This window comes from Arachis hypogaea, chromosome 18 (assembly GCF_003086295.3).
Source record: "Arachis hypogaea cultivar Tifrunner chromosome 18, arahy.Tifrunner.gnm2.J5K5, whole genome shotgun sequence".
Lineage (NCBI taxonomy): Eukaryota > Viridiplantae > Streptophyta > Magnoliopsida > Fabales > Fabaceae > Arachis > Arachis hypogaea.
This window is the reverse complement of record NC_092053.1, coordinates 85,261,977-85,334,065: the sequence shown is the minus strand read 5'-3', so window position 1 is coordinate 85,334,065 and position 72,089 is coordinate 85,261,977. Positions and strand designations below refer to the sequence as shown.

General features: G+C 37.6%; 1 protein-coding gene and 1 pseudogene across 2 annotated transcripts; one reads left to right on the top strand and one right to left on the bottom strand.

Annotated features, from left to right (window-relative positions):
- The first annotated feature begins 2,727 nt into the window (after positions 1 to 2,727).
- Positions 2,728 to 2,829, top strand: LOC112774532 (small nucleolar RNA R71; annotated as a pseudogene).
- Positions 2,830 to 51,166: 48,337 nt separating this feature from the next.
- On the bottom strand, positions 51,167 to 54,137 carry LOC140181586 (ATPase family AAA domain-containing protein At1g05910-like). Of its 2 annotated transcripts, none has more exons than XM_072225620.1 (4): positions 54,074 to 54,137; positions 53,846 to 53,958; positions 51,553 to 51,662; positions 51,167 to 51,405 (listed from the first exon to the last, which is right to left on the bottom strand). In XM_072225620.1, the coding sequence occupies exons 1-4, from the start codon at positions 54,103 to 54,105 to the stop codon at positions 51,253 to 51,255; spliced, it is 408 nt and encodes a 135-aa protein (XP_072081721.1). In that variant the 5' UTR covers positions 54,106 to 54,137; the 3' UTR covers positions 51,167 to 51,252. The 2 variants fall into 2 exon arrangements, with proteins under 2 accessions (XP_072081721.1, XP_072081720.1); XM_072225619.1 differs by lacking the exons at positions 53,846 to 53,958; positions 54,074 to 54,137 and adding exons at positions 52,021 to 52,091; positions 52,232 to 52,483.
- Positions 54,138 to 72,089: the final 17,952 nt, after the last annotated feature.

Sequence of the window (72,089 nt, the reverse complement as noted above, 5' to 3'; positions counted from 1 at the left end):
ATTTGGTTCGATTTCCAAGTGTGTCATTCTTCCAGTGTTGCATGGCAACATTTCCCAATGTATTCCCTTTGAAGATATGTGTATAGTCCCCATTTTTGAAGTGGCCGAACCCTCCTTCTTCACTTGTCCCATCAATTTCTCTTTAATCCTTCCTTTAATTCCTATACAAAACAAAGGAATAAAATTAATAACGTCGAAAGTTGGCGGCAAAATTAGAAAATGGGATAACTACTTTTTAAAATTTTTGTTTTTAACTAACTAAGTGCTATCCATGAATGCAAACCAACTGACTATTTAACTGTCCATGTATGCAACATTGGTGACACCAAACTTAGTTTGTGGCCATGTAGTGTAAAAAGATTTGTTCAAGGTTCTAAGAGTGACATGATATGAATTGCATTTATGTTCTCTTAGTGTGCCTTGAACACCAAACTTGTTCTTCACTATATGTTGCATACAAGGATTCATTTAAGTGTATGTCAAAGTTGTTTTGGAATTCCTGAACCTTGCTTTATTAACTACTTTAAAAGCATATAAAACATGGGTTGCCTCCCATGAAGCGCTTCTTTAACGTCACTAGCTTGACATTCTGCCTTTGTCAGGGTGGTTGGTAATGCTTCAAATCTTCTCCCCTCACAGTGAATCTATCTCCATTGGCTTTATTAAGGATCTCCACATGTTCTAAGGAGAGAATTCTACTGATGGTGAAAACTTTAGGCAGCTGAGATGGGATGGTGGGGAGATGAGGTGGAATAGCTGGGAGATGAGCTGAGATCACTTTATCCCCTGGAGAGAAATCTTCTGTAGGGATTTTTATTCCTTCATCCCCTTGGTGCATTCTTCCTTGTTTCGTTTAATGTTACCCTGCTCTTTGTGGCCTCCTTTCCCAGGGAAATTTTTGCTGGTCTCATATCACTCTGGTGGGCTTGGCTTCTCTTGGGTTTCCTTTAGCTGTTGCACCTTCTGACTATTTTATTTGCCAACCAAAGGGATTCCAGGGTGTACTGTTTGTGCTTCGGTGCTTGTTTCTTTCACCAGTGCATCATTGTGATCTTCCTTTGGTTCTTTGTTTTCTTGATCTGCTTCTTGTGAGGGTTTGAAGACATTGAATGCGAGTTGTTCATCATGTATCCTCAGTTTTAGCTCTCCTCGCTCCACATCTATAAGTGCTTTGGATGTGGCTAGGAATGGTCTTCCCAATATGATTGGGTGGAGGTGACTCTCTTCCATTTCCAATATGACAGTCTGTGGGAAGGAAGTAGTTCCCAACCTTTACCAACACGTTTTCAACCACTCCTACTGCTTGTTTTTTAGTTTTGACAACCAGCTTGATGACTACGTCTGTGGGCGTTAGCTCATTGATCTGCAGCTTCTTCATGAGGGATAAAGGCATTAAGTTGATGCTTGCTCCCAGGTCACAGAGTCCTTTATCAAACCTTGTTTCTCCTATGGCACAGGGGATGTGAAAACTCCCTAGATCCTTCCTTTTTGTAGGCAACTCTGGTTGAATGAGAGCACTGCACTCCTTATTCATCACTATTGTTTGTCCTCCTTTGAGTGAGCTTTTCCTGGTCAGCAGCTCCTTCATACACTTAATGTATGAGGGCATTTGTTGGAGAGCCTTGATAAATGGTATGTTTACTTGAAGGGATGCAAACATGTCGAGGAACTTTGATTATATTCTCTTTTCTACACCATCTTTGAGTCTTTGTGGAAAAGGTGCATAGAGTTTCAGAATCTCCTTCTGTGTAGTTTTGGTTTCTTGGTTACCCTCTTCCTGCTTCTCTGCTGAAGTATCTCCAGAGTGTTCTAAGGGATTGTTCAGCTCTTCCTCAGTCCCCTTATCACTTATAGTAACCATCTTGCATTCTTCCCATCTCATTTTCTTTGCTTCACCTTTCGGGTTTTTCTCTGTGTTACTTGGGAAACTGTCAGTAGGTTTGGGAATCTTCTCAGAGAGGTATTCCAGTTGAAATTCCAGCCTCTTGATGGTGTCTCCCTGGTTTTTGATATTGGCTCGCACCTCCTCCTTGAACACCTTGTTATCTTGGATTTCCTTACACATGCCTTCAAGTAGAGTCTCGATTCTAGAGAGTCTATCTTAGGATGATAGTGAGTTGAGATTGAAGGGATGAGAAGGGCCATTTTGGTTTTGATATAGATGTTGAGAGGTATTGTTAGGTGAGTGCTGATATGATCTCTGTGTGGAATGTTGGTGAGTTGCATTGTTGTTGGGGTTGTGATGTCTCTGATCTTGGCCTTGATCTTGTTAATTTCCCCACCCAAAGTCCGGGTAGTTCCTCCAACCAGGATTATAAGTTTTGGAGTATGGATCATGGGTCTACCTAGGTAAGTTCCCAATGTAGTTGGCTTGTTCCTGATCACTCTCATCCTCTGTATTCACTCCTTCTTGAGCTGTTGATGAGGTGGTGACTGCTGCCACCTGGTTTCTTTCCACCTTCTTGGTAAGGTCAGCCAGCTACTTGGTGATCATCTTGTTTTGAGCCAGCAGTGCATCCATGTTGTTCAGCTCCATCACTCCTCTAGTATTTTCCCTTTCAGAAGCATAGAAGTAATCATTCTCAGCTACAATCTCAATGGCATCTATGGCTTCTTCAATGGTCTTCTTCTTGTTCAGAGATCCCCGAATGAGTGATCTACTGCCATCTTTGATTCATAAGAAAGACCCTCATAGAAAATATGTAACTGCACCCATTCATTGAACATGTCTGGTGGGCACCTTCTTGTCAAGTCCTTAAACCTCTCCCATGCTTCATAGAGAGTTTCACCATCTTGTTGCTTGAAGGTTTGTACATCAGCTCTCAACCCGTTAATTCTCTGAGGAGGGTAGAATCTTGCCAAGAATTTGTTCACCACATCTTCCCAGGTTGTTAAACTCTCCTTCGGGAAAGATTCCAGCCATTTAGATGCTTTGTCCTTGAGTGAAAAAGAAAACAAAAGCAATCTATAGGTTCAGGATGAACACCATTCGACTTCACAGTATCACATATCCTTAGGAAGGTGGTGAGATGTTGATTGGGGTCTTCTTGGACACTTCCTCCGAATGAACAGTTGTTCTGAACAAGGGTGATGAGCTATGGCTTTAGTTCAAAGTTATTGGCATGTATGGTTGGCTTTTGGATGCTACTTCCGCAATTTCCTGGGTTTGGATTGATATAAGAGCCTATAACTCCTCTCTCTTGCCTAGCATGATTTGCTGGTCCTTCTCTGGCATGGTTGTGAGCCTCTTCTTCATGGTGGTTCTCCATATTCTCCTCTATGTTTGGTTCAAAATACTCCTCCTCTTCCTCAGCACCAACGACTCTCTTTCCTCTTGCTTCCCTCCTTAATCTAAGGAAGATCCTCTCAGGTTCAGAATCAAAGGAAGTTGAAGCCCCGCTTCTTCTACCTGTCATACAACCAACAGAGCAAAAAGCAGGAAAGGGAATCGATGGAGCAGTTACTCCTATTAGGGGTGATGTTAGTGTGAGTGATGCAATATATCAAACAGTTAGTGGTTAGTGAACTGAATTGTAAAAAAAATAAAGATAACACCACAAATGGGTTAGGGGAAAAAGGGAAGAAAATAACTAAAACTGAAAGTAAATCACTCAAATGAAATTAAATCAAACAAAGAAAAATGCTCAATCTAGTTATCCACCAATTTAGTCATTGTTGATACAAAGTCAATCCCTGGCAATGGCACCATAAACTTGATGCACGAAAACTTGTCTCTCAACAAATTTCCCTTCGACAAGTATACCGAATTGTCGTCAAGTAAAAACTCACAATAGAGTGAGGTCGAATCCCATAGGGATTGATTGGTCAAGCAACTTTAATCAGAGGAATGTTCTAGTTGAGCTAAGTAGAAATGGAGTTGAGATTTGCAGAAAAGTTAATGGCGGGAAAGTAAATACAGAAAATGTAATTGCTAGAAGTAAATGGCAGAATGTAAATGACGGAAAGTAAATTGCAGAATCTTAAACGGGGGTTTGGGGAAATGAACATAAAAGTAGATGGCAGAAAGTAAAGAGAATGGGTAAGATCAGAAATGGGGGATTCATTGGGCTCAGGAGATGTTGTATTCTCCAGATCAAGTTCATTCTCATCTCTTCCTCAATCAATGCATTCATTGATCTCCTTGGCAATCTTAAGTGATTGGATTCCAATTCCTTGTAATTCAATCTCTCAAATCTTGATCAATAGCCAATTCCTTGGTCTAATTGCTCATGAGAAGAGATGAAGTATGGTCACTGATTATACCACATGTATTCCCAAATCAAAGTGTTGGTAGGATTATATGTCACTATATCCATCCAAACCCTAATTTGGTCCAACATGAGAAAGCATTTCTAGCATGATCTCATCATTCCTCTTCCAAGGTTCTGAAGAGATCCAAGTATGAATAGCTTTTTTTCCAAGACAACTACCCAATTGGATGAAGATTGAAAGCCTTCTAGTAAAATCAAGAGAAAAGAAAGAAGAAGAATAATGAAAACTATTATTGATCCATCAAATTACAACAGAGCTCCCTAACCCAATAGAAAGGGGTCTAGTTGTTCATAGCTCTGGAAATGGAAGAAGATAAAGAAGAATGCATTGTCCAATTAACTAGAAATTACAGAGAAAGTAAAATATACAGAGTGTAGTTCTCCCAAAATGCCCCCAGAAGCTCCCTACTAGCTCAAAACTACTCCTATATATACTACTCTTCTGATCTTCTAGTTGGCTCTTCAAGTCTTGGATATGGGCCTTCGATCTTGAGTTGAAGCAGTTACAATCTTCAGTGGGCTCAGCTTTGCTTGCAGAAAAAGTGTGAGTTAGGCATCGACGTTAGTTAGGACGTTAGTGGTGTTAACGTTAAGTGAAAATGTGGGTTCGAGAACGTTAGTGACGATCACCTTTTACACTAACTTTCCAAACCAAAAATGATCCACGTTAACTTCAACGTTAGTGGCACTAACGTGACCACTAACGTTGCCTCTTGGTCCTTCGCAATTGTTATTGGCATTCACCTTTTCCAATAACGTTGCTAATTGCCTCTTTTACCCGCGTTAAAGTTCACATTAGTTTAACTAACGTGACCCTTAACGTGGGCATGCCTAAGTTTCGAGAGCGTTAGTGACACTTACCTTTGTCACTAACGCTCCAAATGCCCTCCTTCCCACGTTAGAGTTCACGTTATTTAGATTAACGTGGCCACTAACGTGGTGGTAATTGCCATCTCCAACATTAGTGACAAAGGTGAGTGTCACTAACGTTGGCCTATCACTCCTTGCTCCACGTTACCCTTCACGTTAGTGGTCTTAACGTGACCACTAATGTGGGCAATGTTGGCCTAGTCCAATGTTAGTGACAAAGGTGAGTGTCACTAACATTGGCAATTTCTTCCTCCTCCCACGTTAGAGTTCACGTTAATTAGATTAACGTGGCTTACGTATGGCCTTTTGGAACGTTAGTGGTGTTCAATTTTACCACTAACGTTGGAGCTCCTCTTTTCTTCCCACGTTGGCTCCCATGTTAATGTAACTAACGTGGAAGCTAACGTGGGCTATGATGGCTTTCGAAGGCGTTATTGGCGATCACTTTTCTCATTAACGCCACAAGCTTATGCCCATTCCACGTTAGTGGTCACGTTAATTAGACTAACGTGGCTACTAACATGGCTCTTCCTTGCTTCCTTTGTCCTGAAATCAAGCAAATAAAGTGCATCAAAGCTCTATTCCAAGTCATGGGATCATGCATTATCCAATTTGTCATTCGATTCATGCATAATTCTCATGAAATCATGTAAAGTTTACAATGTTTGCTTGAATCAAGATGTAAGTATATTTCTACCCAAAACTTGCTTATTTATTAAGAAAATGCATGAAACTACCCTAAAACAGTAAAGAAAAGGTCAGTGAAACTGGCCAAAATGCCCTGGCATCAAAGCTGCATCAGGTAGTACTAAGGAAGCCTCCTCTGAAGAAGAAGCTTATGATCCTGAGAACCCTGCAATGGAAGAGGTGAATTACATGGGAGAATCCTACGGAAACACCTACAATCTTTCATGGGGGAATCATCCTAATCTCTCATGGAAAGATCAACAGAAGCCTAATCAAGGCTTTAATAATAATAATAATGGTGGAAGAAATAAGTTTGGCAATAGCAAACCTTTTCCATCATCTTCTCAGCAACAGACAGAGAATTCTAAGCAGAGCCACTCTGACTTAGCAACTGTAGTCTCTGATCTATCTAAGACCACTCTCAGTTTCTTGACTGAAGCAAGGTCCTCCATTAGAAATTTGGAGGCACAAGTGGGTCAGCTGAGTAAGAAAGTTACTGAACTCCCTCCTAGTACTCTCCCAAGCAATACAGAAGAGAATCCAAAAAGAGAGTGCAAGGCCATAACTATAACCTACATGGTCGAACCCGGAGAGGAAGACAAGGCAATGATTTCCAGTGAGGAAAACCTCAATGGACGTCCACTGGCCTCCAAGGAGTTTTCTAATGAGGAACCAAAGGAATCTGAGGCTCATATAGAGACCATAGAGATTCCACTTGACTTACTATTGCCATTCATGAGCTCTGATGAGTATTCTTCCTCTGAAGAGGATGAAGATATTGCTGAAGAGGAGGTTGCTTAATATCTATGAGCAATCATGAAGCTGAATGCCAAGTTATTTGGTAATGAGACTTAGGAGGATGAACTCTCATTGCTCATCAATGAACTAAATGATTTGGTTCAACTGAAATTACCTCAGAAGAAACAGGATCCTGGAAAGTTCTCAATACCTTGTACCATAGGCACCATGACCTTTAAAAAGGCTCTGTGTGACCTGGGGTCAAGTATAAACCTCATGCCATTCTCTGTAATGGAGAAACTAGGGATCTTTGAGGTGCAAGCTGCAAGAATCTCACTGGAGATGGCAGACAATTCGAGGAAACAGGCTTATGGACTTGTAGAGGATGTCTTGGTGAAGGTTGAAGGCCTTTACATCTCTGCTGACTTTATAATCCTAGACACTTGGAAGAATAAGGATGAATCCATCATCCTTGGCAGACCCTTCCTAGCCACAGCAAAAGCTGTGATTGATGTTGATAGAGGATAGTTGGTCCTTCAAGTGAATGAGGACTACCTTGTGTTTAAGGCTCAAGGATCTCCTTCTATACACATTGAGAAGAAGTATGAAAAGCTTTTCTCAATACAGAGTCAAACAGAGCCCCCACATTCAAACTCTAAGTTTGTTGTTGGAAGGCCATCATCATGCTCTGAGTATCCGTGAGGCTCCATGAGAGCCCACTGTCAAGCTATTAACATTAAAAAAGCACTTGTTGGGAGGCAACCCAATTTTTACCTATCTATGTTAAATTTCTATTGTTATTTTATGTTTTCCTTAGGTTGATGATCATGTGAAGTCACAAAAATAATTGCAAAAATCAAAGCAAAATCAAAAACAGCATTAAAAACAGCACACCCTGGGGGAGGAACTTACTGGCATTTAAACGGCAGTAAGGGTAACAGAATGGGCGTTAAACGCCCAGTCTGGCACCATTCTGGGCGTTTAACGCCAGAAAAGGGCACCAGACTGGCGTTTAATGCCAGAAAAGGGCAACAAGTTGGCGTTTAACGCCAGAAAGCGAAGAAAAGTTGGCGTTTAACGCCAGAAAGGGAAGAAAAGTTGGTGTTAAACGTCAGAAATAGGCAGCAACCTGGCGTTTAACGCCAGGATTGGCACTCCAAGGGGCATTTGCATGCCAAAATGGTGCAGAGATAAGAAAGCCTTGACACCTCAGGATCTGTGGATCCCACAGGATCCCCACCTACCTCAACTCTCTCTCTATTCTTCACACCTTCCCATAACACCCTTCCTCAAATACCCCTCTCCAATCACCTCTAATTCTCTCCCCCATAACACCCACCTCATAATTCAGATTCAAATCCTTTCCCTCCTACACCCAACCCCTAATACACGAACCCTACCCCTCTCTCAACTCCTATATAAATCCCTCATCCCTCCTTCCTTTTCACACATCATAAACACTTCTTCCCCCCTTGGCCGAACAACTTTCCTCACTCCATCTCCTCTATTTTCTTCTTCTTCTACTTCTCTCTTTCTTTTTTTTCTCGAGGACGAGCAAACCTTCTAAGTTTGGTGTGGTAAAAGCATTGCTTTTTGTTTTTCCATAACCATTTATGGCACCTAAGGCCAGAGAAACCTCTAGAAAGAGGAAAGGGAAGGCAAAAGCTTCCACCTCTGAGTCATGGAAGATGGAGAGATTCATCTCAAAGGTCTATCAAGACCACTTCTATGAAGTTGTGGCCAAGAAGAAGGTGATCTCTGAGGTCCCTTTCATGCTCAAAAGGAATGAGTATCCAGAGATCCGACATGAGATTCGAAAAAGAGGTTGGAAAGTTCTCACCAACCCCAGTCAACAAGTCAGAATCTTAATGGTTCAAGAGTTCTATGTTAATGCATGGGTCACCAAAAACCATGATCAAAGTGTGAACCCGAACCTGAAGAATTGGCTTACAATGGTTCGGGGGAAATACTTAGATTTCAGTCCGGAAAATGTAAGGTTGGTATTTAACTTGCCAATGATGCAAGGAGATGCACGCCCCTACACTAGAAGGGTCAACTTTGATCAAAGGTTGGACCAAGTCCTCATGGACATATATATGGAAGGAGCTCAGTGGAAAAGAGACTCCAAAGACAAGCCAGTTCAACTAAGAAGGCTTGATCTCAAACCCGTAGCTAGGGGATGGTTGGAGTTCATCCAACGCTCAGTCATTCCTACTAGCAACCGGTCTGAAATTACCATAGACCGGGCTATCATGATCCATAGCATCATGATTGGAGAGGAAGTAGAAGTTCATGAGGTCATATCCCTAGAACTCTACAAAGTGGCTGACAAAACCTCCACTTTGGCAAGGTTAGCCTTCCCTCATCTCATCTGTCACCTATGCAATTTAGCTGGAGTTGGCATAGAAGAAGACATCCTCATTGAAGAGGACAAGCCCATCACTAAAAAGAGGATGGAGCAAATAAGAGAGCCCACTTATGGACCTCAACAAGAGCATGAGGAAGTCCCTCATCAAGAAATCCCTGAGATGCCTCAAGAGATGTATTTTCCTTCACACAACTATTGGGAGCAAATCAACACCTTAGGCGAACTGAGTTCCAACATGGGACAACTAAGGATAGAGCACCAATAGCACTCTATTGTTCTCCGTGAAATTAGAGAGGATCAAATAGCCATGAGGGAAGAGCAACAAAGGCAAGGAAGAGACATTGAGGATCTCAAGCAATCAATAAGATCTTCAAGAGGGAGAACTAGCCGCCATCACTAAGGTGGACCCGTTCTTTAATTTCCTTGCTCTTATTTTTCTATTTTTCAAAAATTATGCTTTATGTCTTGTCTATGTTTGTGTCTTTAATACATGATCATTAGTGTCTAGTGTCTATGACTTAAAGCTATGAATGTACTATGAATCCATCACCTTTCTTAAATGAAAAATGCTTTTAATTGCAAAAGAAAAAGAAGTACATGAATTTCAAATTTTAAAATAGTTTAATTATTTTGATGTGGTGGCAATACTTTTTGTTTTTCTGAATGAATGCTTAAATAGTGCATATTTTTTAATTTGTTGTTTATGAATGTTTAAAGTGTTGGCTCTTGAAAGAATAATAAAAAAGGAGAAATGTTATTGATAATCTGAAAAATCATAAAATTGATTCTTGAAGCAAGAAAAAGCAGTGAAAAGCTTGCAGAAAAAAGAAGAACATTGCGAAAAAAAAAGAGAGAAAGAAAGAAAAAGAAAAGGCAAGCAGAAAAAGCCAGTAACCCTTTAAACCAAAAGGCAAGGGTAGAAAAAGGATCCAAGGCTTTGAGCATTAATGGATAGGAGGGCCCATAGGAATAAAATCCTGGCCTAAGCGGCTAAACCAAGCTGTCCCTAACCATGTGCTTGTGGCGTGAAGGTGTCAAGTGAAAAGCTTGAGACTGAGCGGTTAAAGTCGTGGTCCAAAGCAAAAAGAGTGTGCTTAAGAGCTCTGGATACCTCTAACTGGGGACTCTAGCAAAGCTGAGTCACAATCTGAAAAGGTTCACCCAATTATGTGTCTGTGGCATTTATGTATCCGGTGGTAATACTGGAAAATAAAATGCTTAGGGTCACGGCCAAGACTCATAAAGTAGCTATGTTCAAGAATCAACATACTGAACTAGGAGAATCAATAACACTATCTGAATTATGAGTTCCTATGGATGCCAATCATTCTGAACTTCAAAGGATAAAGTGAGATGCCAAAACTATTTAGAAGCAAAAAGCTAATGGCCCCGCTCATCTAATTAAGACTGATCTTCATAGATGTTTTTAGAATTTATTGTATATTCTCTTCTTTTTATCCTATTTTGTTTTTAGTTGCTTGGGGACAAGTAACAATTTAAGTTTGGTGTTGTGATGAGCAGATAATTTATACGCTTTTTGGCATTATTTTTACATAGTTTTTAGTATGTTTTTATTACTTTTTATTATATTCTTTTAGTTTTTAAATAAAAATCACATTTATGGACTTTACTATGATTTTGTGTGTTTTTCTGTGATTTCAGGTATTTTCTGTCTGAAATTGAGGGACCTGAGCAAAAATCTGATTCAGAGGCTGAAAAAGGACTGCAGGTGCTGTTGGATTCTGACCTCCCTGCACTCGAAGTGGATTTTATGGAGCTACAGAAGCCCAATTGGCGTGCTCTCAATTGCGTTGGAAAGTAGACATTCTGGGATTTTCAGCAATATATAATAGTTGATACTTTGCCCGAGATTTAATGGCCCAAACTGGCGTTCAAACTCAGCCCAAGGAATTCTTGCGTAAAACGCCCAAATTGGCACCAGAATTGGAGTTAAATGCCCAAGCTGGCACCAAAGCTGGTGTTTAACTCCAGGAACAGCCCAAGCACAAAAAAGCTTCAATTCTCAGCCCAAGCACACACCAAGTGGGCCCCGGAAGTGGATTTCTGCATCATTTACTTATTTCTGTAAACCCTAGGCTACTAGTTCATTATAAATAGGACCTTTTACAAGTGTATTTTCATCTTTTGATCATCTTTGATCTTGGGATCAGGTCTTTGAACCCTTTTTCCTAGACCTTCATCACTTATATATTTTCAATGGTGGAATTTCTACACCTCATAGATTAAGGTGTGGAGCTCTGCTGTTCCTCATGAATTAATGCAATTACTACTGTTTTCTATTCAATTCAAGATTATTCTTGTTCTAAGATATCCATTCACCCTTCAACATGATGAATGTGATGATCAAGTGACACTCATCACCATTCTCACTTATGAATGCGTGCCTGACAACCACTTCCGTTCTACCTGAAAAAAAGCTTGAATGCATATCTCTTGGCCTCCTGGTTCACGACGCATGGTTGCCTTTCCTGACAACAGAGCCTTCCATTTCGTGAGATCAGAGTCTTTGTGGTATAAGCTAGAATCAATTGGTAGCATTCTTAAGATCCAGAAAGTCTAAACCTTGTCTGTGGTATTCTGAGTAGGATCTGAGATGGGATGACTGTGACGAGCTTCAAACTCGCGAGTGCTGGGCGCAGTGACAGTGTGCAAAAGGATCATTGGATCTTACTCCGACACAAGTGAGAACCGACAGATGATTAGCCCTACGTAACCCATAGCCAGACCATTTTCACTGAGAGGACGGATGGTAGCCAATGACAACGGTGATCCCCCAACATACAGCTTGCCATAGAAAGGAGTACGCATGATTGGATGAAAGTAGTAGGAAAGTAGAGGTTCAGAAACAACAGGGCATCTCCATACGCTTATCTGAAATTCTCACTAATGAATTACATAAGTATTTCTATCTTATTTTATGTTTTATTTATATCTTAATTATCAAAATCCTATAACTATTTGAATCTGTCTAACTGAGATTTACAAGATGACCATAGCTTGCTTCAAGCCGACAATCTTCGTGGGATCGACCCTTACTCACGTAAGGTATTACTTGGACGACCCAGTGCACTTGCTGGTTAGTTGTGCGAGTTGTGAAAAGTGTTATCACAATTTCGTGCATCGGAAGCCACAAGGATTTGATCAACCCTCTTGGCAACAACCACCTCTAAGTTACTATCAACAAGCATTCTATGATGCGTACCAAGACAATGATTATGGTGGACCTCTTCGTGACAATCAACACCCACCACAAAATACCTATGTACCCCCTCCTCAACATAGCATTGAACCACCATACTCACAAGCCCCCTACTATCGAACACACTCATATGATCCTAACCTATATCCACCATATCAACCACCCCATGAGCCATATGAACCATATATGGAACCACCCCAATTTTAACCCAATTACTTCCAAGAATCACCACCTCCATACATACCTTGTCCATATCCATCAACCCAAGAGGCATATGATCCTAATTATGGAATCCAAGCAGAACAAGAATCAAGGGATCGTCTCAGGAAAACACTGGATAAATTTCAAGCAACCCTTCATCAATTAGAGTAAGTGGAAATTCGGAAAGTACACGTAGCTCCCATGGCTAAAGCATCTCAACCTGAGAACAAGGAATTGAAGTATGTTGTGCAACAAGTAGAAAAGGTAGAGAGTGTTGAACCACCACACCCTTATTATGATGAACCACCCTCAAATCATGAACCCTTTCTCCCAAGAAATGAACCCTCATATCCACCCCAATCTTCAATGCATGACACTCTTGGTGTTCTTCTTCAAGGGCAAAGAGAGATGCAAAGGATGACACAAGAGTTCATAGCTACCTTGACCAAGGTCGTAGGTAATTTAGCCTCTCTGCGTTTCGATACTCAAAGCACTTCCATGCTTACATGTGGAGAATCATTAGAAGAGTGTAGCATAAAGGAGACACTAGAAAATTCGGTGGACAATAAGGAACATGACTTTGTATTGGAACAAGTGGAGGAAGCCATAATAGTTGAAGAAGAAGAAGTGGTTGAAGACTTAGGAGATGCCGAACCTCCATGGGAATCTAGAGTTGCAGAGTACTCCTCCAAGAAGATTGAAATTGATGTCAAGGAGGCTAGTGCACAACCTCCATGGCATATTCCCTATGAAGACTTGGATGGGATAGATCAAGAAGCAAGTTCCCTTGGCGATGAGGATCATGAATCAAGTCCTCCTAGTGATAAATCTACATCCGCAAATGAACTCCTTGAATATGAAGGCTCTTTTCTGATTGAGTCTGAGAATGATGTGGAAGCGGAAGTCCATCGGAAAGGGTGGACGGGAGTTGAGTACACTTTGTCAAGAATGTTGGAGACTTCTCTACTTAGGTGGCTATCTACTCTTTGAATATGGTATTCTTGAAATGGATGGCCAACTTAGGAAGCTTTGTGGCATTAAATGTAAGAGAAGGATGTTTAGTGGTTGGAGTTGCAAATCAAGGCTCATCAAGGTTGATACTTCAAGAACTAAATGCAAGGGTGGAACTAGTGAACATTTGGTTGGATCTAAGAGAAGAGTTTGGTATTGCATAGAGAATTCGGACTGTCTGTCACCCGGTTGGGACAATGGTGATCCACTTCATGACAGGTGTAGAAACAAGATTTGGGATCCGGGCATACAAGAGGAACAATTTTGGGAGCTCCAAGCTTGTGACAAACTTCATCAAGGCTTGGGGAATTTACTTGGAATTGATAGAGCTTATTGGAAGTCCAAGCGTTGGTGGAAATTTCAAGATGAGTTCAAGCACAAGCCACCATGACAAGGAGCTCACCAAATGTCCAACTTAAGGACAATAACTAAAAGTGCTAGGTGGGAGACAACCCACCATGGTATGATCTTTCCTTTTTATTAGTTTTAATTTATTTCTATCAGTTTTAATTTTCAGTTCTGCATATTTACTTTTGTTTTGCATTTAAAAAAAAAGGGGGGATCGACGCGCAAGCGTCTACGACGTGCACGCGTGGTGTGTGACTGCGCAATAAAGAGAAAGCGAACAAAGAGTTGTGCTGGAACGACGCGGGAGGGGTGCGTGTCGCACAAGCCACCCCATGCGTACGCGTGCCTCATGCATACGCGTCCCCTGCAAAAATTTCAACCCATGCGTAAGCGTCAAGCACGCGTACGCATGGCATGAAAAATGGGGTAAAAGCGTGAATTTCATAGAGAGTTGTGCGCCACCGTGCTGGAAGCATGCGAGTAGTCACGCGTATGCATGACAGACGCTCACGCGTCAGTGTGCATGTTTGGCCACCCACACGTACACGTGCGCGACTTGTACGCATTGCATGGCTAATGCAGTTTTCATGTGCACGCGTGACTTGCACGCGTGCGTCGCATCCCATTTCTCATTCCCTTCTTCTTTCTTCTCTCTTTCCTCTTCTTTCTTCTCTCCCCTCTTACTCCTCCTTCTTCTTTTCTCACTTTCTTCTCATCCTTATTCTCTTCCATTCTCTTTTACATACTGCATTTGCATACTTTTCCTTCATTGCATTTTAATTCATATTTTATCCCCTTTTCTAATTTCCTATTTTACCATTGGTGTTAAATATTCTTATTCAACTATTGTATCTTTTCTGATTTTATTTTGGTGCTTAGTGACTTGTTTTACACTGTCGGGTGATATTATTTATCTGTCAATGCCAATCTTTTATGATACCTGTATTCCTTTTGTATTGACATGAATTTATATTGTCTTTCATTACCTACTATCTCTTCCCCATTGTTGCAATTTTTGAACTATTGATATGCCATTTGCTTCTACTGTTTTCTCACTTGCATGTTGTAGCTACCATGTAATTGAGACCCTCATTATTTAGCATTAACCCACCCATACTTTATTTGTCTTCTTATCTTTATTTATGGGTTACTTTTCTTCTTTTTCCTCTTCTTTCTGGATGGCCACCGAGAAGGGAAAGGAAAAGCTTCTTAGTGGGACAACAAACAAGTTCCTAAGCACATTCTTTGGAGAAAAGCATCAGTGTAGCAGCCCGTCCACTTGCACATCTTAGCATGCACCAAGGACGGTGCAATCTTTAAGTGTGGGGAGGTCGATACCGATTTTCATGGGTTAGTTATTCCCTATTTCAACACCTATATTTAATTTTTCCTTGCTAAATTAGTTGTTACATTTGCATGTTTGATTGCATGTTTGTTTGATTTTGTGCATGTTCTTCTACCACTACTTAGTTGGAGTGATAAGTTATTTTTCAAAGACCCTTTTTTATAGTATTTCACTAATTTAAATTAATTTTTTTTGTTAAACTTGTTTGAAGATTGTAATTTGGAACATGGTTGATAGCTAAGAACACACAACCTGTGAGATTTGAGCTTAATTAGATGGTTATATTATTTAACCATGATTTTTTTCTTGTGTGTTTTCTTTTCTATGACTGTAATCTATAGTTCGTTCCATTCTATATGTCCATTGTTTAGTGTATTTGCATGCATACATATGATTGAGGCCATCATTTGTTATTAGCTCACTTATCCCAAACAGCCTACCATTTCAATTACCTTTGTTTGCCACTTTGAGCCTTTTAATCCCATTTGTTCTATATTTTACCACATCACTAGCCTTAAGCGGAAAAACAATTAATTACCTGATTTGAATCTTTTGTTAGCTTAAGATAGTATGCTAACTAAGTGTGGGGAATTGTGGGAAACCTGGGTTAACGGAAATTTGTTGTGTCTCTACTTTATTTAAATATTGGGAATTTGGGTACCTACTCATGTGAAACTAGAAAAACCATATGCATTGAAATGTTACGTTTGCTTTCATGTTCGTAAAAAAAATAAAAAATAAAAAAATATATAAAAAAATTTAAATTTTTACAGCATAAATAAATAAATAAATAAATAAATAGGGGACAAAATTACCCCAATGTTAAGTTAATAAAAGATCAATGCATATGTGGTGAAATTAAAGAAAATTTGATACATGAGTATGTGATGCAAAAGTGGGAATTTTGGGTAGCTAGGCATGATTTTAGAATTACATAGAGTGTGTGTGTGTGTTAGGTGAGAGCTTAAGTTAGTCAAAGATTCATATTATAGCTCACTTGACCATACATATACCCTCACCCTTACCTTAGCCCCATTACAACCTTGAAAAGACCTCATGATATTTGCATTGGTATACTAAACATTTGTTGATTGGTTAGATGAAGAACAAAGTTTAGAAATTATGACTAGAGAATAGTAGAGTGGATTGACCCTAGACACTTGAGCGATTAGAGTACATATACACTACCAGTGAGGGTTCAATGCTTGATTCTATGTTCCCTGCTTTCATGAGCTATCTTCTTACAAGTTTACTTGTCTCTTATTGTGTGATTTGAATTAGTGGAATCTGATTTATGTTTGTCTTGGAGAATTCATTTACTTTTAACCAACTAGGTAGAAGTATTTTTGCATTTAGTTTCATTCATATAGATAGGTTGCATTTCATAAGTTTTACCATTCCTCTTCACTTCGTTATATCTTCTTTTGAGCTTAGCATGAGGACATGCTAATGTTTAAGTATGGGGAGATTTGATGCACCACTATTTTGTGGTACATTTTGTACTTAATTGAGTGGATTTTATCCACTAAACTCACACTTATTCATATAATTTACATGTTTTACATTTTCCTTCCTAACTTTGTGCTATGATTGAAAACATGCTTCTTTGGCCTTAAATTTTCTATGTTTAATCCCCTCTTATTACCATTCGATGTCGTGATATGTGTGTTAAGTGATTTTAGGGTTTACAGGGCAGGAATGGCTTAGAGGATGGAAAGGAAGCATGCAAAAGTGGAAGGAATACAAGAAATTGAAGGAATTGCTGAGCTGTCAAGCCTGACCTCTTCGTACAAAGTCGACCATAACTTGAGCTACAGAGGTCCAAATGAGGCGGTTCCAGTTACGTTGGTAAGCTAACATCCGGGGCTTCGAAATGATATTTAATTTGCCATAGTTGCCATGCTGTTAGGTGATGCGCACGCGTGGATCACGCGTACGCGTGACCGTGCAAAAGTTCAGCGACTCGTATGCGTGGGTGAAGCGTACGTGTGACAAAGCCATGTGCTGGACTTATCAAAAAATGCTAAGGGCGATTTCTGGGCTGTTTTTGGCCCAGTTTCAAACCCAAAAAACACAGATTAGAGGCTACAGAGTGGGGGAATAACATTCATTCATTCACATAATTTTAGGTTTTAGATGTAGTTTTCTAGAGAGAGAGGCTCTCTCCACTCTCTAGGTTTTAGGATTCCTTTTAGTTCTTTTCAATTTCAGATTTCTATCTTAGTTTAATTTAGTTTTCTCTTCTACTTTTATTTGTTCTAGCATTCTAATTTATTTATTTCCCTTGTTGATTACTTTATGTTTCCAATTTAGTTTATGAATTCTTCATGTTAGATTTGATTTCCCTTTTAATGCAATTTGAGGTATTTTATGTTTATTGCTTCTTCTATTATTTGCTATCATTGATTTTGTAATTGTTGGTTTTAGTATTTACATTCTCTTGTTAGTTTTCTATATTTTTATGTTATGCCTCCCAAGTATTTGACAAAATGCTTGGAAGGGCTTTAAGTTAGATTTTTCTGATCTTGGCTTTGGTTGAGTAATTGGAAACTCTTGAGTTATCAAACTCCTTTGATGATTGATAATTGAAAGTTGCTGGTTGATTTGGATCCCTCTAAAGCTAGTCTTTCCTTAGGAGTTGACTAGAAATTGAGGAATCAAATTGATTTGTCCACTTGACTTTCCTTCATAGTTAGAGGTTAACTAAGTGGGAGCAATGAACAATTCTCATCACAATTGATAAGGATAACTAGGATAGGATGTCTAGTTCTCATACCTTGCCAAGAGCTTTTTCTAGTTATTAATTTACTTTCTTGCCATTTTACTTCCTTGTTCAACCTTTCATAAAACCCAAAAAGATACCATCTCATAACCAATAGTAACACACCTCCCTGCAATTCCTTGAGAGACGACCCGAGGTTTAAATACTTCAGTTATTATTTTTATTGGGTTTGCTTTAGTGACAAACAAGTTTTTGTATGAAAGGATTCTTTGTTGGTTTAGAAACTATACTAGCAACGAGAATTTATTGTGAAATTCTAAACCGTCAAAAATCCGTTCGTCAAACGCCAGTAAGGATGACCTTACTGTGCGTTCAATGCCCAAACTGGCAGAGAAGCTGGCGTTGAACGCCAATGAAGACGTCTCCACTGAGCGTTCAGCCCCCAAAAAGACACAAGAGATGGAGTTGAACGCCAGTAAGGGTATTCCTACTGCGTATTCAACACCCACTGATGAAGTCCCTATCCAAGAATTAAAGGAAGCCAAGGCTCATATGGAGATCATAGAGGTCCCCTTGCAAGCACTCTTGCTATTCATAAGTTCTGATGAATACTCATCCTTTGATGAGGATGTGAAAACTAGGGAAGAGCAAGTTGCTCGGTACCTAGGAGCTCTCATGAAGCTAAACGCCAAGTTATTTGGAGTAAAGATATTGGAGGAAGAACCTCCAGTGCTTACCAAAGAACTCAATGTTTTGGTTCAGCAGAAGCTGCCTCAAAAGCTTCCGGATCCCGGACGCTTCCTAATTCCTTGCACCATAGGCACCATGACCTTTGAAAAGGCTCTGTGTGACCTAGGGTCAAGTATAAACCTCATGCCAATCTTTGTGATGGAGAAGTTGGGAATCTTTGAGGTACAAGCTGCAAATATGTCACTGGAGATGGCAAACAAGTCAATGAAGAAAGCATATGGCTTAGTAGAGGATGTCTTGGTGAAGGTTGAAGACCTTTACATCCCCGCAAACTTCATAATCTTAGATACTGGAGAAGATGAGGATGAATCTATTATCCTTGGAAGACCTTCCCTAGCCACGGCCAATGCTATCATTGATGTAGCAAAGGGAGTATTGATTTTACAACTAGGGGAGGAACACATCTTGTTCAAGATGCCTCACCCCAACTCTCCCTCTGAGAAAAAAGAGATAACTGTGTAACACTTAGTGTTTAACCCATCTCTCTTAGTGCAGAGCTTTACTAATCCCCCAGACACCAATTCTAAGTTTATTATTGGGCAGCCACCAACAAACACTGAGAACAAAGGTACTAAGAAGAAAGTATCTAAATGTTGGAGGGACAAAAAGATCCCCACTGAAGGCCTCTCACCTAGCATGAGAGTTGTCTTCACCAAGAAACCAGTCATACCACATACAGTGAGTCGCATCCTGTCTCTAGAGCATGTATAGCTCATCCATGAGAAAATAGGAAGAAATTTCAGTGTAAGGGGTGAAATTCTGAGCCCTTATCTATCTCTGTAAGGAGCTAACCGTTAAGCTAGTGATGTTAAAGAAGCGCTTGTTGGGAGGCCCAACCATGGTTATTATTTACATTTGTCTTTGAATTTGTTTTTTCTAGTTATTTTTCTTTAGGTTCATGATCATGTGCATTAGTCAGAATAGAGACAGAAATGTTTAGAAGTGGAAACAGAATACCTTGGAGTACATGTCTTGCTGGCGTTGAACACTAGACAAGAAGGCAGAGTGGGCGTTCAATGCCAACAAAGGGTAACATTACTGTCGTTGAACGCTAGCTAGGGAGCAAAGGCTGGGCGTTCGACACCCAACAGAGACAGAAGACCTGGCATTAAACACCACGAAGGAGGTCCCCCCCTGGGCGTTCAACGCCCTGAGTGGAGCAGTAAGCTGGCGTTCATAAGCTGGGCATTCAATGCCCATAAGGAAGGCAGGAAATTTGAATTCCCTAGCCTCTAAGGACTAGTGAGTCCCATAACATCTTCACCTATCCCACCTTCTTCTCTCTTCTTTTCACACTTCCCCACACACTTTTTCCTATAAATCATCAACCAATAACATCCATACCTCTTTCCCAAACCATCATAACTCCTACCAACCCCCACTTACTAAAATTCAAATTTTTTCACCCAAATTTCCCCCATTTAATTCGAAACCTTAATCATACCCTCCCTATAAATCCCCCCTCAAACCACTTATCCCACACATAACTCATACACCTTTAGTCCTCACTTGGCCGAATTACTCTTCCCCCTTCATCTCCATCTATTTTCTTCTTCTTCTACTCCATTACTCTCTTTTATTTAATTTTGCTCGAGGACGAGCAAAGTTTTAAGTTTGGTGTTAGAAAAGCTTTGCTTTTTGCTTTCCATTCCCACTTATGGCACCCAAGGTCGGAGAACCCTCTAGAAAGAGGAAAGGAAAGGCAGCAGCCACCACCTCCGAATCATGGGAGATGGAGAGATTCATCACCAAAGCCCACCAAGACCACTTCTATGAAGTAGTGGAAAAGAAAAAGGTGATCCCTAAGGTCCCTTTTAAGCTTAAGAAGAATGAGTACTCGGAGATTCGACATGAAATCCGGAGAAGAGGTTGGAAAGTCCTAACCAATCCCATCCAAGAGGTTGGGATCTTAATGGTGCAAGAGTTCTATGCTAATGCATGGGTCACGAAAAACCAGGACATTAGTGTAAACCCACATCCTAAAAATTGGAGCACGATGGTCCGAGGGAGAATCTTAGACTTTAGCCCAGAAAGTGTGAGGTTGATGAAAGAATATTTTTGTCGGTTAGGAATTTTCACAAAATAATTCTGTTGCTAGTATAGTTCCCAACCAACAAACAACACTCAATCAAAGTTTTAATATAGTTGTCACATGTACAAACCCCAATGAAAATAAACCGAAGTATTTAAACCTCGGTTCATCCCACAAGGAATTGCAATGAAGTGCTCAATTATTGGGTATGAAGGAACAGGGGGTTTGATTTGTTGATTGACAAGAAAAGTAAATAACAAGAAAGTAAATGACAATGAACTAATAAAGGAGAGGAAAAGAACTCTTGGCTAAGGCATGAAAATTGAGATCACCATCCTTGTCTACAAACCATATATTGACAATTATGAGGGACCAACCCATCAAGTCTACTTCTATACTTGAAGTACGTCAAACAGGCTTGATCAACATCAACCCATAAGTCCCAACCTAGCTACTAAATGTCTTAGTAGCAGGCTAGCGTTAATGGGTATCAAATTGACCAATAAGGGTTCTCAAAACACCAATTCAATAAGACCCAATGACTCAAGGTCACTTAATTCCCTTAGCCTAGGTGTTCATACCCTGGACCGAGCTATACAGTCTGGGTTGGACAGAGACAAAGCGACCGACCTCTTGCTAGGTTGGTCGTCACCGACCTCTTCCCAAAAGAGCTCAGCCAAATGATAAACCCCAATTTTGTGGTTTATCTTGTGCTTAATTTAGGGGATTTTATCACCTTTTCCCACATTTATTCAATGAAATAGCATGGTTTTGCAATTCTCCCTTGATTTGTGCTTAAATATGAAAACATGTTTTTTTAGGCCTTAAAATAGCTAAATTCAAGTCACTTTAATTTCATTCGATACCTTGATGTATTTCTTGAGTGATTTCAGGTTCATAAGGCAAGTATTGGATGGAAGAAGTGAGGAGAGAAGCATACAAAGTGGGAGAACTCATGAAGAAATGAAGGAACCATAAAGCTGTCAAGCCTGACCTTTTCACACTCAATCGACCATAACTTGAGCAACAGAGATCCAAATGAGGCGGTTCCAGTTGTGTTGGAAAGCTAACATCCGAGGCTTCAAAATGATATAAGATTTGCCATAGTTTCTTTGCGTTATGGGATGTGCACGCGCACTGTACATGTGCACACCGATGGAGCAGCATGATTCACTAAAGTGAAATCATGGCCAGTGATTTATAGAGCATTTTGGACCCAACCCAACTCATTTCTAATGCTATTTCATGCAGAATTCAAGCTTTGGCAAGGGGAAGCACTTGTTTTGTAGGGTAGCATCATGTAGGTTAGTTTCTAGAGAGAGAAGCTCCCTCTTCTCTCTAGAATTAGGTTAGGATAATCTCTCCTTGATCTAGGTTCAATCTCATCTTTTCATCCTGTTTCCTTTATGATTTCTTGCTTCTACACTTTCATTCTCTTAGTTTGTGATGTTAATTTTCCTTTTATTCTCTCTTTTATGTTCATGGATGATCATGTTGGATTTAGATCTCTTTTAATGAAATTTAATGTTTGATGTCTTATAATTGTTGATTTGAGTTGTTGTTTTACTTTCTTGCAATTGGTAGTTGGTAGATTTATTATTCTTGAATTTTTTACTATGCTTTCCTTTTTTGCCTTCCAAGTGTTTGACAAAATGCTTGGTTGGGCTTTAGAGTAGATTTTGAGCATTCTTAGCTTGGGAAGAGTAATTAGACAATCTTGAGTCATTAATACCCAATTTAGATTGGTGATCTAGAGTTGTTTGTTAATATCATTTTCAATGACTCTAATTTCTTGCTAATTCAATTAGTGATTTGATTAGGATTTTTTATTTGAGATTAACTAGTCTTGTTTGACTTTCTCTAACGGAAGATAACTTACACCTTCTTCCAACATTGGGGATGACGAAATAAGATAAATTCTTGTTAAGTATTGTTATGATTAATGACTTTGATAGAAAGCCTATGATCTCAAACCATGCCATGAATGTCTCTCTTTCTTGATTGCTTTCTTTAATTTCTTGATTTACTCTTCTTGTCATTCAAATTCTTGCTCATTTATTTTCTTACCAAAAATATAAAATCAAAACCCATTTATTCTTCATAGCCAATAATTAAGCACTTCATTACAATTCCTTATTTGGGGTTTAAATACTTCGGTTAATTTTTATTTGGGGTTTGTTATTTGTGACAACCAAATTTTTGCATATGAGGATTCTTTGTTGGTGTAGAACTATACTTGCAAAGAGAATTCATTCAATTGAGGAAATTCTATATCAACAAAAGTTTGCTCATCACCAAATTGCCATAAAGGCCTAAGCAGGCCCAAACAGAAGGATGCAGCCCACTCTAAAGGCGGCTGAAAAAGATAGGTGACCTCGCCCAAGATAAGATAAGATAAGATAACTAGCTTATCTTAAGAAGGGTCACTCTACACTACTATAAATACACTGGAGCCCCCAGGTATAACTCATATTCTAATTCTACACTAAAACCTGCCTAAAGCCCGTGCTAACTTAAGCATCGGAGTCTCTTACAGGTACCACCACCCTCCGGTGACCGAAGATCAGCAAGCATCTCAAGATCCAGCAAATCAGACGCACTAGCTCCGATGACATTAGAAGATCTCATCCGAGATCGACCTTCGGTTTCAGGTAACCCACGAAATATTGGCACCATTGCCGGGGAATATGGAAGTCATCCTACCATCATGGTAGACAATCCTGACAACGATCATGACTCCGATTTGGAAGAAAAAATACCGCATAAGAACACAGATGCTGCATCAAAGGAAACACCTCAACCCCAGGGAGACAAACAAACCCCAAACACAAAAATCTTAAATTCAATCCGTGAACAACAGGGTCGCCTTAAACAGCTCGAACAGGAAGCTGAGCGGCAACGAGAAGCCGAGAGAGACCTCCGAAGAGAAACAAGAAGGCATCGAGAGCTGGAGGACAAGCTCCTAAAGCTCGAAATAGACCTCAAAACTAATACCATCCAATCCAGTTGCGAAGATAGCCCCACAAAGACCAAGATCCGTTCACAAAGGAGATCATGGAAGCTAAAGTTCCAAAGGACTTCAAAGCCCCTGACATGACCCTGTATGATGGTACGCCTGATCCGAGCCATCATCTCAGAAATTTTAGAAGTCGAATGTATCTTACGGATGCCTCAGAGGCAATCCATTGTAAATCCTTCCCGACTACTTTGACCAAGACGGCAATCAAGTGGTTTGACAGCTTGCCGCCAAGATCAATAGCAAGCTTCGATGACCTCGCCAAGAAATTCTTAGCTAGGTTCTCCATCCAGAAAGACAAAGCCAAGCATTCTCCAAGCATACTAGGGATTAAGCAAGGAGATCGAGAAAGCCTCTGCAACTACATGGAAAGATTCAACAAAGCATGTCTGGGCATACAAAATCTTCCAACAGAAGCAGCCATCATGGGTCTCATTAATGGCCTGCGAGAAGGACCCTTTAGCCACTCCATATCCATAAAGCACCCAATATCTCTAAACGAGGTAGAAGAGCGGGCAGAAAAGTACATTAATATAGAGGAGAACTCTCGATTAGGAGAGACCTCAAAATCTGGATTCTCCTACCCACCTCGGGACAAGGACAAAGAGTCCAGGAAAAAAGAAGATCAACCTACTGAAAAACCTAGAAAATACCACAACTACACTCCTCTCAGGGTGTCCCTTATGGATATCTACAGAAAGATATGCAACACTGAGAAGATCCCGCCCCCTTGTCCGATTAAGCATAAAAGAGGAGGAAGTCGGACAGAGTATTGCGAATACCACCGAGTTTACGGGCACCCTACCAACGAGTGCTACGACCTAAAGAACATCATAGAAAAAGATATCTTAAAGAGGTGTGTCATGTCAGAGGAGGGGACAGGTCGGTCGACCTCCCCACTATTACCTTCGCTCAAGAAGACACCGCAGGCATCATCCCGGGACATGATGACCCCGTGGTCGTTACCATAATACTTGCTAATGCCAACCTCCACCGAACATTGATCGACCAAGGAAGCTCTGCGGTTATACTGTTCAAATCCGCCTTGGACAAGTTTGGCTTACAAGAAAAAGAACTTAGAGCATATCCAAATAGCCTATTCGGGCTAGGAGACGCCCCAATTCAACCATTAGGGTACATCCCACTACACACAAGCTTTGAAAAAGGAACTCGGTCTAGGACGATAAGCATAGACTATATCGTAGTCGATGTGAGCTCAGCCTACAACGCTCTAATAGATCGAACAACACTGAACCAGCTCACCGCAGTAGTCTCCACTCCATACCTATGCATGAAGTTCCCAACTCCGGAAGGGATCGCTACCATAAAGGGAGACCAAAAACTCGCGCGACGCTGCTACAACGAATGTCTAAACCTTAAAGGCAACCCCAGAGGAAAGCAAACCAATACTATAGAACTCGGGAGAATCTGAGCTCGTGAAGAACTCCACCCTCAACCAGAAGGTGAGACCGAAGAAGTTCAAATCCGAGACACTCGAGACAAAACAACAAACATAGGGGCGAATCTATGAGGAGACCTAAAGGAGCTGCTAATAAAGCTCCTAAGGGATAATTCTGACCTCTTTGCATGGAAGGCTGCCGACATGCCCGGTATTGATCCGGGACTAATGTGCCATAAGTTAGCCGTATATCCTGGATCTTGGCCAGTGCAACAGAAGCGTAGCAAGCTCAGCCCGGAGAGGTCGCAAGCCGTAGAGGTGCAAGTAAAAGCCTTGTTAGAGGCAGGGTTCATAAGGGAGGTAAAGTACCCATTATGGCTAGCCAATGTAGTATTGGTCAAGAAGTCAAATGGGAAGTGGCGGATGTGCACCGATTACACCAACCTCAACAAGGCATGCCCAAAAAATCCCTACCCAATCCCGAACATAGACACACCAGTCGACGCTTCATCAGGGTATCAATACCTCTCCTTCATGGACGCTTACTCGGGATATAATCAAATCCCAATGAATCAACCCGACCAGGAGAAAACCTCATTCTTAACCCCAAAAGCAAACTACTACTACATGCCCTTCGGACTCAAGAACGCAGGGGCTACATACCAGAGACTGATGAACAAAGTTTTCCCCAATCACATTGGGAAGCTGATGGAGGTTTATGTAGATGACATGCTGGTAAAGACACAAAGGGAGGAAACGTTGCTATCCGACCTCACTGAAGTGCTCGACACCATAAGAAAGCATGGGATGAGACTTAACCCCGCAAAATATACTTTTGCGGTAAAAGCTGGCAAATTATTGGGCTTCATGCTCACCCAAAGAGGAATTAAAGGAAATCCAAATAAATGCCAGGCCATACTTCACATGAAAAGTCTGACCTGTGTCAAAAAGGTCCAGCAGCTCAATGGAAGACTAGCGGCTCTGTCTAAGTTCCTAGCTGGATCAGCCTTGAGATCTCTTCCTTTCTACGAAACACTAAGGAAAGGAAGAAGATTTGAATGGATCCCAGAATGTGAACAAGCTTTTCAAGACTTCAAGATATTTCTGGGACAACCACCCATCTTAGCCCGACCTAGGGAAGGCGAGGAACTAATCCTATACCTCGCTATAGGAAGTTGGGCAATAGCCTCAGCGTTAGTGAGAGAAGACGAAAACAGACAACAATCTATCTACTTCATCAGTAAGCCTTTGCAAAGGGCTGAACTGAACTATCAAAAGATAGAAAAGTTCGCCTACGCCCTTATACTTACTTTTCGGTTACTCCGATAATACTTTCAAGCTCACACCATCAGAGTACGGAACAACCAACACATAAAAGGTATCTTACAGAAAACAGACTTAGCTGGAAGAATCCTACAATGCGCAGTCAATTTATCCAAATTCGACCTCAAATATGAAGCTCAGACAGCTAGCAAGTCTCAATACCTGGCCGACTTCATCGCAAAGTAGACCGACACCCCGGGCACCCCTACAGAGTAGAGCCTTTACGTGGATGGCTCCTCGAACAAAACCGGGAGGTGGCGCAGGCGTCATTTTAGAGAGTGATCAAGGAACCCAAATCGAGCTCTCATTAAAGTTTGAGTTCTCTGCCTCAAATAACCAAGCTGAATACGAGGCCCTACTGGCTGGTTTGAAGCTGGCTAGGGAGGTAGAAGCTCAGAAGCTTACCATTTTTAGCGATTCACAGGTAGTTACCACACAAATAAAAGGGAGCTACCAGGCTAAGGATCCCACCATGAAGAAATACCTAGACAAAACCAGAGAATAACTCAGACAATTTAGGGGATATGAGGTCCAGCATATACCTTGAGAACAAAATGCCCAAGCTGATGCCCTTTCAAGATTAGCCAACACTAAACCAGGGGGTAATAATAGAAGTCTCATCCAGGAAACAATGCAAAACCCATCAATCTCAGTGAAAAAGGAGATCTTAACGATATCAGGTCAGGACCAAGGGTGGATGACTCCCATAGTTAACTATCTCAAGTTTGAAACACTCCCCACAGATAAAAAGGAGGCAAAAAGGCTAGTACGGGAAGCACAATAATACACTATAGTGGACGACATTCTATATAGGAGAGGGATCTCAACACCCCTCCTAAAATGTGCCCTGACCTCTGCTACAAGGGACGTCTTGGAGGAAGTCTACGAAGGCATGTGTGGCAACCACCTTGGGGCCAGAGCCCTTGCCAAAAAGGTACTCCGAGCTGTTTTTACTGGCCAACCTTACAAAAGGAAGCAACAGAGTTTGTCTAGACATGCCCACCATGCCAGAAGCATGCCAACTTCCATATAGCTCCACCCAAAGAGCTCATCTACTTCACCTTGGCCATTTGCAAAATGGGGGCTCGACCTCCTCGGACCCTTCCCCCAGGGATCAGGGCAAGTTAAGTTCCTCATTGTAGGAATAGACTACTTCACAATATGAATTGAAGCAGAGCCATTGGCCACTGCCACTGCCCAAAGAAGTCAGAAATTTCTATATAGAAAAATTATCGAAAGGTTTGGGGTTCCTCACTCCATCACCACAGATAATGGCACCCAGTTTATTGACATGGGTTTCAGGAACTTGGTAGCTGACCTGAAAATAAAGCACCAATTCACCTATGTAGAACACCCACAGGCCAACGGCTAGGCAGAAGCCGCCAACAAACTCATATTGGCCGGGTTAAAGCGGAGGTTACAGGATGTAAATGGAGCTTGAGCTGAAGAGCTCCCACAAGTCCTATGGGCATATCGGACAACACCACATTCCACTACTGGAGAATCACTCTTTCGACATGCTTATAGAATAGAGCGAATGATTTCCATGGAAAGAGAAGAAGGATCTCCCAGAATGATCCTCTACAATGAAGATATCAACTCCCAAGCTCAAAGGGAAGAGCTCGACCTACTTCCAAAAGTCCGAGAAAGAGCTCGGATTAGAGAGGAAGTGCTAAAATGTCGAATTGCTCTAAGATACAATCAGAAGGTAATCCAGGAAAGCTTCACCACCAACGATCTCGTCTTAATCCGAAATGATACCTGAGTAGGTCGATCAGGAGAAGGGAAGCTAGCTGCCAACTGGAAAGGACCATACCGAGTTGTAGAAGTACTGGGGAAAGGTTACGACTAGGTATCCGACCTCGAAGGGTGAGAGCTACCAAGGTCATGGCATGCCTGTAACCTAAGAAGGTACTACAGCTAGAAAATAGTAAAGATCTTAGGTCAAGGCGCACTCTTTTTGCTGAAAAGGTTTTTTAATGAGGCGCCAAGCCAAGATCGAAAAAACTGCCCGACATAGAAGGGTAAGCACTTATTTGCACACACTTTTATGTCTTTATCTCATTATTACTTGAATGAAAGTTATCAATTCCCTAAAAAATTTCCTACCAAGACGCATTAATCTAAGCTCATAAAACGCAAAATTCATCGCCCGATTACAAAGAGGTCGGCAAGGTGATGCGATAGAAGCAAGTTAATGCAAGAAGTTATAAAAGGTAACCCATAAAAAGCGACCTGACGAGGTCTGACTAAAACTGGATTGCTAAAAATAACTTAAGAAGGCCCGACAGAGAAGTCGAACCAATGAAAGGATCACTAAAAAGGGATAAAGACATCTCGCAAAGGCCAAAGAAATGCTAAAAAGCCAAGATAGAAGTGCTTAGCTGAAAGGTACAAAGTCTCGAAAAAAGACATTACTTAAAAAGCAAAACCACAAGTCTGAAGAAGGCTAAAAAGTCATCCAAACAAACTATAAAGAAAAGGTTTCCCTTCGGAACACTACCTAAAAAGTTGTTGGAATATGACTAAAAGCTCGAACAACAAATAGGTCGACGTCAGCTAAGAAGAGGCGCGACCCAAAAAGACAAATACGGCCTTGAAAAAAGAACAACTAAAATGTCAAAAAGGTTGAAAAAAAACTTAAGGCTTAAAAGTGCTTAGCTAAAAGGGTACAAACTCTGCTCAAAGAAGGCACGATCTCAAAACAGGGCTACAAAAGTCATTCGAAACTAAAAAGGTTCTATGTAAAGAACACTAAAAAGTTATCGGACAAGTTACTAAAAGCCCAGACCCCAAGCCGCAAGGATAACTTTGCCAAAGCAAAAGGTTGATAACACAAGCTCAAAGCAAGGCATGATCGAAAAGGTGAGGATAGAAATACTCACATTACCACTCAAAGGAGGTCGGACCAGAAAGTACCAAATCTTTATAAAATCTACAAGGATCGCAAAGGTAAAACATTAAAGGCTTCATTCTGCATATAAAACATTAAAAGACTCAAAGGCGGCCTAAACGGTAGCCCAAGAGTCTAAAAGTGTTGTTTTCAAAACAAAGTTGCTAGGAAGCAACCAAATGTCAGAAGTCACCCACAAAAACTTACATCAATAAAAAAGTTCAACAAAAGTCCACAAATCGGACTACACCATTACAAAGATATTGAAAGGAGAATATCACAAAGGGGTTAAGTCCGGCCCAGGAGCAGCATTCTTGGGAGAAGGAGGCTTGGTCGAGATTGGGGTAACATTGACAACTCCATCTGGCCCGTTTAAAATTTCCATGTCAGGCTTGGGCTCAGGAGGGACCACCTCGGCAGAAGGATTTGAAGAGGCTGAAGCTGCAGAAGCCTTGGCCGTTGGCACAAGGGGAAGACCCTCATCATCATCATCTGGGGCAGGTACAATCTTGCCATCCTCTACCACATTATCCATACTAAATAAGGAGAGATCGGCTTCAGGAGCAAGAACTCGGACCTGAGCCTTCAGGATCTCGTACATATCGGTCATACTACTCACCATGTGTCCATGAAGCTCGGCATAATCATCTTGGGCAGACTGAAGCCTCTCCTTAGTTTCTAGCAACTTGCCGTAGGTCCGAGTATAGCTCTCCTTATACTTTTTTGCAGTCTCCTCGACCAAGTTAGCAGCTGCCTCTGCCACAGTTGCACGCTCCTTCTCTTTCTCCACATCAATCTCCAACTTGGCAACCCGGGCATCAAGTTCATCCTTCAGACCTTTAATTCTATCATACTCAGATTTGGCATCCTCCATAAAAGCCCTAGTGGCATGAACTGGAGACTCCCTGATAAACTAAGACAAGGTCGTGCCAACATTGGCTATCCGAATACTGTTACTTGTAATAAAATCAAGGTGATGGAGAATAGACACATCATGCAAGGGTATCCTACCATGAGGAGCAATCAGCTCCATGGCAAAAGCCACACCATCAAACCCCTCGTTGTTCAGATCATAAGTTCCAACGGTCTTTTGCTTCTTAGGAGGAGGACCAGCAAAGGTAGGGGAAGAGGTGGCACCAGAAGTATCAACAGGAAGGTCGGAAGAAACTGTCCGAACTCTATGGGTCGGGATGATCCTTCTCGGGCCCTGAGACTTAGAAGTCAGCTTCTTCGGGGGCACCTGAGAAGACCCTTCCCCCAATGTCTTCGCAGTCAAGTTTTGGGCAACCGTCGCCTTCTTGGCCTTCTGGAAGGCCTTCATGGAGTCTGAAGATTTCACCATCTCTGAAAAGGAAGCCGGGAAAATAAGTTACAATAATAGAAAGGGATAAATTCACAAAGAATAGAAGAAAACTATCTGAAAGAAGTCGGACGCTACCTAGTTCAACACAGAGGAGGGAAGGATCACCTAGAAACTTCTTTGTATCCAAGTAAGGAGGCTCCCCCCCCCTCTCAATGCTCCTCTAAAACACCTACAAAAGCTTATTCTACTTCACTCAGACTCTTCCAAGGATATTTGACCACTACTACATCTTTTTGCCACCATAAAGGGATAGTGGGCTCATCATTCTCATCCAAGAAAAAAGGACGAGCACCCTCAATAGCTCGGACTTTGAAATAGTAATTCTTAAAGTCCCAAAAAGGACTCATCAAACATAGAAAATACCTTCATCCCTTGAGTAGCTCGGAAGGAAATCCAAGAGGCTTTCTTCTTAGCCACCCCGGGTTTTGTCAACACAAAAAGATAAAGAAAAAGAGTTTCGGTAGGTCGGATACCCAGTTCTTGACACAACAGTTGAAAAATCTTTATAAAACCCCAAGAATTCAGATGAAGCTAAGAAGGAGCCACATTACAGGACCACAAGAGGTCGGTCTCAAAAGCAGTAAAAGGAAGAGTAATACCTAGCTGGCTAAAGAAGTAATCGTAAGCATAGAAAAAAGAACGCTCTGCCCGAGTTAACGGAGGGAAACTAACCCTCTCCTCAGGGTCGGGTGACACCAGCTTGTAATTCTTCTCGTCCTCCCTATTCATGCATATCCTATGGAACCTTCTAAGCCTCTCATAGTACTCGAGATCAGCCACAGTTACATACATCAGGACTATTGAATCTAGCCAATTGGCCATACCAGCAGGAACTTTGGTGGACATCTGGACAATGTTTTTACGCGAAGACATAGACCAACTATCCCTACAAGTAAGAAAAATAAAAAAAGTCACTAACAAACAACTCGGACAGAAACAAGAAGTGGGGAAACAACCAAACAAATAAACAACTATAGCAGCAAAAGGACACCCCAAGATTTACACAAAGAAAAAGAGATCAAGCGCCAGAAGTCCAGGGACATCCTTTGGAGGCAACAAGTACAGAACACAATAAACCCTAATCCTCTCAAACAGAAGAAAAACACAAAGGAAACAAACAGAAGCCCAGATTTCAACAAACGGAGAAATAAAAAGATTGCGACTTTCAAAGGAACAAAAGTATACAATGATTGCCAAAGAAAGCTTCATCTTTTTACTAAAAGAAAGCTCAGCAACAATCAAAACTTTGTGCAAAAAGAAGTAACACATGCAACAATCATCATCAGAAGTAAAACAGAATCAGAAAACAATGCAAGGAAGTTCAGAATGGAAGAACGCTCCTGAAAAAAAAAGAAGACAGAGAGCAAATGCGCAAGACACGAACAGCCGCTACTGAAAAGAAAACTCCATAAAGATATAATCTTGGGTCAGGGGGCAAGCAGAAAGGAAGCTTCTTTTCGCTAAGCAAACGAAACGCACGAACGCTCCAAGAGTAAAAATCCAGAAAAAGGAGAAAAAGCTCAGGACAAAAGTGATAGTAGAGAAAAGAAGATTCTCTTCGGAAGAAAGGAAAGGGTGACGTTAGGATTTTTGCCAGTAAAGAATTTCATAAAAACAGTCGCGTTGTAGATATAGTCTCTAAACCGACAAAAATCTCTTCGTACTAACGTTTTAGTTGTCACAAGTAACAAACCCCATTAAAAATTGTTAACCGAGTATTCAAACCTCGGGTCGTCTTCTCAAGGAATTGCAGGGAGATATGTTCTTATTATTGGTTATGAGTTTGTAAATTGGGGTTTTGGAAGTAAGGAGGGAATATGTTATATGACAAGTAAAATAAAATAATAATAATAAAATCTCTTGGCAAGGTTTAAGAATTGGAATTCCTATCCTAGTTATCCTTATCAAGTGTGAAGAGAATTGGATTTTATTCCCACTTGGTCAGCCTTTATTAAACAAAGGAAGGTTAAGTGGACTGATTAGCTTGATTCTCAAGTCCTAGTCAACCCCTGTGGAGAGACTAGTGTTAGAGCAATCCTAGCTAAAGCAAAATCTGCCAATTTCAATCACTTGCTGAGTTTGATAACTCAAGTACTACCAATCACTTGACCAAAGCCAAAAGGGAGAAAGATATCTAAATTAAATTAAAAGCATCAATATAAGCAAAGCAATCTTAAATTTGAAATTACCTCGAATTGCATTAACAAAAGAAATTAAATCTGGCATAGATGTTCATAAATTAAATTGAGAAAATAAATAAAAATAAAGAACCTGGGATTGAGAGTCACTCCTAAGACTAAGAGAAATCCTAAATCATAATCCTAAGAGAGAGGAGAGAACCTCTCTCTCTAAAAACTACATCTACTCCTAAAATTGTAAATATGAGAGCCTCCCCTGAATGGATGCATTCTCCTACTTTATAGCCTCTAATCTGTGTTTTCTGGACCGCAGACTGGGTCAGAAATAGCACAGAATTCGCTGGTTGTGAATTCACATGCGCTGATTTCCGTCACTGTGACGCGGCCGCATGGATCTCGTGTTCGCGTTGCCTAGCGTCAAGGGAACATATTATATATCAAATTGAAGCCCCGGACATTAGCTTTCCAACGCAACTAGAACCGCGTCATTTGGACCTCTGTAGCTAAAGTTATAGCTGTTTGAGTGCGAAGAGGTCAGGCTGGACAGCTTAGCAATTTTTCCAACTTCTTGTTTTCCTTCCATTTTTGCATGCTTCCTTTCCATTCTCTGAGCCATTCTTGCCCTGTAATCTCTGAAATCACTTAACACACATATCAAGGCATCTAATGGTAATAAGAGAGGATTTAAACATAGGGAACTTTAAGGCCAAAGAAGCATGTTTTCAATCAAAGCACATAATTAGGAAGGCAAATGTAAAACCATGCAAATAGTATGAATAAGTGGGTAAAGAGTTGATAAAATCCACTCAATTAAGCACAAGATAAACCATGAAATAGTGGTTTATCAACCTCCCCACACTTAAACATTAGCATGTCCTCATGCTAAGCTCAAGAGAAGCTATAAAGAATGAAGAGGAATGATAGAATGTATGAAATGCAACCTATGAATGCAACTACATGCTAAATGCTTTTACTTACTTGGTTAAGAGTAAATAAGTTCTCCAAGAATAAATATGAACTGGATTTCACTAATTCAAATCATGAAAATGAAGTACAAATAGACTTGCAAGAAGAAAATAGCTCATGAAAGCAGGGGACAAGGAATTGAGCATCGAACCCTCACTGGTAGTGTATACACTCTAATCACTCAAGTGTTTAAGGTTCGATTCTCTCAATCCTCTACTAACCTTGCTTTCTAAGGCTTGCTCTTCATCTAACAATCAACATAAATTTAATGCACAGATACACATATCAAGAGGTCTTTTAAGGGTTGTAATAGGGTTAGGGTCAAGGTAGGATTGTATTTGGCCAAGTGGACTAAAATCTGAATCCTTAATTAACTTAAATTTTCCACCTAACTTTAGACAATCCATGTAATCACAATACAAAATCTAACTATCCATCAACCATGTTTTCCACATTATTCATGCATTCTAATTCTAAGTACCGTACATATGCATTGATTTCACCACTTACTTTGGGGCATTTTGTCCCCTTTCTCTTATTTGCACTTTTTCTCTTCTTTTTCTCTTCTTTTTTCTTCTTCTTTTTCTTTTTTTTATATTATATATTTTTTTCTTTCTTTATTTATTTTTTTTAATGCATATGGTTAAATTATTGAATGCATGAACATGTCCTAAACATTTCTTTCACAAGTTCTTCAAAATTCTAACATACTCAATTCTCAAACCGAATATTTTCAATCTCAATTTTCCCACACTTTAAATTATAAGTACTCTCACTAGTCTAAGCTAACCAAGGATTCAAATTAAGGACATTATTGTTTTCCGCTTAGAGTTAGTGATGAGCTAAAGTAAAGAATAAAGGGGTAAAATAGGCTCAAAATTGGTTTGCAATGGATAATGAAAGGATTAAGGCCATATGGGTATGTAAGCTCAGTAAAATAAGGCCTCAATCATGTAAGTGTATGCATACATCAATTAATGGAAATAAAGAATTAAGAAGACAAAGATCACAATTTTAGAGAGAAAAATACACACTAAAACAAAATTTTGGTTGATAAAATGCAACCAATTCAAATAGGCTCAAAAATCTCACAGGTTTTGTGTGTTTGAGTTCTAAACCATGTTCCAGTATAATATCTCTTCAAACAAGTGTAACATTAAATTTTTATTCAAATTAGTGAAATTCTCTAAAAATTTTCTTGAAAAAGAAAATATTACTTCAACCAAGTGGTAAAATATGCAAAAAAATTAAACAAATATGCAATCAAACATGCAAATGCAACAATAAATAAGGAAAATAAATCATTGGTGTTGAGATAGAGGAGTAACTAACCCATGGAGATCGGTATCGACCTCCCCACACTTAAAGATTGCACCGTCCTCGGTGCATACTGAGATGTGCGAGTGGACGGGTGGCTTCAACTGATGCTTTTCGCTATAGATTGTGCAGATTGACTTGCTTGTCTCCCCATGTAAGCGTCTTCCGGTTCTCTTCCTGGTGGCCATCCTAAAAGAAAAAGGGAAGAAAAGTAACCCAAAAATTAAGATAGAAAATAAATGAAATATAGGTTAGGTAATGCCAAATGATAATGGTCTCATTTACATAGAAGCTTCAACATGTACGTGAGAAAACAATAGAAGTCATGGCATACCAATGGTGAAAAATTTGCAACAATGGGGAAAAGAGTGGGGGAGGAGAGATAATATAAATTCATGTCAATGCAAAAGTAATACAGATATAAAAGATTGGCATTGATTTAAATAATATTACTCAATCAGAATTAAACAAGTCACTAAGCATCAAGAAAATACCAGAAAAGATGTAACAGTTGAATAAGAATATTTGAACACCAATAATAATTTTAGAAAAATAAAAATATGCAATGAATGAGAGTATGCAAATAAATTAAATAAACTAGAATGGGAGTGAGAGAAAATAAGAAAGGAAGAAGAAAGAAATAAGAAAAGATAATAGAATAAGGATTCGGAGAAGAAAAGATAAGAAAATTGGCACTAATCTGGATAGGTTGTGCGATGCTGGTGACGCGGTCGCGCGGGTGACGCGGTCGCGTGGTGCGCAAATAAGGTTAGGCGACGCGGACGCGTGGGGCACGCGATCGTGTGACTCGATTTGTGCTGGTGGTGCGAGTGCAGCCTCGCGGTCGCGCAACTCTCTGTTCGAAACTATTTTTGCCAAAATTCTAGGTGACGCAATCGCGTGGTTGACGCGGTCGCGGGGGTGGCTATCTTTTGAAAATGACGTGAACGCGTGGGGCACGCGTTCGCGTGGGAGGGCTTGGGCTTCCAGCACGAGTCCAGCCCAACTCTAGCACAACTTTCGGCCATGCACCCGGTTGACGTCGATTTTCAGGTCACGCGGCCGCGTGGGTAATGCGGTCGCGTGGGAGGCCATTATTCCCAGGTGATGCGGACACGTGGGGCATGCATCCGCGTGGGTAGAATTGTGCCATTGGCACGCCTCCAGCCACGCTCCAGCGTGACTCTCTGTTCGTTTTTTAATTTCTCCCCTCTCCTTGCGACGTGGACGCATCGCTGATGCGGTCGCGTCGCGTGGCATTTTTTTTTTATAATCTGAAAAATGCAGAATGCAGTGTTAATATGAATGTGATGCAAAACTCCAGGTTCAATATAACAAAATAAAATAAAATTCAAAGACAAACAAAACTAAATAAAATTAAATTTGAGAAAGGAATGATTATACCATGGTGGGTTGTCTCCCACCTAGCACTTTTAGTTAAAGTCCTTAAGTTGGACATTTGGTGAGCTCCCTGTTATGGTGGCTTGTGCTTGAACTCATCCAGGAATCTCCACCAATGTTTGTAATTCCAATGGCCTCCGGGATCCCAAACCAGGCGCAGAAAGCCTTCAAGTAAGTTAAAGCAAGTGACCAGGCCCCAAGATGGTGATTGATAGAATGGATTCCTGGGTCCCAGACCTTGCCTTTGCACCTGTCTTGTGGTTGAGCAATATTGTTCCATCCGGGTGGCAAGCAGTCTGAATTCTCACGTAAGTGGCCAAACAACTTCCTAGACCCATTCAGTTGAGCTTTACACCAACTTTTGCATTTAAACTTTGAGCACACAACCATGTTGAACCTTGCTTGACAATTCTTATCACTGGCCATCTTCCTCTTATTCTTAATGCCACAAAGAGCTCTAAGTTGACCATCCGTCTTCAGTAGCCCATATTCAAGTGGGATTAGAAAGCTATGGGATATGAATTCTACCCACTTGAATGTTGTGAAGGATGATGGTAACTTAGGGGGAGGTATTTTTAATGAAATTGCAAGCTCCACTCCCTTGTGCTCTTTTCTGATAACTACCACCTCTTTGCAAGCTTCTTCAATTTCAACCTCTTCCTCTTGGTAGTTCTCTTTCAATTCAATCTCCTCTTCATTGCTTTCCAAGGGCATGGGAGGTTGTGCTTCTTCTTCTTGAATGTCCATCTCTTGATCAACCTCTTCCAAGTCTTCAACTATGATATGCTTTGGAGGTTGTACACCCTCCTCAGTATCAATTTCAACCGTCTTGGAAGGAGGCTCTATGAATGGACTTTCCCATGGAGGTTCTGCATCTCCTAAGTTTTCAACCACTTCTTCTTCTTCAATAATTCCGGCTTCCTCTACTTGTTCCAGTACAAAGTCATGCTCCGTACTGTTCACTAGAGTTTCTAGTATCTCCATACTACGTTCTTCATTAGATTGTCCACATGAAGCCATGGGGTTCCTTGAGTGTCCGAACATCGGGAAGCTAATTGACTCATTATTGCTTGCCACAATTGATGAATGGTTGCCTGAAATCGATCCACTGTTTCTTTTAGGTGAACCTCTGCTTCTCGGGTTGACGGATTTGGACAGGACACATAGAGAAGTGGTGGTGGTTAGGAGTGAGTGGATTGGAATTAGGGTAGTTCTATATATGGTTCATATGGCTCATAAGGTAGTTGGTATGGTGGTTGAGGGTTAGGGTCATATGGAGGTGAATGGTGGTAGTTGGCTTGTGAGTGTGGTAGTTCAAAGTTGTGTTGAGGAAAGGGTTCAGAGGCATATGGTGGTGGTTGTTAATAGTCCATTGGAGGTGGTTGTTGTCATGAGGGTTGATTAAATCCTTGTGGCTCCTCCCATCTTTGATTATTCCAACCTTGATGCCTGTTCTCATTGTAATTTCTTCTTCCTGCAACATAATTGTAACCAGAATCAAAGCCAGAGGGTTGAGAGTTCATAGTAGTAAACAAAAATAAAAACAAATTTAAATTAAAAGGTTATTTAAATTTTGAATTTGAAAATTAAATTTTGAAATTTGAAATTTGAAATTTTGAAAACTGAATTTTGAAATTTGAATTTTTGAAATTTGAAATTTGAAATTTGAAAATTTTTAAATTTAAATTTTGAAAAATTTTAAATTTGAATTTTGAAATTTGATTTTTGAAAAAAATAAAAACTTTAAAATAAAAACCAATAACCTCTTAACTTAAGAAAAAGCAAAAATAAAAACAAAAATAAAAACAAGCAAAAATAAAATATTTACAATAACCAATAATAAGGCACACGTTTGCAATTCCCCGGCAACGGCGCCATTTTGACGTTAGGATTTTTGCCAGTAAAGAATTTCATAAAAATAGTCGCGTTGTAGATATAGTCTCTAAACCGACAAAAATCCCTTCGTACAAACGTTTTGGTTGTCACAAGTAACAAACCCCTTTAAAAATTGTTAACCGAGTATTTAAACCTCGGGTCGTCTTCTCAAGGAATTGCAGGGAGGTATGTTCTTATTATTGGTTATGAGTTTGTAAATTGGGGTTTTGGAAGTAAGGAGGGAATATGTTATATGACAAGTAAAATAAAATAATAATAATAAAATCTCTTGGCAAGGTATAAGAATTGAAATTCCTATCCTAGTTATCCTTATCAAGTGTGAAGAGAATTGGATTTTATTCCCACTTGGTCAGCCTTTATTAAACAAAGGAAGCTTAAGTGGACTGATTAGCTTGATTCTCAAGTCCTTGTCAACTCCTGTGGAGAGACTAGTGTTAGAGCAATCCTAGCTAAAGCAAAATCTGCCAATTTTAATTACTTGCTGAGTTTGATAACTCAAGTACTACCAATCACTTGACCAAAGCCAAAAGGGAGAAAGATATCTAAATTAAATTAAAAGCATCAATATAAGCAAAGCAATCTTAAATCTGAAATTACCTCGAATTGCATTAACAAAAGAAATTAAATCTGGTATAGATGTTCATAAATTAAATTGAGAAAATAAATAAAAATAAAGAACCTGGGATTGAGAGTCACTCCTAAAACTAAGAGAAATCCTAAATCATAATCCTAAGAGAGAGGAGAGAACCTCTCTCTTTAAAAACTACATCTACTCCTAAAATTGTAAATATGAGAGCCTCCCCTGAATGGATGCATTCCCCCACTTTATAGCCTCTAATCTGTGTTTTCTGGGCCGCAGACTGGGTCAGAAATAGCCCAGAATTCGCTGGTTGCGAATTCACATGCACTGATTTCCGTCACTGCGACGCGGCCGCATGGATCACGCAGTCGCGTCGCCTAGCGTTAGAGGAACTATAGCATATTATATATCAAATCGAAGCCCCGGACGTTAGCTTTTCAATGCAACTAGAGCCGCGTCGTTTGGACCTCTGTAGCTAAAGTTATAGCCGTTTGAGTGCGAAGAGGTCAGGCTGGACAGCTTAGCAATATCTCCAACTTGTATTCCTTCCACTTTTGCATGCTTCCTTTCCATCCTCTGAGTCATTCTTGCCTTGTAATCTCTGAAATCACTTAACACACATATCAAGGCATCTAATGGTAATAAGAGAGGATTTAAACATAGGGAACTTTAAGGCCAAAGAAGCATGTTTTCAATCAAAGCACATAATTAGGAAGGCAAATGTAAAACCATGCAAATAGTATGAATAAGTGGGTAAAGACTTGATAAAATCCACTCAATTAAGCACAAGATAAACCATGAAATAGTGGTTTATCAAAGGGAGTAAGAGAAAAGAGCTAAAGTTCAAATTCTTTTTTTTTCGAAGTAAAGAGGGAAAATGACACGGTAAAGGGTTAAAAACCTAATCAATGAGCTTTAAAAACAATTGCACGTTCCCAAGGAAAATTAAAACGCACACCAAAGGCACGCCGCAATTAAAAGAAGCTGAAAAAGGCGATACCAAACCCGCACAACAAGAAACTACTCAAGATCGACCAAAGCCAAGATGCTCAAGCACGACTTCCTCTAAGGGGTCGAAGTTCAGAAAACACGACCTCAAAGGAAGATCGAAGCTCAAACAGGGGCACTATTCATACCCTGGACCGAGCTATACGGTCTGGGTTGGACAGAGATAAAGCGATCGACCTCTTGCTAGGTTGGTCGTCACCGACCTCTTTCCGAAAGAGCTTGGCCAAATTGCCATAGAGGCCCAAGCATGCCCAAACTGAAGGGCGCAACCCACTCTAAAGGCGGCTGAAAAAGATAGGTGACCATGCCCAAGATAAGATAAGATAACTAGCTTATCTCAAGAAGGGTCACTCCACACTACTATAAATACATTGGAGCCCCCAGGTATAACTCATACTCTTGATTCTACACAAAAACCTGCCTAAAGCCCGTGCTAACTTAAGCATCGGAGTCTCTTGCAAGTACCACCACCCTCCAGTGACTGAGGATCAGCAAGCATCTCAAGATCCTGCAACTCGGACGCAATAGCTCTGATCATATTAGAAGATCTCATCCGAGATCGACCTTCGGTTTCAGGTAACCCATGGAACACTAGGCCAAGAGTAAAGAAAACTACTCTAATACTAGTGGAAACATTTTATCAATCACCTAGAGTGCAATAAAAGTAAACATCACAGAATACAAGAATTAATAAAATCTATAACTAACATGAACAAGAAATCAACAAGGGTTCATCAACATAAAAGAGAGAAAAATAAGAAATTAACAAGAGAAGTAGATAAACCAAAGTGCTAGAACAAATAAAAGTAAATGAGAACTAAAATGAAACAAAAATTAAAACTTGGATCTAAGAAAATTTAACCTAAACTACCCTAAATTCTAGAGAGAATGAAGAGCTTCTCTCTCTAGAATTCTAACCTAAAACATGATGAAAAACTAAAATATGACTACTCTCCCCATTCGCTTACAATTCTTGGGTTCAAAAGCATCAGAAATAAGTTGGATTTGGGCCTCAGTTAGCTCAGAAATCGCCCCCAGCGTTTTGCATTTAATAAAGCCACGTGCCGCTTGTCACGCGTACGCATGGGTCATGCGTACGCGTCAGTAGCAACTTTCTCTTTCACGCGTATGCGTGGGTAACCCGTGCGCGTCGCTGGTGAATCCCCTCCTCACGTGTACGCGTGGATAACGCGTGCGCGTGGCCTTGAGTCCTCCAAATGCTCATTTTCCATGAATTCTGCTTCTTGCATGCTTTTCTCTTCATTTCTTTGATCCATTCCTTGCCTTTTAACCCTGAAATCACTAACAAACATATCAAGGCACTGAGTGGAATCAAAGTAGATTAAATTTAACCAATTAAAGCCCTAAAAATCATGTTTTTACTTTTAAGCACAAATTAGGAGAAATTCACAAAACCATGCTTTTTCATTGAATAGATGTGAGATAAGTTGATAAAATCCACTGAATTTAACCCAAGATAAACAACAAAATTGGGGTTTATCAGTTGGCGTTCAACTTGCCTTTGATGCAAGGAGACCCACATCCTTACACTAGAAGGGTCAATTTTGATCAAAGGCTAGATCAAGTGCTCTCAGACATCTGTGTGGAAGGAGCACAGTGGAAAAGAGATTCCCAAGGCAAGCCTATCCAGCTAAGAAGGCCTGACCTCAAGCCCATAGCTAGAGGATGGTTGGAATTTATCCAACGCTCTATCACTCCTACTAGCAACCGGTCCGAAGTGACCATAGGCCGAGCCATCATGATCCATTGTATCATGCTCGAAAACGAGGTGGAAGTACATGAGGTGATACCTCAAGAATTGTACAAAGTGGCGGACAAGCCCTCCACCGAAGCAAGGTTAGCTTTCCCTTATCTTATCTGTCATCTACACAATTCAGCTGGGATTGTCATAGAAGGTGACATTCCAATTGAGAAGGACAAGCCCATCACTAAAAGGCGAATGGAGCATACTAGAGAGCCGACACATGAACCAAAACATGAGCTTATGGAGCCGCCTCAATATGAGATCCCTGAGATGCCTCAATGGATGTATTTTCCGCCTCAAAGTTATTGGGATCAATAGCATACTTCTGTTGGAGAATTAAGCTCTAACGTGACTCAGTTGAGGATGGAGCATCAAGAGCATTCCACCATCCTCAATGAAATGAGAGAAGATCAAAGATCTCTGAGGGAAGAACAACAGAGACAAGGGCGTGACATTGAAGAAATCAAGCGCTCTATTGGATTCTCTAGAGGAAGTGGTAGCCGCTGTCATTAAGGTGGTCCCGTTCCATCACCCTTGCTTTTATGTCATTTTCGATTTTCCATTATGTTTTATTGTCTATTCTCGTGTTCTTATTGCATGATCATTTCTATCTATGTCTTAATGTTATAAAATGTTCCATATATCTCTCACCTTACCTAAAAGAAAATTTTATTTGAAAAGAAAATTAAGATGCATGAATTTCAAGTTTTACCTTAAGAATAGTTCAATTATCTTAATGTGGTGGCATTGCTTTTGTTTTCTGAATGTATGAATGAATAGTGCATATTTAAAATTGGAGTTTAAGAATGTTGGCTCTCGAAAGAATGATAAAAAAGGAGAAGTATTATTTGTAATCTAAAAAATAAAAAGAAATTGATTCTGGAAGCAAGAAAAAGCAGCAAAAGCAATAAAAGAAAAAAATAGATATTTATGCGAAAAAAAAGCAGAAAAAGAAATAAAATGCAGAAAAATCCAATAAGCTCTACCAAAAGGCAAGAGCAAAAAGCCAATAACCCTTTAAACCAAAAGGCAAGGGTAAAAGGATCCAAAGCTTTGAGCATCAATGGTTAGGAGTGCCTAAAAGAAACAAAATCTTGGCCTAAGCACTCCAAAGGAACAGTGTCCCTAACTATATGCTTGTGGTGTGAAGGTGTCAAGCAAAAAAAAAGCTTGAGACTGAGCAGTTAAAGTCATGATCCAAAGCATAAAGAGTGTGCTTAAGAACTCTGGACACCTCTATCTGGGGATTCTAGCAAAGCTGAATCACAATCCGAAAGGGTTCACCCAGTTAAGTGTCTGTGGCATTTATATTTCCGGTGGTAATATTGGAAAACAAAGTGCTTAGGGCCACGGCCAAGAGTCTAAAAGTTGTGTTCAAGAATAAAAAAGAACTAAACTAGGAGAGTCAATAATATCATCTGGATTCTAAGTTCCTAAAGAGGCCAACACTTCTGAGTTTCAATAGATAGTGAGATGCCAAAATTATTCAGAAGCAAAAATCTACTAAGTCATGCTCATCTAATTGAAACTGAGCTTCATTGAAAACTCTGATATTTATTGTATCTTACTCTTCTTTTTATCCTACTTTGTTTTTAGCATGTTTTGTTTAAGTTTCATTATGTTTTCATAGGTTTTAGTGTAAAATTCTCATTTTTGGATTCTAAAATGAGTTGTTGTGTTTTATGGTAATTTCAGGTATTTTCTGGTTTAAATTTGAGAGTTTTGACAAAGTCTAATTCGGAGGCAAGGAAGGCGTAGTAGATGATGTTAGGATCTGACCTCCATGCACTCGAAAGCGCATTTCTGGAGCTACAGATATCCAAATAGAACGTTCTATATGGCTATGGAAAGTTAACTTCCAGGGCTTTCTAGCAATATATAACAGTCCATATTTGTTTTTGGAAATGAAGGCCCAAAACTGGCGTTCAACGCCAGCTATCTACCCGCTTCTTAGCGTTGGATGCTCAAAAAGGAGCAGCTGGAGACACTCTTTGCTCAGTCCAAACACTTACCAAGTGGGCCCCGGAAGTGGATTTTCTCACTACAAGCCTAAGCCTATCATATTTCTGTAATCCTTAGTTATTACATTAGTATATATAGGAGAAGATCACTCTTGTTTTAGGATCTACGACCGCCATAGAACATTATTTAATATTTTTTGAGTTTCCTTGTACAGTATGAGCTACTAAACCTCCTAGGTTAAGGTTAGGAGCTCTGCTGAGTTTCATGGATTAATAAAAGCACTACTGTTCTATTTCAATTTGTGTTTGATTCTCTCCTAAGATGTGTATTGGTTCTTCAACCTTATGAATGAGTTGAACCATCACAAGATATCTCTATTCTACATGGGTTCAGCGAGCATCTTTCATCGGATATCAAAGAACCACTAGCTTGAGAATACATCTCTTAGACGGCTAATCCACGACTTTGTTGGGGACTTCTCGAGACATCAGTTCAGCCGAGATATGGGGAGATTAGGGTCTTTGTGGTAAAGGCTAGAATCAAGATGCAGCATTCTCTGATTCGGAAGATTCGACCTTGTCTGTGGCGTTTTGAGTAGGATCACCAAGGGGATGGACTACAGGAGCTTCACCCTCATTCAGACTGGATGCACACTAAACCTGGTGTTCAGCTTCGAGGAAGATTGGCGGCCTTTCAACCGGCATTGATTACATACAGCCTGTTGTAGAAGAAATCATTCACAGTTGGAGTAGACAGTAAGAAAGTATTGATCCAGAAAAACAAAGCATCTCTGAAGCCTTTACCATCTTCTTATCATTATATTCACAATTACTGAGTAACGTTATCTTTATTTTACTTTTATGCACTTAAACAACTAAACAACTTTTCTATCTGCCTAACTAAGATTTATAAGATAATCACTGTTTGATCCAAGCTGACAATCCTCGTGGGATCGACCCTGACTCACCTCAGGTATTACTTGGATGACCCAGTGCACTTGATGGTTCAGTTGTGCGAAGTTAAATTCCGCGCACCAGTACCTCAATGAAATTGAGAGTAGAATGAGCATCATCCATGTCCTCCAAGAAGTAATTAGCCAAGTGAAATTGATGAGATGAGGCTAAAACTCTTCTTTTGCATTTCTTATTTTCCAACCTTTTGATTCCCCGTCACAAACAATTATAGAAACAAGAAACCTACTTCATGCTAAATCCATTACTAACTATCCTTCCAAAAGAAAGTTAGAAAAAGAATTACCTCATAGAAATGAGTATATGATGGATCTGAGATATGTGGCTTCAATAATCCAAATCTCAAAAAGCCAACACTTTTATCCTTTATGGCTTTGATGGGCTCAGACTCAAGCTGCTTTTCCACCCTTGAAGGAGGCAAATCATTGATTTGCCATAGAATAGCAGCGAGTTTCCTTGCAAACATATACTGTTCCCTCTCTTCAATCAAAGCCTCAATATGGTTAAGCAAATCTTACTTGTACCTTGGAATCAAATTGTGTCATACATAATTCTCACATAAATTAAAATGCAAAATATGTCATATACAATTTACACCATTGAAACTACGAAATTTAAGTCTTGAACTAAAGAAGAACAAAGTAGGATCAAATCCTCACCGCAATGACTCGGAACGACGTGAGAATTAGTTCCATGAGATCCGATAGCTTCGAATGCAGCTTTGATCGAAGCTTCCAGAGACTTCTGCTTACTCGCTTTCCAGATCTACTCATACAGCGCCACCGAGTCCACGCCCAAACTGCGCTCGGAGTGCTTCAAGCCACTGGAGCAAAAGCAGAACTAGTCATGGAAGACGACGCAGTAGCGGAAGATCTAAAGCATTACATCAACAATTTGAATGAAATCATCACTGAAATACTATTCCGAGAGGCAAGAGCTCCGCGAATTGAAATGCTCCACGATCACCTCGTCCTCCACTTATAACTCCTCCGGTAACACATTGACAGAGGAGGCTTGGTAGCAGTGGTGGCAAGAAGATGAATGACGGTATGGATGGAATCAAAATTTTATGTTTCAGACTCTCCCTCATTCTCTTTCTCTAGTAGAAATTTTTTGATTTTTGATTTTTATTTTTGGTATGGACTCAGTGAAAATTTATTTGAATTGGGCTTTTTGTAATTAATTGGATTAAGAATGCTATATCTGTGAGAGTTTTTGTTAATTATTTAAAATTATCACAAATAAAATATACCATAAAAATTGTAATAACTCCAACTAAAAAATTTTCACAAACAAACAAAAATTTTGTAGTGATTAACTCAAATCTCTACAATATCCTCATGTAATTCTTAAGGATAAAATAAGATGGTATAATCTACAAATTACAAGTGATATAAGGAATAACAATGTGACTTTTTATAGGTAGGTATCTCTCTTCCAAATTTTCATTTAGTAAAATAACTCTCGTTATCTCTGTTTCTGTTGTGGGTTTATATTTATAAATTTCAGTTGAGAAGATGTATATGAGTATATCCATCGATATCCATCTATATGAAATGTGAAATGTTAAAAAAAATTGAAAAAAAAAATACAAGAATATTTTGATTTCATTTAATCAAGTTATACAACATATTCCAAATCCAAATATCCAATTGCACATATTCAACTTAAAAATTAATGTAACAAAATTTAATTTAAAAGATAAAAATCAATAATTCATCCATTATAAGAATAATAATTGAGTAGACAGATAAGATAAAGACTGATATTATAATTAAGATTTGATAAAGTTTTAATGCTACATAACCGTTCTTGAGTTTTGACATCACAATAGAAAGAGAGTGTAAGAAATTAAATTTTTTATTGGTTAATATTAATTTTTCATTATTTACCAATACTTATAAATAGCGAAACAAATATTAAATGAAAGTAATATTAACATAAGAAATTTTAATTATATTATTTATTTATTAATCTTTTTATAAAATATATTTTATTTATTTAAAGTATTTATCAAAAACTAAATTTTATTATTTTTATTATAATTAATTTTTTATTTAATTAAATATTATTAATTGAATTAAGTTATTATTTATTTTGGTAATAATTTACACTAATATTTATTTATTTTTTGATTTTTTTATTTATTTATTCATAATAATAATAAATTATCATATACGTTAAAAGCCAATCAGGTGAACTAGTCTAGTTCTTCATCTACTTTTGGACGATTTAACTAGTCCTATTTACTCTATTGTATATTTATAGACAATAATAAAGGCTGCCTCTACTTATTATTTCCAATTCTTAGTTATTCAACAATAAATCTCATGCATTCTTCTCTAACCATAGATGGCCGAAATGAACAAATTTGTAGATTATATCATTGTGTTTGAGAATGATCCTTGTAATAGTAATTAAATTATGGAGGATTATACGTAGATATTGGAAGTTTTCCTCTGCTGATTTAATTTCTAGACTTAGTTTTAGCATTGAATCTTCGTTCATTCTTTGCGCAGATCTCCAATCGAACTTTATATAGCATCTTCATTAAAGTTAGTATTATGATTTGTTATTGGCTTTCTTATGAATCAAATGATACAATTTTTAATCTAAGATTATATTACGCAAGGTAAGTGGCACATAGGGGAGAATTTACATCTAAAATCGCATTCATTCCAAAACTATAAAAACCAAAGAAATAAGCAAAGTATGTAGTAGGAAGCTAGAATAACGCTCAATATAATGGTTGAAAGTGATGCTGACCACTAATAAATGCTATTGAAAGAAACCTCAAGATAAATGATTATAACAAAAGCATATGTATCTTAACAAGAATGCTCTATTTTAAAAAACTTAAATCGTTTTAATATATTTTTATATTCATATATAGCGATTGTTTCAATTTAGAAAAATAACTATAATAATGGACACAATTCACACATTCATATTTATAATCAAATTTTATAGACAATATAATAAACTAAATTTTTATATAATATCAAATTTTTATAAGTAATATAATTAAAGTCATTTCGCACTTATACCAAACAATATATATAATAGATTAGTTACTTTGTTATTGTTCCTCATAATTTTATTAAAATTTTAATTAGGTTATTATAGTTTAATAATTTGTAATTGAATTTTTATATTATATAAAAAAATTTAATTAATTTTTGTGAAAAATATATTGTTTTTTGAAATATTCGTTTATGTGTTTAATGTAAGATGAATTATGACATATTATAGAAACAAATTGGAAAAAGTTTGGTAACAAAAAATTTTCGGCGAAAATTAACTAAAAGTTTTCAAAATTTATTTTATTTATATAACTTAATAACATTTTAATTTTTTTATCTCACTCTCCTATCAATCCATTTATTATACTCTTATCAGTCCTAGTTATTCATGATATTAATATTATATCCTTAATTATAATACTCTCTTAGACTAGGAAGCACCGATACGACACGCGATACGGACACGACACGACACGGATACGCCGACACGTTCTTTTTATAAAAAATTGGATACGACACGTTTAGGATACGTTGTGAATTAAAATTTAAATAATATATTAAATTAATAAAATATCATATTGTAAATATAAGAGGAAACATAGTTGCATAAAAAAGTCTAAAAATTATGCAATTATTAAAAAAATAAAAAATTTTAATCTACTCTTGCCATCTCGCTAACAGAAAATGTATCAATTTCTTCTCCTCCAAGTCCATCATCCGCAAATACCACAGCTTCTATGTTTGGTTCATCTAAAGATAAATACGAAACCTCACTCAGATCTGGATTGTTGTCATCAACTTTGACGTCCCACATGCTGGTATCTCCTTTTTTCACCAAAATTCTGCACCGCAAGAAGACACGCCACCGATACGCTCGTTTGAAGTATCCGTCGAGTGTCGGTGTCAGATTCGTGTCCGACATGGATACGCCGGCACCATAGGAGAATCCGTGCTTCATAGCTCTTAGATACCAGAAATCACAACTTTAGTTCAATTATAAGCATAATTGGGATAGGCTAAGGAAATTTACAAGAAGTTGCCTTTATCATTTACACGACATTTGAATTCGACCTTAACACGATACCTATGTCGAAAGGAGTTGAAGAATAATTTGAACAACAGACAGACTCACCCGATAAAATTGTTGCCAGTCAACTAATTTTCGAGAATATGAAAAACCTCACTAGTTTTATTGAGGTACGGTAATAAACTGATTTTTTTTTGTGTGTGCTTTTATGTGTATTTATAATTATGCTGTACTAACTAAGTTCATATACATAACATTCATAAATTCATATACATAACATCCATAATCACATACAACTAACATCTAAAAATTAAATTCATGTTTATTAGATATTTCATTCATACACATATCTTTTTTTAGTTATTGCATAAGTAACTATCAAGTTAACAGAGATGTTTTTAAATTTTATCATAATTGAATTTGAAAAAATGTCAAATTCTTAAATTAATTTATTCAATTGATAAATTTGCTCATAACATCCATAATTTTGTACTCATAATATTCATAATATCATATATATGATGTGTATAATTAATAAATTTTTATAATTAATATTACCAAATTTTAAAAACTATGTGTCTTATTGTATTCTTCGAATTATCTCATATGTGCACTAATAAGACATGATTTTAATTATTTTAATATTTTTTATTTAATATTCATATATATGCTTATTTATTGATTTTAATATGACGAGTTAATAATAATTTTTAAAAAGTTATTTTTTAATTTTTGTTTATATTTTATTTTTTATTTTTTATTTTCTAATATTCTTTATATAAAATATAAGTTGTATAGTAAAAGTTGTTAAAAATTTTTAATTTAATTTCCATAATTTTTACAGAAAAATTGTATTTTAATGGATAATAATGTGATTGAAGAATGTTAGAGATTTAATTTTGGAAAAACTGAAATTGATTTTAGAAAAAATATTTATGGCTCCAAGCACGAAGATAAATGTAGGTGATAAAAAGGGTGTGTGATAAAAAAGTGTATATTACTTGTTTATCAAAAAAATATAAATTTTTATATAATATTTTTATATTGTAATTACTTTTTGGCTACTTAATATCACCGAAACAAATATTTATCTAATATAAAGACTTGATTACAAGTTAAACTTTTAAACGGTATGAAACTAATTGACGTATATAATATAATCAAACTAGAATTATATTTGTAATCAAAATATGAATAACAGTACAAAATAAATAGTAGTGGCTGACTTTTTGTATTCATTAACGTGTGATTAATTATTACACTACTTTAAAATTATCTTGGTTAGTGGAGTGGTTAATTTATTTTTTCGTTTAACTAAGTATTACAAATTTAAATTTCATTTTGTGCATTGAACAACTTATTAACTAGCAACGATAAATTCTTAAATATAATTTCAATTCACAAAAGATGGTCTCCTAGATTAAAAAATGCCATAGAAAATAAAAAATCATACTACTCTACAAATGTTTGATTATGCTATTTATGAAATATTTGATTATTCTATTATGAAATTTTTGATTATTTTTTATGGCCGATCCTTTGCTGACCAAATAGTAAAACACATGTATGTACATAATAATTGTTTTGGTCGACAATTTGTGGTGTTTATAAAGCATTTTCTATTTAGAAAAATAATATTGAATGTAATAAATGTTGAATACTTTTTTTCATCTTGCCAATTTCCTTCTATAACATTGCATTACTTCCATTCAACTCAGTCGAAGATGTGGATGCGTATCGGAAGCTTTTGAATGACGAAAACAATACGAAAATATATGCATGTACCTAACAAACCATTAATGTGATATAACTACTATGACTTTATTTTCTCACCAACCGAAAGAGTTGAATGCCCTGATGCCCTAATTACTGACTTTATTAATTATATTTATACTACCATTCACTACTACATAATTGATTTTTACTAATATTTAAAAAATATTATCAAATCATATTAAAATATTACCTATATATATTAGTAATATTTTAACAAATGTTAAATATACCCTATGTTACTAAATAATTTTACTAATATTTTTCTAAAGATTTAATAACATTTAGTAAAAATGTTACGATAGTTCTTCTATAGTAATATTATAAGAAATGTTACAATAGACTTTTCTTGGTAACACTTAAAGAAATGTTACAATAGATATATTTTGTAACACTTAGAAAAATGTTTAGATAACTTTTTGTAACACTTAAAAAATGTTACAATAGATATTTTATGCAATACTTAAAAAAATGTTACCATAGATATTTTTTGTAACACTTAAAAAAAATATTACCATAGATATTTTTTGTAACACTTAAAAAAAATATTACCATAGATATTTTTTGTAACACTTAAAAAATGTTACAAAAAATCTTTAGTAATATTTTTTTAGTTATATTATACTATTTTTTATTTTATATTATACACAATATAAATATACTAAAATTAATTACTACAACATAAAATATTTCATTAAATTCACAAATTCACGAAATAAAATTTTTATAACCTCTTTCATTAATCAATAATCATTGTACAAGTTTGCTTCGTGATGCAAATAAAATGAGAAAAGAAAAAAAAATACTTATAGCACTTAAACTCTATCAACATTCCATATAAAAAATAAGTGTTTTGTTGTGAATTAGATCAACGATACATTGAACAATGAGGGAAAAGTGGATGTGGTGCATCTTCAACTTCAGCTAGCAAAACTGAGGATGTTTCCAGTAGAAGGATAGGCATGTTAGATGGCAATTTGTCTAGCAAAGTCTGGAGGACAACTCTGAGTTGTTTATGAGCCTGTAGGATTACAAAACCAAAACCAATCAAACTCAAGTAGCATTGAATCAGCCCCACAACATAAGTGAACACATGCGTATAAAATATAAATTTTGGGCAGGGAGATCATTTTCATTTAACATGCAAATAATTAAAATATGAACTTACAGTTTCCCACCAAACATCAAATTGTGGTAAATAGAGAATTGATGGTGTGGTTCTTCTAGCTTCACCAAATATGTATACCAATGCCTCCTCTGGTGTCTTAGCACTAGGATCTGACAGTAGAGATGGAAGTCCTAATGAATGTTCTTGTTAAGATATAGACAATCAAAAAAAGCATTCACTTATTAAGATATAGAGAATAACAAACCCAACCCTGCAAAGCAAATATATATTCTCCTCACTACAAATAAATCACAGGAATAAAAAAGTAATCATCATAAATAGATAACAGAGCTGGAAGGACAATTTCTCTATTATCAGTTTACTAAATATACTGATTTGAGCAGATTTTACTAAAGATACTGCACAGTTTAAGTATTTAACAACCACTTCTTAGCAAATAGCAAGACACTACAAATGTCATTACTTAAGAAAATCACAAGATAAAAAAGCTAGCAGAACAAACCTTACCAGAATTGACAACCACCAGTGACGGGTAGCGCGCGGTGAGGGTGAGCAAGAGAAGAACGAGACTAGAATGGCTGAAATGGAGTGAGGGAAAGCAGAATCAAGTAGAGATCTAAGTATTCTAATCCAAGATTCTTGCATATGAATTACCACAAGTCCATAAGTTATTCATTCGTATTATTGAACTTAATTAAACTAATTAAGTAGGTCTTACTGAAGTGATTTGCATAGAGCAGGAATAACAAGATCGGGATGGTTATCAGATAACCATAACTTGGAAGTGATGAAAAGTTCATCCCTGGAGTTTATGAGACCAAGTTTAAGGGCTTCAGCAATGGCTTCTCCCAGAGCCTGTTCGGAGCCATATATAGAAGCAGTGTCGAATTGCCTGTAACCGAGCTTGATGGCCTCCATTAATGCCAATTTATGGACGTCACCGTCATCAGTTTCGAAGGCAGCAGTTCCAAAGCCTATGACCAGCATGCTGAAGGATGATTGCAGGACAACATTTGGGATTGCTACTTGCGTTATTGAAGACATTTGGAATATGAAGATCGGAATTAATTAATTAATTAATAATAATAATCAGTTTGTTGATATATGGTGCTTGGAAATGAGAATTATATATATATATATATATAGCTGAAAGCCTACTACTTATTTTATTTATGCCCCATGCCTATCAGATAAGTAAGAAAGCCCGGATCCGGAGAAGCAGCTATTTCTGAAGCATCCTGGCACTGGCCCTGCTCTCTGGTGATGTTCGCCCATTCTGTGGCACCCACACAAAAAGAAAGATAGGCAAATAGCGTACAAAGAGGATCCGCCTCTCTAATTCACTTGGCAAAAGACTAAGGAATAATTGGCCTTAGCGATTCTTCACTCTGTGTTCATAGCTAACCAAGAGTGAGCTTATTCAAGCGGACGGAGATGCTTTTTGTACGGGATCTATTGGTTCAGAAAGAGAGCTACTAAAAGGTAAACGTTTTCCCCGATCCCAGATCAAGAACAAAGTCCTAAACAAAGTCTTTCATAGGATCTCCTTTCAATCCTAAGGGAGTCCTATGAAGTTGGAGAAGATTCTCCATTCTATAGGTATTCTCCTGCTGTTGGACTTTTAGTTCCGCAGGCCAGTTACTGTTTTCGTTGCCTTTTCTGTCAAAAGCCCATCCAAAGGCAGGCCATGCTATTCAATGCTCGAGAAGAAGGGCTCCTATCCCTCCCAAGGAAGGGCAGTAGCTTGATTACTTGACTGCCTGTTCCAATGTCACCTCGTTCTATCTATCTTCCATCCGTTACCTTGTTCCTGCAGGCGCCTATATGCGCGACTACATGGAAAAGAACTCAACGAGTGGAAGGTCTCGTTATATATATATATATATATATATATATACACGGTGCAAGATCTATATATGTCTCTGCTTGTATCATCATTTGACAAGTTTATTAATTAGAATTAGGAAATGTATGCTTATTTTTTGCATGCTTAATTAAACAAATAAAAAGTTTCAAATAGTTAATTAAAAAGACTTGCAATCAGAAATCAGAAATAAATGCTCAAGAATTGACTCACATTAAACTTTGAAGCATGGAAAATGATGGTGGGAGGGCATATGCAATCATAAAAAATTTGAAATTCAATTTAAAAAATATTTAAAACTTAAATTCAACAAAAATTTACGATCAATGGGCTTTATATTTACTAAAATTAACAACTCACTATAATATTGGCTGAAATGAGCTGATATAGTAATGATTTTTTAATAATAATAACAATAATAAAGAAGATAGTATGAAATTATAGAGGGGAGGGGACTAGGGGAGTAACCTGAAGAAGCTTGAACAAATTCAGATCCTTTGAGTATATATTCTGCTCCTTCAGTGGGGTGTATTATGTCATTAAGCGCCAAGTCACACCATACATAACCGCTCTTATAGTTCCTAATAAACAAAATGCAATGCTTAATTACTATATATCATTTTTCCATATTTATGTTTGTTTTGCAACAGAAGAAGCCAAGACAAAGTGGTTTTCTTTTTTAGTTTAATTAATTACCTTTTACAAGACCATGAATATTGTAAGGGCATGGCACTGCCTCTCAGCGCTATGAGCCGCTCGAACACATCTTCGTTTCACCAAGTAAAAGTAATAAATAAATCAATCAATTAATCAATTAAAATTAATTAGAAAAATTCAACTATAAAAAAATTAAAACAGCATTCCAGCATTTACAACATCAAAGAGCATCACTTTCAATGAATGAACAAAAATTCAAACAGAAGCAGAAGCATTAAATTTTTACTTATCAAATTCCGTGTCTGAACTTTTTACCTATCAAATTCCATTAGTAACTGGCAAGACTAGATATCTCAACTTAATAACTGTAATTACTTGGCGCATAATCATTTTCTAAACCAAAAAAGGTTAAGCCAAATGCAAAGAATGAAAGGACAAAGTCTTTTCAAAATGCATGCCTCTTAGACCTTGGATTATTGGAGTGCATTTTCCATTTATATTTCTTGACTTATTATTAACTGTTCCTCGAGAGTAGTAAGAAACTAAGAATACAAAGTATGTGTTTTGATGTGCAGTTGAAATTTTGAATATCGTTGCTGTATTTTTAGTTTAAACTTTAAAGGAATATTCTATGTATCCGTCGTCGATGGAACTAACACATACTTCTCTACTATTATATTAGAATGGGTGTGAAGCTTATTCTACATAGACTTCATATCTAATTGAAGGAAAAAGATCTTTCAAAATCAAGAGATTAGTAAAATGATAAAACAAAAGTCATTCATTGAATTTGTAATTTTTATTATATGTAATTCCTACTACCTTGAAGACCTTAATGCCCACTTTTTTAATATATCAATCTTCTTAGTTTAAAAGAGCTTGTTACCGAATTCTATCTTGTTTAATAAGACAGTAAGACATTGTTAGATGTATTGTTGGATATATGTATCATCCTCACCTTTTGGAACTAAGACTTAGCTGTTATAAAAAACATGACACTTTCATGCAACAAGGAAGATCTCCAATTTATGGTGAAATTAGAATGAAAAAACGAAGAGTCTGCCAAAGTACCAACTAAGGAAGAAAAAAGCTATTTAATAAATAATTCTTCAAATTGGCAGTTAAAAAGAATCAACCTCTCCCAGACAAGAGTACAAGACAGTTCTCCAACTTCATGTTAAAGATTAAAAATAAGGCCTTGAAATTCAACTAAAGGAAATGGGTGTATTCAAAAATTACTATAATATGGTCACATTTTGCCATATGAGAATGGTGATTCTGTTATAACGGCAGAAGGTTTGACTTATTAGTTTTCTCTGCAAACCAATACATTGAAAGAAAGATGTACTTATCAGAAGCATTAAATTTTTACCTATTCAAACAGAAATTCAAGTAAATTTGAGTAGACTCCCTTGACAAGTTCTCCATTTTCATTTGTATACACAAGACGTTTCACACATAGAGAAACCTGGGTGAGTGAATGAAAGCATCATATCAAATATATCATATTACAGAGCAATTAAAGTATGAACAGAACAAAAGGGTATAACCCAAATTATGTATAGGTCTCCAAAATAGGACTCACAATTTTTTATGAGTCTCCAAGATCATCAAGAGCACTGCTAGCAATAGAATACAATCCGAGCTTGTGAGGCTTTCCATTCTTGTCAATGCCATCTGGAATCACGCCAATTGATTGTCCTTCTCTGTAAGGAACCTCTGATGAAATAATTAATTACAATTAGTTACAATCACTGAACCAGCAATAAACAAATAAAAAAGCACAGAAAGTTAATACTCTAGTTTATGAACTCCATCAACGATTTTGTCTTGATCATCTTAAAGTAAAATTCATTTTCGTTTCTATTTGCTGCTTTTTCCCTAAGCCTCTGCAAAAATAAGTTAATTTCCAGATACAGAAGACTCAGCAATTCAACTTATTAATTTACAACAACAACTTCATGCAAGGAAATAACATATGAGCTTGTGAATCAGTAGTTCAAACTTACTTTATTTTGAACTTTTGGCTTTTATTTTTGTTCTACATGCTTGAGCAGAAAAAATTAGATAAAAAGAAAACTCATGAAAAGAATCTCAAAAACATTGGGTTATTAACCTTCAATTCGTAACGACATCTCCATCTTTTATGAACTTCATCATCCGGTATTAGATTTCCAACATCGTTGAATTGTCGATCCTTCGAATCAAAATCTTTCCTTGCCCCATCGGAATCAATTTTAGGGTTCCTACCTCCTCAAATTAAACATCTCCTTTGATTTGACCTGCTAGATCACGAGTCAAAAAATTCATTAAGATCAATTAGCTATTCAACTCTCACGGAGCTAATTGGATTAAAACTTCTACAGATTTGAAGAGCGAATTAGTTCATTTTTACTAAACTCAGACTCTTCCGACTTGAAGAGATTTGAAGAATCAGCTACAACTATGAAAATCAAACCCTAGGAATTTGAAGAGAATCACCTATGATTTTAAATCTTACCTTACTGGAATGAGATTGAGTCTGCGATTGAATCATGCATGAGATCGACGAGGCAGAGCGAGAGATCGAGAGGAGGCAAAACCAAAAATTGAGGAGGCAGAACAAGATCGAGAACTGAGAGATTGAGGAGGCAAGCGAGATTGAGAAATTCAGAGCATTGAGAGTGAGCATGGATTCGATTTCAGAATAGTAAGAATTTTTTTATTTATGAAATTAGGAATAGGTAACAGTTTTTGTAAACTTTTTATAAAAATTAAACCCATTTACTAACATTTTATAAAAAAATGTTACTTAATATTTAGTTTTATTATAATTACTAACATTTTAATAAATGTTAAAAGATAAATGTTACTAAATGAGTGAAATGTAGTAGTGATTTATCATCTACAGGAAATGTCATTTTAACCAAGATGTTCACATCTTAAAAGTGTAAAAAAATTTGTTTTTGTTTTGAGCTGAAACTAGAAGTAAAATTCAAGTGCGTTATAAGTTATTTAAAGTAGCTCAGACACAAATAGGTAAACATTAATTGCAAAAATTGTTAATTTTCATAACATAAAATTACAGGAGTGGTATATACTGAGTTTATAGAAATCAGAATACAAAATAAAAATTAGAATGCTATTTGTTATGCATGTATAGTAGAAGAAAAAGAAAATTAAAGCAGAAAATTTAGGAATCATTATTAGTATTATTGTCGCATATTCACAAAATACTGCATGTAATACACAACTTTAAATATTTGCATTATCTATGTGGCCTTGAGTTTTTAATATTTAACAAAGTGCCACGACAGTTCTAAGGCTCATAATATAGTATATATACATTGAAAGAAGTAATAATACTAGAAGCTCAATGAAGGAATAAAAGCTCAAAGTCGCATAAAAGCGGAATTACAAAGCACGAACCGTTCACATACAATAACCAAATGCGTAAGCACGATAAGAACAGAACATGGAAATATACAACCTTGCATAAACCTTACATATATATATATATAGTCATGAGGAACTAGTCTCAGTTCGCAGAGTTTAGACCGACTAGCTAACAACAGATATAACAGAGTTTTGAAGTTTAAAACAGCAACATTGTAACACCCTACCACACAAAGCTTTACGCTTAAGTCGTAAAACATAGGTGGTATGGTATTACGACTTCTAGAATAAAAAAAAAAAATATATATATATATATATATATATATATATATATACGTATTATAATTGAAAGAATATAACATACGAGGAGCCTTGCAGGATAGGTAAAGCAAAATCGTAAAATTAAAAGCGCAAGGCTCAGGAATAACAATTACTTGCGTACGAAGGGAAATAAAGATACTTATAGATACTAAAAACAGAGTGCTAAGGATACAAAAAAATCAAGCTCCGAGCTCAACTTACGAAGCTAAGGCTGACCGGAGAATATCATACATACATACATATAAAACCCGAGTTCCGAAATATATAAAAGAAACCCTAATTCTCCATAAATCCTCTATGAGGTGCAAAAGTAAAACAAGTTTATAAGGAGAGTTCTTTACATATATATATATATATATATATGTATATATATATATGTATATATATATATATATATATATATATATATGTATATATATATATATATATATGTATATATATATAGAACAAAATATAATATCCCAAAAGACCCACTTCACTGCAAGAACTCCGGATGCCTAGTGAGGTGTCTCTCAACATGCATCTGAAAAACACAAATATCCGTATGAAATGAGAACCGGAGGTTCTTTGCATGGTAATGGTGCCGCATACATAAGATATAAGGTCCCAGAAATGTCAGAGGCAATCCTAGAACTCCGACACTCAAAGACTTAAAACGAAAACCATAAACAGGGGCGGTTCTCTAAGGTTCCTAAACTTAACCGAACTCTAACCAAAACCCTCAATCCTCCGCCTTACTCCAATCCTCCAACTCCGGTGGAACCACACAGACAAACAAACAAACAAGGCAAACATAAGTAGAATACAATTACAATAGATAGAAAATTTAGCAAGTAAGCATAATAATCACATATGTAGGCCCAATTAATGCATAATCGAACAAAGCACATATATGCATATAATGTATGTCTATCTTACTGGATGTGAGCTCACGTGTCGATTAAATCGCTAGAACCCGATACATCCGGTAGCTAACCCGGATATGGTCTCTAGGTTGCGCATCCCTAGGAGGAACTTTAACGAATGAGAGTGCCTTTCCACCTTCTCTTGGAGGTATCACAAAGGAGAGTGCCTTTCCACATTGAAGGAGTGTGCCTTTCCACCTTGCAACCAGAGAAGAATGTGGGGAAAACAATACGAAGGAGAGTACATTTCCATCTTTCCCACATCCACGTCACGACAAGAGAGGGAATCCTCCATCCTCAACTTGCCATTCGATAAAATTTTTCAAGTTAACACGCAAGCGGGATGACACCCAAACCTTTCCATCTCCGCCATTCTGGCCACACTCAGTCATCGCCAATCTCATTGATGACAAATCATCTTATGCTAGTTTTACAAGTATTTTTCATTAGTTTCATTAGGTTTTATGCACTTTCTTGCACAATAAGTAAGTAATTGGAGTGGATTTTCATGATTACCTTGAATCAATCAAACATCAATTATTTTACACAAAATCATAGGTTTTATGCTAGAATTAATTGGTTTTATAAATGATGTAAAGATCCAGTGATTTTGGTGGGACTTTGATTAGTTGTTTGGTTGTTTGTAGGTGAAGAAATGATGAAAAAAAGGGAAAGAAGAGTTTTGGAGCACGCTTTGGACCTTAGGCCACGCTTTTAAAAGCGTGGCCCATGACATTAAAGCGTGGCGTTCACAAAGGAACCAAACTCGTGCAACAATCATCAAGGCATAGTGTTCAAAGAAGAGAACACTACGTTGCCTTTCTTTCACTTTTTCTTGACTCTTGGAACCAAGGAAGCAAGGCACAGCAAGGCTCACAAAAGCCAGCGCTCAAACAAAGAAACGTAGCGCTCAACCAAGGGAAGCAAAGCGCACACCAAACATGCATTGGCCAAGGCTCAAAGATGCACCAAGCATGGGCCAAGGAGTAGCGTTCAAATATGTGAATGCTACGTTCACTTCTTTCACCTATGTCGTGGAGCTTGGCTTAGAAACAAGTGAGCAAAGCCCAAGCGCTCAAAGAAGGCAACGTAGCGTTCTCTAGAGGCAACATTTTCGTGCTTCAAGCATTGGGAGGAAGAATCACCAAGACGAAACATTGGAAAAAGGCAACGTAGAGCTCCCTTTCTTCACCTTTTCCGTGCCATAAAGCCAAGGAAAGCAAGCAATCAAGTGTAGCGTTCACAATTTGAACGTAGCGTTCAAAGAGTGAACGCTATGGACAAGGAGCTATGGGCAAGGAGGCTTGGCACATGACAAGGCTAAGTGAACGTAGCATTCACAAGACCAAACGGAGCGCTCCCCTGGGAGCTGACCCATGCCTCAAACCCAACTTGAACCAAAGCCAACCGGACCCATGTTTCTTCAAATCCAAAAATCAACCCACTCCAAACTTTGAAGACCAAAATAGAAAGTGTATAAATAGGGTTAAGTTTGATTTGTAAAAGGACCTTTTGCTCATTTTTAGTTTTTCACTTTTAAATTTTCATTTTAAATTTGGTAATTGGGATTAGATCTAATTTGCTTTCTGTTTTCATTTTCTTTCTTCTGCAACTTTTACTTTCTGTTTTGGGTTTTGACTTGAGATTGAAGAACTCCATTGAATTTCTTGATCTGAGAATCATCTTTGCTTTTCCTTTATATAGTTCTGAGAATTGGAGAATTGGATCTGAATTTCCTTTGTTGTTTTCATTTTTATTTCTTCTGCAATTTCTTTTCTGATTGGTCAAGGAAGTAATTGAGATCTAGATCTACTTTCTGATCTCATTACTCTTCTTCGATCTTCAATTTCTCTTTTAGAATTTCATAATTGAACTACGTTTTCTTGCTGTTTGTTTCTTCAAGCAATTTTCCATTTTTGTTTTGCTACTGAGCTGAATCTCTTCATCTCATAGCTCTCTGATTTACTTTAGCTTGCATTTTCTAGTTAAATTCTGAATCCCAGTACCCAAATCCTTTTGTTCTTTAAGCAATTTACATTTCTTAGCAATTTAGATTCAGCAATTTACATTTCTTGCACTTTAAGTTTCGGTAATTTACTTTTCTTGCAATTTAAGTTTCAGCTCTTTTACTTTCTTGCACTTTATGTTTCTGTAATTTACTTTCCCTGCACTTTAAGATTTAGCTAATTTTCATTCTGCACCTTTTATTTTCTTGCAATTTAGCTTCTGTTAATCAAAATCACTCAAATCATCAAATATTCGCTTAACTAAATTCATCACCTAACTAAAATTGCTCAATCCATCAATCCCTATGGGATCGACCTCACTCTTGTGAGTTATTACTACTTGATGCGACCCGGTACACTTGCTGGTGAGTTTGTGTGGAATCACTTTTTTCCCTCATCAAGTTTTTGGCGCCGTTGCCGGGGATTGATTTAGATCGACAATGATTAAGTGGGTGAGAAGTTTAAATTAAGCATTTTCTTTATTTTTGTTCTATGCTTTAAGTTGATAGCAAGGTGTTTGAGTTATTGCCTCACTAAGAAATTCTCATCTGTGACATGAATTTCAATTTTCATTAGTGATGTGTTTCACAAAATTCAAATGGAGTTCAACTCATCTTATAATCAAACAGATTTTATGGGATATTACCCACCATCACCAATCTCTAATGGTGGCTGGGAATATCACCAAGAAATTACAGATCTTGAGTACTCCAATTCATGAAGATATGCTTCAGAACCACAAGATGAGCAAGAGAATCATATGGGATATTTCCTACCACCACAAAATGATTTAAGTCATTATTCTAATGGTGGTGGGGAGTGTCACCAAGAATTGAAAGAGTATGAACACCTTCTAGAGCCACAAGATGACTCGTACTGTTATAACAACCACTCACATTGTGACTGGGAGGGGCATAATCAAAGGGATCTTGATGATCCATATTTTGTTCATCAAGAGACATCTTCACTGGAGTGCACTTTCAATAAATCCATGCAAGATTGTCCCCCAATACCACAAGATGATCCATACTGTGATGACTTCCACAATTCTTCAAGTTGTTATTGGGAGGATCAAAATCAGAGAGCATTCAATATGTCATACTCCATTAATCAAGAGCCATTATCACTTGAGAAAACCTTCAACTCATTTATGCAAAATTGCCCAACCTCACCTCCCAATTCTTCACTTGAAAACTTTCCATCAATTGATTTTGTCTCAACACAAAGTTTCCTCCAAGATCCATACAACTCATCTCACCAACCACAAGATTCATTTCACTACACAGAAGACTCATTTCAGCATTCACAAAATTCATTCCACAACTCACCAGATTCATTCCATACCACTCAAAATAACCTCACCACAACACATCCATATCCACAAAATTTCTCTCAATCTTCATCTTTTGAGCTAGCAATTGAGGATCCCCTTAAAAAATCCAAAGAATTATTGGAAAAGAAAGAACAATCCTGGAGAGAACAAGAAATTCTCCTCCAAAAGATGGAGGAGCACTTGGAGAAAATCAGGAAACACTTAGAACTGTTAAGCAAGGAAGATGAAGAACAATTGGTGGATGTGAAGGAGAAAGTGGAAAGGCAAGATGAAGAGGTCCCTGTGTCAAGCAAACTTTCAATGAAGAATGAGGTGGTGGAGGTATTTGAACCTGAAGCTACATACTCACAGAAGCCACTTGAGATGACAAAAGAATATGAAAACTCACAACCTCCACAAACTTTCCTGAACCAAAAATTCTCAACACTTGAATCTGTGATTGAAAGATATGAAAAGGAGATGAAGAAATCTTGGAAAGATCAACAAATCTCCTCCATGAAAGTGCTATTAAGTCAAATGTTGAATGCAAAGGAGGAAGTGGAAGGACAAGATAGTGTGGAAGTCAATCAAGAAAATTCACACTCAAGTGAAGCAGAGAGCTACAAAGATGAAGGGCTCATTGAACCATCAATTCAAAAGGCTCTTGATGAAGAAAACATTCCAATAATCACATAGCAACCAAGTCTTAAATCCAAAGAAGTGAAGGCAACTAACAAGAGCACCAATCCTACCCCTGATCCAGCAAGCAAGCTCAATCAAGCCATTAACAAAAGGAAGCTTGTTGAGGAGAGACCAAGACAGGGGGCTATAGCTGAATCTTCTCCCCCCTTGAAGTCATTCCTTTTAAAAAACTGGAAGAACAGGAAGAAAGTAAAGAAAAACATGTCAAGCTAATGACACTAAAAGAGCGCTTGTTAGGAGGCAACCCAACCTTAGGTAACATTTCATTCCTTTGCTTTGTGCATTTTCTCTATCTGTTTTGTTTAAATTTCAATAAATTGGCATATGATTACATCCTAAGTTTGGTGTTGCCCTGCAACAATTTGTTTTCAAATCTTTTTGGATGATTGCATCAAAAATGAAAGTGTCACACTAAGATTCTAAGTTTGGTGTGCCACTTAATTCTCTATGCAATTCATTAAGCAACACCACTTGTCTGCATAATCATAATGCCCTTTGCAGTGTTATCTTTCTTTTAGTTAGACAATTTTAGTTTTTTCTGTGTTTTAGTCATTTCCTTGTTTTTAATACTTTCTTTTATTAACTATTTTTGTTAATACATCACCAAGAGAGCCTTGTTCATGACAGATTCTTGACTTGGTGATTGTACTTAACATATAACAGTTTCATTTGCTTAGTTTTAATTCAAATAAATTGACATATGATTGCATTCTAAATTGGGTGTTGCTATGCAACAAAATTTGGTTCCAATCCTTACTAGATACTTGCATCAATTCCAAGTGAAAGTGTCACACTAAGTGTGGTGTGCCACCTATCTTTTATGCTATGTATCGTGCAGACCCCCCTTATATTTGCAATCACAATGTCTCTGTCTCTTGTGCCTTGATTGTTATCCTTAAGTTTGCTTGCTTAAAACACATGTACTGCTAACATTTCATTGTGTAAGACATTCATGATCCATCTTAGCCCCATAGCCATTGTTCTAATTGTTGATTGAGGATGAGTAATAATTTTGAGTTTGGCAAGGGAAAGGGAAGAATAAAAGGAAAATGACAACAACAAGAAAGATAGACCACAAGGTGGTAATGCTCCTTTCTCCTCCTAATTACTTCCAGCACTGTAAATTGCATGAGTGTCTTCATTTTTTCTGTATACATGTGTGGTATGAATAAGCATAGCCTGAATCTTGATTTGTAACATGTTGCTGTGACATTATGACTACCAACTTGAGTTTTGTGATTCAAAAGTAATAAAGTATCATGGTCATAAACAAACAGGGTCATTAAAGAAGAATTTAGCATGTGCATACAGGTATTGGAAGGCTAGTATGGTTAACTGTTGCTCAATTGCATTAGATCTTATTTAATTGAAGTTTTCATCTAGACCATTTTATGAAATCTTTTGAAATCATGAAAACCTTGAAGAAGCAATTGCAAATTAAGGCAAGAAAAGAAAAAGGAAAAGAATGAGAAAGCTGAAGGCTCTGAGTACCAATGAAAATTCCATTGTTAAGTACTTGTGGTGTTTATGTATCAAGCAAAAAGCTTGAAAACAAAACACTTAGAGTCAAGGCTAGGCTCAAGTGCAAAAGCACTCCCTCAAAGCTCAAGGTTCTGAGCTTCAATGATTAGAGAGTCAAGAAAAGAAACAAATGAGCTTAATGAAGTCCTCTAATTCAATGCTTGTGGTGCTTATGTATCAAGTGGTAATACTTGAAAACAAAGCATTTAAAATCGTAGCTTTGTTATCAACTCATGGGGTAAAACACCCAAAAGGAGAAGCTAATAAGAAAATCAAAAGCTTGTTTCAAGGAAGAAACATCAGGAAAAGATTTCATAAAATGAGCTAGATAGAAGCATCAATCATTTACATTTCTTTTGTGATTGTAGCATGCGTAGAAAACTAGCCTACCATGAACATTGAGTTGCTATTCTTCTTACCTTGGATTGTCAATCTTTATTACATGATTCTTTTCTTACATGGGGACAAGCAAGGTTTAAGTTTGGTGTTGTGATGACATGTCATCATGTCATATTTTTCTATACTTTTTCATACAAGAAATTGACAATTAGTGCTTAAATATTACATTCTTTTGTACTTAAATGGTATATTTCTTTGATTTTTTGATTTTATAGTCTTTGTAGGAAATAAGAAGAAAAAGAAGCAAAAAAAAAAAAGCACAAAATAAGCCAAAAAGAGAAAAGAAAAATTTTGGGGCACGCTTTGAAGTTTGAGCACACTTTAGAACCTTAAGCCACTTTTAAAAGCGTGGCCCATGACCATAAAGCCTTAGCATATGCATTAATGCTTATCCATGCATCAATAATTAATAACCATACTATTTCATTATCATGAATTATCATGCATTAATGATTATGTATGCATGCATTTAATTATTTATGCAATGCATGAACGCATTAGTATTATTAATTAACGCCAATGAATGCATGCATTATTAAATCTGCCAAGGCGTTAATAAAAGGCATACATTATTAAAGCCAATTGGCCAAAGAACACATCAAGCTTTAACGCTAATACATTAGCATTTAATAAAACCAATGAAAGCATGAATGAACCCTTTATTAGTAATGTCCAATTGGCAAATCAAGCTAAGTAATTAGCATTACTAATAAAGCCAATAAAAGTTGGGCAGCAAGCGTTCAAAGTGAGCGTTACGCTCACTAAATTAAACTTTTTCGGGCATAATTGCCAAGGAAGCAAGGCTAGGCAAGGAAGACACGAACGTAGCGCTCAACAAACCATGCACCAGGGATGTTCACTTAAGTGAACGTGAAGTTCACTCAATGAACGCTAGTTAACCTATATTCACATCTCAATTCAGTCACATTTCATACACCTTCATGGATTCTGAACTTCCTCAACCACAATTCATTTACTTTCATCTTCTTTCACTAGTTAACCCTTACTTCGTGACTTAAAACCTTAATAATAAATTTGAATAAGAGTTTTCAGTTGTTTGGAAAATCAGAAGAATGTTTAATAGTTTAAAAATAGCGAATTTCCATCAAAGCAATAGTTTCGGAGGTTTACAGGCTTACCAGGAAGGTCAAACGGTGAAATACGGAGTTTTTGTGCAAAACTGGGTAGTGTGTGCTCCCATAGGTGCTGTGCGTGCGCACACAGTAGAATGACCTTCCCAACCTGTGTATACGCACCCTTGTGTGCGTAAACACACCCCAAATCACACTTCCTGGTCTGTGCGCACACACACACCAGAATTTCTGGTTTTCTGCACTTTGGAAAATTTCAGTTTTCTGCACTTAATTTCTGACGTCTATAACTTTCTCAAATTTTGATTTCCACAAACGTTATACCATTTAAAAGCCCTTGAAATTATCTTTAATTTGAAATAGGTTTCATTCAAATCCAAAATCTGAGGCTCAAGTTATGGATTGCTGAAGTTCATTAAAAATCAAGTTTTATCCAAAAAGTTCAAAATCTCTATTTTCTAAATCCTCATTTTCAAATCCAAGTTCCTCAACCTAAATCAACCCAAATTCCATATAAAATCCTTCCATACCCTTTTTACCCTTTCTCAACATATAATATCCAATTCTATCAATTTTAACACAGTAACTTCATAATCAAACATCATTTATGCATAATTCAACAATATATCATTATCATCACTCATACAAGTATCATCCTCATAATTCAATATCATCATACATAATCACACTTCTTATTATGAATACTTACCATCTCTAATTCTAAACACAAATCTCTAATTCTGAATCATGCATATCATACAACTTAACCTAGGGCCATCTAGCCTAAGTTTTCATGAAATATTATATATTACATACGAGAAACCAAAACCATACCTTGGTCAATTCCTCGTAAAGCCTGAAACATTATAAATTGTCACTATTCCACAAAATCCAAGCTTCTAAAGTCACACCAGATAGGTCTCTAGCTCCCCAAAGTCTAATATCGAGTCTCTAACACCACTAATTTGTTTCCAAAATACACAATTCACACTAATTTCACAAAATAACACAAAAATTACCATAGAGTTTACTAATTAGATAACTTGACAATGATTAAACATTCCTCACCTTATTAACGGAAGATCGAAGCAAGACCTAGCACATTCTCAAGGTCAATATGGTCCTAAACATAGTGGTGTTGAGGGCTCACAAACTTGGCGTGCCACGCCTCTAGTATCAAGTGGCACGCCCATTGATTCTTTGACTTGGCGTGCCACGCCTCAAGTATCAAGTGGCACGCCCATAATGGTGCTTCCTCCATTCTCCTCTGCTCAGTTGTACTGGCGTGCCACGCCCATTGTGGATGATAGGGTTGGCGTGCCATGCCCAGCTTGGCATGTCACGCCTCTTGCAAGTCTTTAAAGATCCTTCTCTAGCCAGCATGCTTGGCGTGCCACGCCCAAAGTAAAGCTTGGAGTCCCTTCTTTGGAAAAGATAACTGGCGTGCCACGCCGGGCCTAGGCATGCCACGCCCATTGTGATTCACCTCCTTGGCGTGCCACACCCATTGTAAACTTCATGGACTCTCTTCTGGAATTGATAGTTGGCGTGCCATGCCTGGCCTTGGCGTGCCACGCTCATTGTAATTCATCATGGGCTCTCTCTGGAAGCAATAGCTGGCATACCACACCTTAATCTGGTGTGCCATGCCCATTTGAATTGTTGGCGTTTGCACCAAGTGGCACACCCAGCTTTATTTTCTTGCTTTCTTCCTCTTTTGTTGTGATTTTCACCTGAAATTCAAACAAGATCCCTTTCAAAGCAATGTTCCATAAAATTCAACATTTAGTTCAAGTAATTATATCAATTGAATGAGAATTTACTAATTCTATGGTCCTTTAGCTAAGAAAAAGAGGTAGTGATGGGTGAAAATTGGATTCCACACAAAATTCACCAGCAAGTGTACCGGGTCGCATCAAGTAGTAAAACTCACTTAGAGTGAGGTCGATCCCATAGGGATTGATGAATCAAGCAATTTTAGTGAGTGATTAGTCTAGTCAAGCTAACATTGGTGAATTGAAGTGAAATTGAAGCAACAAAATATAAATAGCCGTGAATTTAAAGTTGCAGAAAGTAAATGAGCAGAATCTTAAAGAGAAAAAAATGTAAATTAACAGAATCTTAAATGACAAGAAAGATAAATTGCATGAAATGTAAAGGGGGCTGGGTGCTGAAAATTAAAGAAAGCAATAGATCAATCAATCAGAACAATTGCAGAAAATGTAAATGTGCAGGAAAGTAAATCAAGCTCAATGTGAATGTGAAATTGCAGAAGAAGAGAATTGCTCAGATTTGCAGGAAAAGTAAATTCAGATCAATGAAAAAGAGAATTGAGGTGCAGGAAAATTCAAATTGCTTAGAATTGTAAATCAAGCTCACAGTAAACTCATGTAAAATTTCAAAAAGCAAAATTTCAGAAGAGAAGATTCAAAAACATGAAATTTTAGAAACCAAATTGACAATTGCAGAAAAATTAAAGTGTTTCAAAGACTTTCTATTCTACCCTACTCCTAATGCTCTCTAGCAGAGCCAGCCTCCCTAATGAAATGGAATTGATGTCTTTATATAGGCTCTACAAAATGAAAATGAAATTGAAATTGAAAATAAATTACAATTTAAATGAAATTCCTATTCTAACTATCTCTTGTGACTTTGAGTGATTATAATGGGCTTTGCTTGCTTTGGATTTGAAGAAGAGTGGATCCAGATGGCTTGATTTAATTGGATCAGTGTGCATTTTGTGAAGCTTGGGTCAAGGGCACTTGTTCCAGTGGAGCGCTCCGTTGGGTTATTGAGCGTTGCGCTCACTTGCCTTCTGTGCTTCTCTTGTCCCAGGCTCCTTGGTGTAGCGCTCAGTTAGAATTGTGAACGTAGCGCTACACATGCTATCTTGTTTCCCCCTTCGAGCCTTGGTGGCTTCCTTTTGCTAGCAATTTCCTTGTTGTAGCGCTTAGTTTGGTTTTTGAACGTAGCGCTCCTTGAAGCCTTGGTTCCCTCTTCGAGTGCGCTTTGCTTTTCTTTATGGGACCCGAAAATGCTTGCTTTGTTAACCCTAGCGTTTATTAATTGAACGATCTTCCTTACCTTGCGTTCATGGTGAGCGCTACGTTGCTTCATTTCACGTTACATGCATTCTTACATTGGTCTCTTTAGTAATGCTATGTTTATTCATTCAAGTGACATATGTATTTAATGATTAAATGCTTCATGCATGCATTATATTACTTAGTAATGCATGATTTGTTCTTTTGCCAATGCATTTACTTTAATTATAATGCATTACGTGCATGCTTGCTTGGTTGGCTTTACTAATACTACATGCATGCTTTCATGGCTTTAATTAATGTATGCTTTCATTAACTTTAATTAACAATGCCAATGGCATTAGGAATTAAATGTTTCATGCATGCATTCATTAACACCTTAGCAAATGGCATTAATAATATTACATGCATGCTTTCATTACTTTATTAGTAATGCCAAGTAATGTAGCGTTCATTTTCCATGCCTAATGCGTTAATAATGCATCATGATGGCATTAATAATTAAATGCATGCATAAGGCATTAATGCATGCCATGGCTTCATGGTCATGGGCCACGCTTTTAAAGGGCCACGCTTTTAAAAGCGTGGCCTAAGGTTCCAAAGCGTGCTCAACTTTAAAGTGTGCCCCCAAAATTCTTCTTTTCTTCTTTTGAGCTAATTTTGTGCTATTTTGCTTCTTTTTCCACTTATTTCCTACAAAATTTATAAAATTAAAAGATCAAGAAAATATACCATTTAAGCACAAAAGAATGCAATCTTTAAGCACTGATCATCAATTTCTTGTATGAAAAAGCATAGTTTAACATGACATGATGATATGTCATCAGGTAGATGATGCAAGTCATCAAGTAGTCAGAAAAGAGACAGAAAGGTTGAACAGTGAAAATATAACACTCTGAATGGAGTGTTGCTGGCATTGAATGCCAGCCAGGGAGCACTGACTGGGCGTTCAATGCCCTAAATGGCAGCAAAGCTGGCGTTGAACGCCAACTATGGGCATAGCCCTGAGCATTTAAACGCCCATAAGGAGAGTAGTGAATTCAAATTTCCTAGCCTCTCAGGACCAGTAGGTCCCCCAAAATCTCCACCTACCCTACCTTCTTCTACCCTATCCTTCGCTATTGTTCATATTTGCTCGAGGACGAGCAAAACTCTTAAGTTTGGTGTTGCAAAAGCTTTGCTTTTTTTACTTCTACCACTCCTAAAGAGCTTTGAGGGAAGAAAAACAGAGACAAAGGAGTGACATTGAAGAGATTAAGCACTACACTGGATCCTCACGGAAGAGCACTATCCGCCACCATTAAAGGTGGATTCGTTCCCTTCATCTCCTTTTCTTTTGTATTTTTCTGTTTTCTTTTAGGTTGTGTTGTCTGTTCTTTGTTCTTGTTGCATGATCATTCATATTTATGTCTTAAGGCTATAAAATGTTCTATATATCTCTCACCTTGCTTAAAAAGAAAATTTTATTTGAAAAGAATTGAGAGAAACATGAATTTCAAGTTTATAATAAGAATAGTTCAATATCTTGATGTGGTGGCATTGCTTTTGTTTTCTGAATGTATGAATAAACAGTGCATATTTGAAGTTAGAATTCTAGAGTGTTGGCTCTTGAAAGAATGATGAAAAAGAAAAAGTATTATTGGTGATATGAAAAATCTAAATAAATTGATTCTTGAAGCAAGAAAAAGCAGCAAAAAGAAAAAGCATGTTGCAAAAGAAAAAATTTAATGCATGCAAAAAAGAAAGAAAAAAATGGCAATAAATAAATAAATAAATAAAGAGAAAAATTCATTACTACCCAAAAATGCAGGAAAAGGAGGGCAGATTGAAAAACCCAAGAACTCTTTAAACCAAAAGGCAAGGGTAAAAGGACCCAAGGGTTTGAGCATCAGTGGATAGGAGGGCCTACAGGAATAAAATCATGGCCTAACCGGCTCAACCAAGCTTTCCCTAACCATGTGCTTGTGGCGTGAAGGTGTCAACTGAAAAGCTTGAGACTGAGCGGTTAAAGTCGTGATCCAAAGCAAAAAGAGTGTGCTTAAGAACTCTGGACACCTCTATCTGGGGATTCTAGCAAAGCTGAATCACAATCTGAAAAGGTTTACCCAGTTAAAGTGTCTGTGGCATTTATGTATTCGATGGTAATATTGGAAAACAAAGTGCTTAAGGTCACGGCCAAGACTCTAAAAAAAACTGTGTTCAAGAATAAAAAGAACTGAACTACGAGAGTCAATAATATCATCTAGATTCTATGTTCCTAATGAGACCAACATTTCTGAGTTTCAATGGATAATGAGATGCCAAAACTATTTAGAAGCAAAAAGCTACTAAGTCCTGCTCATCTAATTGAAACTGAGCTTCACTGGAAACTCTGAGATTTATTGTATCTTAATTTTCTTTTTATCCCACTGTATTTTTAGTTGCTTGGGGACAAGCAACAGTTTAAGTTTGGTATTCTGATGAGTGGATATTTTATACACTTTTTGGCATCATTTTCATATAGTTTTTAGTATGTTTTGTTTAGTTTTCATTAAGTTTTTATAGGTTTTGGTGTTAAATTCATATTTTTGGATTCTACTTTGAGTTTTTGTGTTTTTATGCAATTTCAGGTATTTTCTGGCTGAAATTGAGGAGCTGGAGCAAAAGTCTGATTCAGAGATAGAGAAAGCACTGCAGATGCTGTTGATGAGCGAATTTTTGATGGTATAGAATTTCACAAATGAAATCTCATTGCTAGTATAGTTTCTAAACGAACAAAGAATCCTCTCATACAAAAATTTGGTTGTCACAAGTAACAAACCCCTAAAAATAATAATCAAAGTATTCAAACCTCAGGTCATCTCTAAAAGGAATTGCAGGAAAGTGTTCTTGTTATTGGTCATGAGATGTATATTTTGGGGTTTTAAATAAGGAACAAGAAAAGTAAATTGCAAGAATAAAACTAATAGCTAAGAAAGCTCTTGGCAAGGAATGAGAACTAGAAGTCCTATCCTCATTATCTTCCTTAATTGTGACATCAATTGTCCATTGATCCCACTTAGTCAACCTCTAGCTATGAAGGAAAGTCAAGTGGATAAATCAACTTGAATCCTCAAGTCCTAGCCAACTCCCAAGGAAAGACTAGAGTTAGTGGAATTCAAATCAACTAGCAGCTTTCAATTATCAATCAACAAAAGAGTTTGATAACTCAAGAGTCTCCAATTACTCAACCAAAGCCAAGAGGAGAAAAATCTACTCTATAATCCAACCAAGCATTTTATCAAACACTTGGAAGGCATAAAAGCAAAGCAAGATAGAATTGCAAGAAAAGTAAATCTACAACTACTAATTGCAAGGAAATTAACAACAACAATTCAAATCAACAATAAAGGAACATGAA

Bases quoted from the DNA above. Each gene is read 5' to 3' on its own strand.
- LOC140181586 (XM_072225619.1), bottom strand. From the start codon at position 52,431: ATGGAGGCCATCAAGCTCGGTTACAGGCAATTCGACACTGCTTCTATA. The intron at 52,092-52,231 runs GTAAGACCTACT...ACTCCATTTCAG, and splicing joins GCTCTATGCAAATCACTTCA to CCATTCTAGTCTCGTTCTTC. The intron at 51,663-52,020 runs GTAAGGTTTGTT...CTCTACTGTCAG, and splicing joins ACTGGTGGTTGTCAATTCTG to ATCCTAGTGCTAAGACACCA.